Source organism: Patella vulgata, chromosome 8 (assembly GCF_932274485.2).
Source record: "Patella vulgata chromosome 8, xgPatVulg1.2, whole genome shotgun sequence".
Classification (NCBI taxonomy): Eukaryota; Metazoa; Mollusca; class Gastropoda; family Patellidae; genus Patella; species Patella vulgata.
The window spans coordinates 12,392,921-12,465,009 of NC_065886.2; the positions used below are offsets into that span (position 1 = coordinate 12,392,921).

General features: G+C 36.2%; 4 protein-coding genes and 2 long non-coding RNA genes across 9 annotated transcripts in view; all 6 read right to left on the reverse strand.

Moving 5' to 3' along the window:
* The window catches only part of LOC126830854 (uncharacterized), a 20,862-nt gene extending 8,187 nt beyond the window's left edge, over positions 1 to 12,675 (reverse strand). The window contains exons 1-6 of one of the 2 annotated variants that reach the window (XM_050561315.2): positions 12,622 to 12,675; positions 9,509 to 9,544; positions 8,296 to 8,625; positions 5,272 to 5,451; positions 1,635 to 1,701; positions 1 to 759 (exon numbers count right to left, since the gene is read on the reverse strand). The exon at positions 1 to 759 is cut by the window's left edge and continues 196 nt beyond it. In XM_050561315.2, coding sequence (XP_050417272.2) covers positions 192 to 759; positions 1,635 to 1,701; positions 5,272 to 5,451; positions 8,296 to 8,625; positions 9,509 to 9,544; positions 12,622 to 12,667 — 1,227 coding nt within the window. In that variant the 5' untranslated portion in view covers positions 12,668 to 12,675 and the 3' untranslated portion in view covers positions 1 to 191. The remainder of the gene's footprint in view (positions 760 to 1,634; positions 1,702 to 5,271; positions 5,452 to 8,295; positions 8,626 to 9,508; positions 9,545 to 12,621) is intronic. The other variant, XM_050561317.2, reaches the window with a different exon arrangement.
* Positions 12,676 to 17,835: 5,160 nt separating this feature from the next.
* On the reverse strand, positions 17,836 to 25,552 carry LOC130010336 (uncharacterized). Its single transcript, XM_050561316.2, has 6 exons — positions 25,440 to 25,552; positions 21,499 to 21,534; positions 20,671 to 21,000; positions 20,239 to 20,475; positions 19,389 to 19,455; positions 17,836 to 18,601 (listed from the first exon to the last, which is right to left on the reverse strand). The coding sequence occupies exons 1-6, from the start codon at positions 25,507 to 25,509 to the stop codon at positions 18,103 to 18,105; spliced, it is 1,239 nt and encodes a 412-aa protein (XP_050417273.1). The 5' UTR covers positions 25,510 to 25,552; the 3' UTR covers positions 17,836 to 18,102.
* Positions 25,553 to 26,822: 1,270 nt separating this feature from the next.
* On the reverse strand, positions 26,823 to 34,076 carry LOC126830855 (mucin-2-like). Its single transcript, XM_050561318.2, has 4 exons — positions 33,831 to 34,076; positions 32,483 to 33,004; positions 32,326 to 32,392; positions 26,823 to 28,505 (listed from the first exon to the last, which is right to left on the reverse strand). The coding sequence occupies exons 1-4, from the start codon at positions 33,955 to 33,957 to the stop codon at positions 28,178 to 28,180; spliced, it is 1,044 nt and encodes a 347-aa protein (XP_050417275.1). The 5' UTR covers positions 33,958 to 34,076; the 3' UTR covers positions 26,823 to 28,177.
* A 3,897-nt stretch (positions 34,077 to 37,973) lies between these two features.
* On the reverse strand, positions 37,974 to 42,680 carry LOC126830853 (uncharacterized). Of its 3 annotated transcripts, none has more exons than XM_056102787.1 (6): positions 42,445 to 42,670; positions 42,086 to 42,121; positions 41,648 to 41,787; positions 40,488 to 40,892; positions 39,173 to 39,239; positions 37,974 to 38,642 (listed from the first exon to the last, which is right to left on the reverse strand). In XM_056102787.1, the coding sequence occupies exons 4-6, from the start codon at positions 40,804 to 40,806 to the stop codon at positions 38,066 to 38,068; spliced, it is 963 nt and encodes a 320-aa protein (XP_055958762.1). In that variant the 5' UTR covers positions 40,807 to 40,892; positions 41,648 to 41,787; positions 42,086 to 42,121; positions 42,445 to 42,670; the 3' UTR covers positions 37,974 to 38,065. The 3 variants fall into 3 exon arrangements, with proteins under 3 accessions (XP_055958762.1, XP_050417264.1, XP_050417267.1); XM_050561307.2 differs by having other exon boundaries at positions 41,443 to 41,787; XM_050561310.2 differs by lacking the exon at positions 39,173 to 39,239 and having other exon boundaries at positions 41,443 to 41,787; positions 42,445 to 42,680.
* A 4,410-nt stretch (positions 42,681 to 47,090) lies between these two features.
* LOC130014017 (uncharacterized) lies at positions 47,091 to 53,615 on the reverse strand. The gene is made up of 3 exons (XR_008788998.1): positions 53,408 to 53,615; positions 49,816 to 49,885; positions 47,091 to 48,121 (listed from the first exon to the last, which is right to left on the reverse strand). It is a non-coding gene; the product is annotated as an uncharacterized LOC130014017 (long non-coding RNA).
* Positions 53,616 to 54,168: 553 nt separating this feature from the next.
* Positions 54,169 to 55,870, reverse strand: LOC130014018 (uncharacterized). Its single transcript, XR_008788999.1, has 3 exons — positions 55,739 to 55,870; positions 54,801 to 54,836; positions 54,169 to 54,507 (listed from the first exon to the last, which is right to left on the reverse strand). It is a non-coding gene; the product is annotated as an uncharacterized LOC130014018 (long non-coding RNA).
* Between the last annotated feature and the right edge of the window lie 16,219 nt (positions 55,871 to 72,089).

Sequence of the window (72,089 nt, forward strand, 5' to 3'; positions counted from 1 at the left end):
CATTTAGTTATTTCTTCGATGTTTATTGTTTTTCTGATTTATTATCTGGTTCCCGGTTTATATTAACCACGACATAAACATTATTTACACAGGGATTAGTTTCTAATTCAAATTCCGTTTGGTTCATCTGTGGTACGACTCTCCATGCAACATTAGCAGTTAGTTTTTCTTTGAAATGGTCTGTTTTCGGTTTATGGATTTTCTGCTTTATTATCTGGTTTCCGCTTTTTATCAACCACAGCATAGACATTATTTACACAAGGATTAGTTTCTACTGCAAATTCCGTTTGGTTTAATCCCGAAAGCTTATTATTTTCTGCAGCAGAATTGGGAATAGAATCCACGCTCACATAAAGGTCATTTTCTAGAATGATCATGCCATCGTGAGTTGATTTATTACCAGAAGTTGTGACAGATGGCTGTACATGGTGTAGATCTGGAGTGAAGTGGTTTGTATGTGATGGTTGTTGATCATCAATATTGGCATTTGTATGGCCCTGTACAGGTTGTAGATCTGGAGTTGAATGGCTTGTATCTGGTGACTGTGGACCATTAGTATTTGCAAATGTATGTCCCTGTACAGGTTGTAGATCTGAAGTAGGAGTTGTGGATTGGTTTTTATCATCGTCATAACTAACATACAAATCATTATCTGTAATAACCATCTCATCCTTCACACGTAGATTATTGTAGTTGGTACTTTCTGTGATTCTATCAGATGGTTTATCATAGTTATTCTGGTGTCGTCTCTTACACAAACTGAAAATAAATGACATACATATTAAGATACGGAACAATGAATGGACACCAATGAATGGGAGTGTTGTCTTAAAAGTTTCTTAGGAGACCCAACCAACCACATTCCCCTTGACGACTGGACAAGGTAGCATATCCCAAAGCAAGAATTAATAGTGACGTTTATGCCCGTGCGTTCTGGAACACACGATACTGCTTCGCATTATAGGAAGTTACACAGCTCCTGTTGTACATACTGAAACTACAGCACTGATGACTGTGCGGCAACGTGCTTGGGTCCTGATATCGCAAAGCCGGGTCCATAAAATGACACGGGAAAACCACGCCGACAAATCCCGAGAAACGTTCTCGGCCAACACCAGGATCGAACCCGCGACCCCCCTCACCATAAGGATCTGACAACAAACACCTTTCCCGACCAACACCGCAACCCCGATATCCTGGTTAGTGAACCAGCACCTTACCCACAATACCATTTTGGTTCCATATGGATTACTAGTTTACTAGAAGTCAATGAACCTCTATTCTTATGTTATATTACATAAAGAACAGTTTATCAATTGAATATATCAAACCACGAAAGTGGTGGCTAAGCCAGAAGGACAAACGGGTCGGCTAAAAGAATCGCCGATATCGTAACATACACGTTACGATATCGGCACCTAGTTATGTCGACCTTTTCGTCGTACTGGCTTAAAGGCAGCTTTCGTATTTTGAAAGTCGCGGGTCGCCGACAAGCGAGTACGACAATCTGACACTACGGCGATCTAAATAGTGTTTTAAGCCTAAGTAATTGAGTAAAACGTAGTACCAGCATTTGCTAAGTTAGAAATAAATATAAACTAGTTTTCTAGAAGAAAGCAAATTAAAGTACTTACATCACGATGACTATAATAACAATCAATAACAGAACAGCTCCTCCTATACCACCACCAATAGCTGCAACTAGAAATACAGAGATATAACAATATATACACCCACCAATAGCAGCAACTAGAAATACAGAGATATAACAACAGATACCACCACCAATAGCTGCAACTAGAAATACAGAGATATAACAATATATACCACCACCAATAGCTGCAACTAGAAATACAGAGATATAACAATAGATACCACCACCAACAGCTGCAACTAGAAATACAGAGATATAACAATATGTACACCCACCAATAGCAGCAACTAGAAATACAGAGATATAACAATAGATACCACCACCAATAGCTGCAACTAGAAATACAGAGATATAACAATATATACCACCACCAATAGCTGCAACTAGAAATACAGAGATATAACAATATATACACCCACCAATAGCAGCAACTGCAATACAAAAATATAACAATATGTACACCCACCAATAGCAGCAACTGCAATACGGAAATATAACAATATAGAAACCCACCAAAAGCAGCAACTAAAATATAAACACACACTAACAGTGTCCCAACATTTAAAGGAGTTAATCCTCTTACTCAATATTTGCAATAAATTCGAAATTACAAAAAGAGAAAAAAATTAAACTTTAATATTGGTACATAACAATCAATATTAAAGATGTTTATCTTGCCGTGAAAATATGAGATCCAAGTATTACTACACGTGTGTGTATTCTAGGGTTTTGGATGTTATTTGTAATGAATTAAGAAAAATATATCCCACAAATCAATGCAGACGTAATTATAGTAATGGCTGATTCATAAAATAACAATATAAAATGAATGACCCCAGCTGGCGTAAACGACTGCCGTTCAATTTTGACTGTTCATGTATTTTACCGAACACAATTGGAGCCTATAAGCCTTAAATGATATCTAGATGCACGGTTAATATTTAAAACAACATCAGGGCCCGGTTCCTAGAAAATTCTTAAAGTAAGCACAAAGTCATGCTTCACTTTTTCTTACGTAAGAAACATATAAAAATACCGTTCCTAGAAAATTCTCAAGACCATTCTTACGTAAGCACAAGTCAAGTATAAGTCTAAGCACATTGTGACTGGTAAAGTTTACCATAAACTGAGACTATGATGCTCTTTAACGTCATAAAACAACTTTGGTATGCTAATTACGTCATAAATTTGTCGTCTGCTACACAGGTTAAAAAACTTCTTCATGAATACGGATTTGGATATATATGGAATCAACAGGGTGTATTCGATGTCAGTGGTTTCTTATCATCATTTAAACAGAGATTGTCTGATTGTGCTCGTCAAGAATGGGCCAGTGAAATTGGAAGAAAATCGAAACTTGATAATTACAGATTATTCAAATATGATTTACTCTATGAAAATTATTTATCTGAATTGATAATTTATAAATATAAGGAGATCTTTAACGAGATTTAGGTGCTCAAACCATGACTTAGCCATCGAAACTGGGCGCTGGGGCAATATAGCCAGGGAAAACAGAATATGTAAATATTGACAGGTAAATTAGTCCGGGAGTTAGGTGGGTTTTGTTCAACATGGAAGGTGCGGAAGGTTTGGCATGCTAGTGGTGTATGACTGGGTAAGGAGACCCAAGAAACCTAATTCTTAAGTTGCGCCAGTGGTGGGTGTGGTAGAAGGAGCCACCCATAGTACCCCCCAAAATGGGTTTATTCAACATGGAAGGTGCAAGTTCCACTTCAATGGCATTTGATAGAGGAATGTGTCCTGAATTAGGAAATATAACTTAAGAATGGGATTTTTGGTGGAAAGGCCACTTAAGAAGAGGTCAAAGGTCACTAATGAGCAATTTTTCGATTTTACTGAAAACGATTTTTCCATTATCTCATGATCTATTCCAAGTATATTGCACAAAACTACATGGACATTTTTGATAGTGCTAGGAGCAAAAATATGAGACATAAAATAAATGAAGTTTTAGCTAAAAGTATGACATAATCCCAAAAATAATGAAAATATCACTTGACCCCCATCTGTAATTAAAATGTTAATCAACATGAAAGGTGCAAGTGAGAAACCAAGCCTAAATTGTACGGAATGATATCAGAAATCATTATCATCAACTTAAGAATGAAATTTCTGGTGGTCAGTGTACTTTAGAAGAGAATAATGCTGGTTTGCACCGAATGACCCCTAATTAGAAATTGAATTAACATGAAAGGTGCGACATTGGAACAAGGTGTAAAATGTAGGGAATGACCATAGGATTCACAACCACTAACTTAAGAATGAATATTTAGCTGGTAAATGAACTTAAGAACAGCAGATGTGACCGATAACCTTAACAAATCAGTGACAAGCAGTGCAATATGGCCACAATGCTATGTTTCCTCTTCATCTCTGATACCAACACTGATACATTAATTACCGCCCACTTCCTTCATACTAAGAGTCATTTAAAACATAGATCTATGTCATGTTATTGCAGATATCAATCAAGACCTTCCATGTTGAATAAACCCATTTTGGGGGGTACTATGGGTGGCTCCTCCTACCACACCCACCACTGGCGCAACTTAAGAATTGGGTTTCTGGGGTCTCCTAACCCAGCCATACACCACTAGAATGCCAAACCTTCCGTGTTGACCAAAACCCACCTAGCTCCCGGACTAAATCTCAATATATCTGTAATAAAAGATGAAGTCCATGTTATTGTTGAATGTCCTTATTACGATAATTTTAGATCGACTTTACTCCCAAATATTCAAAATCAGAAACTTTATAAAACGAGTAAGAGTATTTTTATAAACATCATGACAAATAGGAATATATATATGGTTGATTTAGATGCATTTGACATGTCCCCTATACACATATAGGCTAAAATGTGCCACAAGATAAAAAAAACGCAGACACATACAAACTAACTGAATAATTGTGAGAGTGCCTGATCTTAAAGTAGCCTGTTTGTTTGTAGCCTATTGTTTACTAATTGGCAAATAAATAAAATGGTTTCAGGGTAGGCCTAGAAGCGAAATTTTCTATAGCATTCTTAATTTTAAATTTCTTCTGGAGAAGGATTTTCTCTGTCTTGTAATTGTCTCTTTGGTATCAAAAGGTGTCGGAAATGCCGTCGAATAACTCTACGGTCAGCCATCTTTTTGAAGCAGAAACAGACTTAAGGTTGTTGGTAAGCAAGCCGTATACCTTGCTTGGGACTTGTGCTTAGATTGACTATGTTTAAGAACGAAGTTGTGCTTAAGTTTTTTTCTTGGAACGCATATAATAACGTTCTTGTGCTTACAATGAAGTCTACTTAAAATCTAAGCACAAGAACGTTCTTAAGAATTGTCTGGGAACACAAAATAAGGTAAGTTTACTTAAATGCAAAGTCTACTTAAATCTAAGCACAAGAACGTGCTTAAGAATTTTCTAGGAATCGGGCCAAGGTATATGCATGCATGGATTTTACTTCTCCTGTTATTTAATTATGACGTTTCGTGACACAAACAGGTCATGTATTCAAGTTGATAATGAACATCAAGTCAACTTATTTATCCCTATATTAACTTACATCAAGCTAAATTTTATAGATGAAATGATCTCGACGATTATTTTACCTGGTAGTTTCTCGACTATCAGATTATCTGTTACTTCATGTATTGGTTCATCTGTTGTTGTAGAATTCCAAGTTGATGTATCAGCAGCTGATCGTGTTGTTTGTTGAGAAGAGACGGGTCCACTTTCTGTTGTTGTTTTAGATGTGTTTATTTTCCGACATTTCATATTGAACCTGGCATCTTGGTAAAATACAAAACATATATTACACCTAACACTTGGGTAAAACACAAAACTTATATTACACCTGGCACCTGGGTAAAACACAAAGTGAACCCGACCACATTGTATCCAGGTGCACAAAGCCGAAAAATCAAGGATAGAATTATTATTTTAAGCGATACTTTATTTTGGGTGTTCTTTAAATAAAGATTCCATTTCTGGGGTTGATATTAGTTTATTCTATTTCTGTTATGAAGTTGTAATTATATTTGTTAAAATGATATGTTGTATGTGTTGGTAATGATTACTTATTTAGTAATTCCATATTTCTAGCTTACTTGTGGAGTACAATGGGTTAATTATAGAAGGGTTTAGTGTAAGTGGAGAGGTGATGCCGGCAGAGATAGCCAAACTTTATCCGGGTTCAGTCTCGATAGATCAGTTAATTTTCCTGGATCCTGATAATTTCAAAGATGGCGGTCTTCATAATAATGCAATCGAATAGAAAAACATTTTGATTAACTCCACTGATTCAACAAGGCTTTTGAACTGGCTAAAATATGGTGTGAATATTTTTTTTCAACATTTCAAGGGTTCATATGGGCCGATCTCGTATGACGAATCTGTTCCATCTTCAAACTTATTCCCAAATTCGGAATCTTGCGGAAAATTTCATGATTTCATTTCAAAAGAGGTATCCAATAGACTGAATACTGGAGCTATCTCTGTATGGGGAAAGGTGGACGAGGTCAATCCTCTTTACATCGTTTCTCCAATTACAGTAGAGCCTACCAAACCCAGAATGTTTCTCATTATGAGATATTTGAATTTATGGATGAAAGACACACCATTTAAACTTGACACGATGAATTTAGTTCCCAGAATTGTTTCCTCGGAATCATTTCTACAAAACTTGATGACAAGTCCGGATATGGTCACGTTCTTGTTTCGGAGGTATCCAGACCAGTTTTGGGTTTCAGTGGGGTGGGGTTTTTTTATGTGTGTAATACCATTCCATTTGGTTGGAAAAAATCCGCTTATGTATATATCACGCACTTAGTGTCAATGTAGCTTATTATTTAAGACAACTTCAGGTTAATAATACTTTTTATATTGATCGAATTATCGAGCAGGTCAGTATTCCCAATTTTTCACCAAAGCGACAAGCAGAGATTGCAATATATATGGTTTGTCAGGTGGTTGTACGATTGGTTATTGTATCGGCTTAACAAAATCAGAACTCTCACCTGTAAATTGTATTATATACTTGGGAATGTGGGTTGATGCATGTAATCAAACATTTAGATTAACTGAATCCAAAAAGTGTAAATTTTGTTATTTAAGTGAGGACATTTTGGCTCACAAGGAAGTAAATTTGCTATTCCTTCAAAGATTCTCGCAAAAATGGATTTCGTTTGTTTTGGCGATACCTGGAGCAAAGCTATTTGTTTCCGAATGTTTCCGTTGCATTTCAATGTTTGGTTTAAGTGGTTGCGATAAGATACGCATTTCGCAAGAATTAAGAAACGAACTTGAATTTTGGCGTTTTCTAGATAACTGGAATGGTTCTCATCCATGGAAGCCAGAATATCACTACACACTAAATTTATCATCCGATACTTCGGATTATGGATGGGGTGCTAAATTTACTTTTAAGGTGTAATCCATGATTATTGGGACAAATCTTTCTAAGATGCCCCTATTGCTGTTAAGGATGCCAAAGCCTTGTATTTAGCTGTTAAATGTCTTAAAGATAAAGTTAAAAACTGTAGACTCGATGATTTTGTCGATAACAAAGTATTGATTCATTGCTGGAACAATCAGATGAGCCGTTCGCATATTATAACTAGTGTCCTGAAGGACTTGTTCTTTCTTATTTTGGAATACAATATTTATATTAACTTGATTTATGTATTGTCTGTCTCTAATGGAGTCGATGCTTCTTCCAGAACCTTGACCAAGTCAGATGCTTGTATTTCGCATATGACATTTAAAAGGGTAGAACAATTCTTTGGACCTCATACTTTAGATCTAATGGCATTAGATTCTAACGGTATGATTGGTTTGGATGGCTCCCCATTAAAACATTACACACATTTTGAAACGCCTTTATCGGCTGGAATTAACGTATTTGCTCAAATCATAACAATGATGAAAACCCTTATGTTTTCCCCCCTTTTAATCTAATTTCATCCATCTTCGTAGAACAATCCATGCACTGTACGGTTTTAGTTCCTGCATTATCTCCCACCCCTGAACGGTTTCCAAATTTGGCACGATTCTGCCATGAAGCTCATTTGTTGGCTTTGTTATATCCTTCGAAGTCGGGATTCAAGCCAGACAAATCGGGTTTACCGTGGAATTTGTGGGTCGTTCGTTTCACACCCCAACTTAAAGGAAATGTAGCTAATTTAAAATTGTTCGTCTGTCCTCCATTATCTCATTTTCCGTTTGCCAGTATTGGCGATTCGATCGTGTCTTGCATACGATTTACTGTTTAGCGTATCTTTGCTTTAGTATATTACGTTTAATGTGATCGGGAGACGTGTTCGTCGACTGGAAGAATTGGCCGTGGCACTGCAAGAGGAGTGGGCCAGATTGTCCCAAATCATGAATTGACGGTTGATTAGGGACATGCCACGACGAATTGCTGAATGTCTGAGGATTGGTGGAGCAATTACTCATTATTAAGACAAAAATCAAAAACGTCAATTTTCACTTTTGACAGTGTATCTCTTTGCGAGTGAAATGGGGTCGTCAGATAAGCCGCCCATGTGAACTGTTTATGTTTATGTGTAGGCAATTGGATTGTTATTAACATACACTGGTGACCTCTAATAAAAACACCAGTATACTAATCTTACCTCGAGTTTCAACTTGTAAACAGAAACCTGTTGGGTTCGGGGTGGAATCTCTGATAAATGCCAGACGATATAATTCGTTTAGTCTCCAACTACTTTTTAATGACCTTTCCTTTGAACAGGAAATGATTAAAAAGGTTGTATCTTGGCTCACCAATACTAAATATCCACAAGTTAGATTATTGATATCTACACCTCTAAAAGCTACACCATACAATGTGTCACCCGCGGCTTCTACTAACTGAACGTCACATATACAACCTGTACCAATACTACCATTAACAGGTATAAACATCTGATTGGTTGACATGGTAACATTACTACATACTGGTACTGTAAAATAACAATAAATGTCAAAACATATTCCTTTAGGTTTAGAACGTTATCCTGGAATAATTGGTAAAGTAAAATAAAGGTTACAGTTTATGTTCTTAGCAATAACTTTTTTGCGTAAACCAAAGCATTCAAATAAAATCTGGATCTATTTGTAAAATGAAATAATTGTTGCAGTTTCTTAGCAATAACTGTTTTAGTCAAGTAAAATGCAAGCATCAAACTGGGCGTATGTTCTTCATTGGATAGCAGTTGAGCTAAAAATCAACCGTGTAACTGTTACATCCCTCTACTTTTATTGGTGTCAAATCCAGAACTTAAGGATAGACAAAATGACATGTGGTTTAACGTCATACTGGTCTACTCCAACTAGGCTATATAATGAAGACGGGCATACGCCACACAGTGTGCTATTGGGGGAATTTTGCCCGGACACCCAAGGCATCTTTTGCGTGCACGCCAATGTGTACATAGGACCTCGGGTTTCCGTCCCATCCGAACGACTAGACAGCTGTCCCTACACATACCCTTCGTCCTGCACCACTGACAAGGGGAACCATGCCAGGTAATCCCGATGAATTTTCTCGGCCATGGATCGAGCATGGGACCTCCAAGATAGGGAGCCAATGTCTTTCTCACTAAACCACCGTGGCTCCTGGTGGATATACTTTATAAGGATCACTCGCAGCTTATATATTTATGTTAAAATCGGGTGTTTTTGTAAACTGTTTAACTCATTCAATCAATTTGTATTTTGACGCAGTTTCATGTATAAAATTTGTTGACAGCAAAGGTGTCCCTGATAGGCATATGCATGACACCCATTCCTATATAAAAAAAAGAAATGTAGAAGCCAAGAGATAAATTGTATAGTACCTCTTACCTATGTCTGGGCCACTGATGCATTGATCAGCCATTCCTGTAATAACAATATATGTATGATCTAAACAATACTCCTGGTTTATTGAATGCGAATAGTAAAGGTTACGTTGGTATTGTTTAGTCTAAAAGAAAAAAAAACCTCCATGTTGCTCATTTCGTATCATTGTATAGCCTAAAGGTCAAAATCGAAAAACAGATATTTGGAATTAAAATCGAGTATGTGTTCATGCAATTCATAATCAGATACTCATAACGGCAAGCCTTCAGACACACATACCATTGAATTGTCAATCCACAAAGTCAGTAAAAATAGAGCAATGATTCGTCAAATATAGCACGTTGTTCTAAGTTTAAGGTCGGAAATGTGAAGTCCGACCAAAGTGTAAAATACTTTATCCTTTATCTATATAATTTACTACTGTTTATGTTAGGTTTTGTTCGGGTCACGATCCTTGAAGTATAAATTCGACATTTATATTATTCGCTAAAATATGAAATATGTACTCAGATTGATTGTTTACAAAATTAAGATTTAAAACGGGTCTACCAATAACTTTTCGCGGACAACAAAACGGCAGACGGCTTAGATTGATGAAGTTTCAATTCAACATATCTTTGTCAATACTGAACAGAATTGAACCATATGTGGACAATTTGTTTTCTATTAGAGATTCATCTTTCACCATATAGTTTGCAAGTGATACCTGTTAAATCAAATATTCATCTTGCTGGCTGTCCTAACGCATCACTGATCACCCTTACAGTTATGTATAGGGTATTAACCTACCAGAGGTTGATATGATAGAGAACACGCGGGCGAAGACCAGGCCCCGAGTTCACAAAGCATTCTCAGACTTAAGTTGGAATTTACTCAAACTTGTTCACCTTATTTTAACTAAAATATAGCCCTTTATAATAGTTTTGTTGTTTGAATGTATCAGATATATCAATAAGAAACTATGTGCAAAGTTTTGTGTTTCTGGATCTAAGATATTTCTCATAAACAGAGATTGAAAGTTGAGCAAATTCTCAACTTAAGTCTAAGAATGCTTTGTGAACTCGGGGCCAGGTGTTCTCTATCATATCAATCCGAGGGAGAGGTTTATATCCAACATATACCACTTCATAGTTTTAATCAATTGTAATCACCCTTAAATTAAATGGACTCTTCCATTAAAAGTCACCAATGATTGGATAATTGCTCAATAGTTTCCTCCAAATAACAAAAACGAATTAATCACGCGAATGCACGTGTGTGTTATTGTATTGTTTATACCCAACTACCGTGTCGCCATTTTGGAGTAAATCTAGGTTCAATTGAATTGAAAGCAAAAACAAAATGGATAGTAATACGTTATCACACGAATAATCAATCCTTTTTAGTCAATGGATTGACAGTGGATTAGATGTGAATGCAAATTCCGACGAGGATCTACTAGTTGCTGATCAAAAAACTGAAAAAAATATACAAAAAGCAATCTTTTCCGATAATTCTGACAGTGAAGGTATGTGTAGCAATATTGCTAGAATGTTTGCTCTTATAATTAATGGTGGCATTATATTTTATTAATTAATGTCTTTTGCCAATTGTACTAAATATGCACTAAAAATATAAGTGACAGGTTGATACATAAAAAGAGTTATAGAACCAAAACAAAGCTGGTTCTATGTGTCAACAAAATAACATGTGATTGGAAATTTACCTAATGCGTCATTTGGTTTAAGGGACCAATCATATCAGTAATTGCACAGGTTCAGGGTCATGAATAGAGTAGTTTGTTCATAGCTCCTATAAAAGAAATCATGGCAAACTTTTAAGCCAGACTTCATTAGATTCCGGAGAGATTACCAGCAGCGAGTCTGGCTGGCTAGTGTTTGAGAATGACTTTAGTATTGTAATCTATACTATGCTTGTATCCATGTATCAGGCTATGATATATAAAATGTAAAAACGAAGTTTCATTGTTATAAGTAAATACACAAGGTGAAGGGGAAGAAAGACGACAGGTGAAAATACTAGACAATCACAAGGCTACTAAAATATGAAGTAAGAAACGATGCATGTGTCGTACGTAGGATGTGGCGACCGGTTTGGGGTCACCCGCTCTCTACGTCTGACAAAAGACACATGGTACTACATAGGTTCAGAGGAGGATTTGACCGACTGTGTTAAGTGGACTATTCCCAAAAATACATTACAATGGATTTCTTGGTCTATAAATACTTTCAAGTCTTGGAGTGTGTGGAGAAATAATCAAAATGAGGACAAAAAGAAAATTCTGAAAGATATCTTAGACATGGATAACCGATCTAAATATACCGATCAGTACGGCGTCTATTTCGATTTTGAATACTACAAACTACCATAACATAATTTATTTCAGTGTTCTTTGTAATTATTTCGATCATCAACGTCATCGGCGGTTGATGTGAACCGAATATGTCAACCTGAGATGACGTCATGACAGGTTGATATGAACCGAATATATCAACCATGATGACGTCATGACAGGTTGATATGAGATATAACTTCTATGCACACCAAAGAAAAATCTACCGCCATGTGTATATAGATCTTTACTGTATGACTCTATTTTTTCAAATGTCTAATTTCAAGTAGGAATTATGGGCTTTAACAATCTGACAGGTTTCGATTTAATCTAGTTTGATGAGTGTATTTACTATGTAACGTCCTTATCTATTTACATAAAAATTACTAATGAGAGCAATACATACTGGTAAATCTATTAAAAGCACCAAAATCATATCGCATCGCATGAGTTATCTTTTGATAAACATTCAGTAGGGCATTCTGGTGTACGACATTCCAAACATCGGTCACCTGGAAAAGGTCTAAGTGGCATAAATCCACCATGGCTAACTTTACATCCAAATAACGCCTAAACCGTTCACTTTAGTTCATTACATGTATTATGGACAGGTAGAAGCGTGTACCCACAGCACTCGAATATGTAGTCAAATCATGTCCGAATCGAAAATTTAATGGTCCAAATTTTATCTCGTCACTAAATGAGGTTTTACTCCTGTACGAACGTGATAGTATGTCGGCACTCTGGTGCTATGTTCCTAATATTTAACATTTGATCGACTTACCGTAAGTTCCAATCACACACAGACCTATAAGTATCACAATATTCATGGTTAATAATCCACAATTACACATCTCGCTCGATATAGTTAAATCTTCTACACACTTCTTACTTCCTTGGCTATACCTTGTAATATGTATAAATACGTGTTTAAATCAACATAATGCGTGAATGATTAAGGGTATACATAATCTGGAGAATAATCTAGTGTTTACATTTACACGATTTTATATTTAAGTAACATGCGTGAATGATTATTAAAGGGACATTGTTTATATCGCTAACATATGTAATTATAAGACACTCAATTTATAATAAAAACACGAAAAATGGAAAACTTAATATGGAAAACTCACTGGCTTATGCACATATAGTACCACGTTTCGACAAATGCTATCGTATCTTTTCTTGTCGAATCATTGCGCTATATCTCAACAGGCCTGTGATTGTTTTCCACATAAATCGCAAATTTTTTATTATTGTTAAAGGGTGGTTGAGAAACTGGATCATTTCGGGACTAACATCAAATGGTCGTTATTTATTCAGAGGAGTCCCCGAGAGAAAGAGAGAGAGAGAGAGATATTACGGCGGACTGATAACCCTTCAGTGACGTATTGTATGCAAGAGAGATAGAGAGAGAGAGAGAGAGAGAGAGAGATGGGGTTTAACGTCTACTCGACACAAACTAGGTCATTTCAAGACTAACATAATTTAATTTTTTATTTCAATAATTCGCTTGCGCGTAGGGGTCTTTAGCAGTGGGAGGAAACCCACTCCTTGTCACGTACAACCGAGGATTCCAAACTATGCCAGTTGACTCAATGACAGGCCTTATGATACAGCGCGCACGTGCTAACCATTCGGCCACCCAACCCATCAGGCCCCTGGCGATCTAAAGCACACGCCTTAGACGACTCGATTATTGAGCAAACATACAAATGGATTCCAATGGTTCTGGGAGGTGCGGAGGCTCATTGCGTAAGACACTGACTCGCTAGCCAGGAGGTCTCGGGTTCGCTCCCGGTGTTGACCAAGAAAGTTCCTGCTTGTAAATCGTGCAGGACGGGGGGTGGGGTGGCTTGACAAGGGCTGTTTCTAGTTTTGCGGATGGGAAAAATATCCGAGGTACCTGCACATTAAAGATCCATTGGCAGTTGAAATTCGATTTAAGATTAGGCCGGGCGCTATGGCGTATGTCCGCCTACATTAGCCCAGTCGGACGTTTAACCCTATTTCAATTCACATCTTTCTTGGACAAACGACTACTTTGCTAAAAAGACCACGACGTTTTGGGCTTTGTAACGATGTACAGTTTTCAAGGGTGGATAACAGTATAAAAAGTATCTTATCATTCTGCTTCTACGAACTGCTTGAGCGGAGGGGAAGGGGATTGTGATCACCATCGACGCCCTGAGTTTTCACATTTCCACACAAGCCACCCTCTTCCCACTAGGGATAAAAAATCCTAATTAGTCATTGTAATGATATACAGTGATGACATGAAAAAGGAAGTTCTATGTCAAGTTCTGAATGAGGTTGACAACATAGTATGTCACGGGGCTATATATTGTTAAAAATCTTCCCAGGACCTGGTCTAGTCGCCTTTCAACACTTTCTACGCCATGTCTTTTTGTTGACAACTCAAATATAATTGTGTAAGCAAACACAAGAACTTCAGTGATATAAAAGATACACGACCTGCTTAGCTTAATATAGGTATAGCAAGCTGTTATAAAAAAAAGTATATACGTCAAACAGCTATTTATATTTTAACCAAATACATGTACATTTATTAAACAACTTAGCGGATTTGACTGACAAAGACATATTTCAACATATTATTCATCTGCGCACTGATGTGTAAATTGACATTTAAAGTACAACAAAGTTTGTTTTTTTCTAGCTATGTGAACACCTCAATAAGAAGTTATATCAGATGTTCTAGAAATAGTAAAATGAACGATAATCGTTTTACTGTCTGTGTATGTAATACTAATATAAAATAAACTATTCGTTTAATATATTTTAATTAAGCCACGTCGAATACATATATGACACACTTATTTCACCCGATTAGATTTTATTACTCATTCGAGAAGGTATTTGTTGAGTAATAAAACCTTCTAGTAGTTTATCACCACTAGAAGCAACAAATTCCAGAACAAGCCATAACTCATACCAAAATGGCCCTTTATACAAATGAGTATTTAGGGGAATACTAACCCGAACCCTAACCCTAAGAGAAGTAAAAACTAAATTAAACCCAAGTTCAGTCTTTTAAAAAGGGTTAGGGTTATGGTTCGGGTTAGTTATCCCCAAAATTCCCATTTATATAAAGCGGTCATTTTGGACTCCGGAAGCACCCGAACCTCGATAAACTACTAGAAGGTTTTATTTGTACAGTGCGGTAAGGACGACCGGCCCTCGATAAACTACTAGAACGTTTTATTACTCAACAAATAGCTTCTCGAAGTATGTAATAAAATCTAATCGGGTGCTTATTTATACAACTAAAAATAAACAACAACTATTAAAAGAGCATTTTAACGATATTTAAATTGTGATACTAAATCAAATCGCGATCCGTAAAAAGTGATTTTTGCGATTTGGCCATGGCTGAATAGTTTCACAATTAGATCGTTGACTATATTGAATCAATGTTTTATCATGAATATGATTTTATTTCCAGTTAAAAGTGACAGTATTTCTTTTATGCTGCTGTCACAATGTCCCGAAATTGACACCAGATGGCCATATGAATATGGAATGTTGAATGTCGCGGGAAGATGGGCCGAGACTGGTTAATCCCCAATCAACAGCCGAAGCAAGTGCGATGGCTACAGCAAGTCACACGATAGCACCGGAACCATACAAGAAGGTACGATGCCTCTGTAGAGATACTCGGGACTGACTCGGGAAGATGTATTATCGGGCGTCACAATCTCTCGAAATTGACACCAGATAGTCACACGATAAAGTGACCTCGGCTCTGATCATAATCGTATCAGATTTGTAAAATGTATTTTGATTGTATTTCAATATAAAGATAAAATTTATTTTAGAAAATCAAAAATTATCCTACTTTTACATTTCATCAGAAAAATACAACGAAAAACAAATCTGGAACAACAAATTTCTAAATACAAATCTCCATCTTTCAAAAAATTTCTTCAAAAAGCATTTCTCCAAAAACATTTCTCAAAATCCATCGAACCGGAATAGTATTACGACATGAGCGGAAATCAACTTTGCATACAAAAAAGAAGAATCGAGCAAGAATATACAAAACGAAAAATCGCTCGATGACTGCGACTTTAGTGAAACCACGTGCGTAGTATGGCTAATGGAGCCGGGCCTTCGACAAAGAAAATACATTGAAAGTAGTCTATTTTCAGAAATTAGGTTTTGTCTGATAGCGACATATTTCTTTGCTCAAACGAAAGTGTTTTATTTTCTACTAAATCATGTAATCATGAATGTGCCAGAGAAGAAGTAATACATTGAAAGAGGGATAAAGAAATAAATACTTTCCGCTCATGCAATACACGATAACCCGTCTTTTAACTTTAACATGAAAAAAAGAACAACATATTTGAAATGGCACTAACATTTTTTAAATGAGGAAGGGGTGGGGTATTTAACGTCAAAATAACACAAATTACAAGATATCGGGATGCATACCATTAAAAAGGTCCGAATACATTTTCAAAATTGTAAAATATATTCTGACATATTCATATTTACGTATCCTGTTAAAGCCGATATAATTTGGATCGTCTGAACTCTATTTAGTGAGGGGAGGGGGTATTTAAAAATCAAAATACGCGCCTTAATACGAAATTCCAGTTATCGTAAAATTCTTCACCGGAAAGTATTTGTCTATCACTCTTTGAATATACAAGTATTAGCTATTTTACTGGCACATTCATGATAACATGATTTAGAAGAGATAAAGCCCTCTTTCGTTTTTCCAAAGAAATATGTCACTATCAGACCAAACCTAATTTCTAAAGGAAGACTACTTTCAATTTATTTTATTTAATGCTAGATCAGATTAACCAATTTCGAGAAATGTTTTTGGAAAAATGTTATTGAAGAAATGTTTTTGACGAAATGTTTTGCAAGATTTGTATTTGGCGATTTGTATTTAGAAATTTTTTGGTCGAGATTTATTGTTCGTTGTATATCTATGATGAAATGTTAATGTAGATTATGTTGGTTTTTTTTGATTTACTAAAATAAATTTTATCTTTATAATAAAATAAAATTAAATTAAACAAAAATACGTTTTATACAAATCTGATATGACAAATGTTTGATTTGTAAAACAAATATTGATTTTAAGATACAAATATTAATTTTAGTGTACAAATGTCGAAATACGACAACAAATGAAGACATAATAATTAAGGACTATGAATTAAGAACCAAGAATTGGGAACGCTGAATAAAGAACTGTTTGGTCTTCCATAGCAATCAGGGGCAATAATCCACGGTTTATATTATAGACACCATGACTGAAAATTGTGTGATTTTGTGAGGTTGAATTTAATACAGTGTATAGTTGTGTAGCACAACAGTATTGGTTTTGTAGCACAGCAATAAGTTTGGTAGCAAAGTACCTAATTTTATTACAAAATACCTAGTTTTGTAACAAAATACCTAGATTTGTAACAAAATTCCTAGATTTGTAACAACATACCTAGTCGTGTACCAGTAGCCTTCAATACAATATACTACACTAATGATACAAGATACTGTTGACATATAAATGATTGAAAATCAAATATTAAATGAAAGCACTAAATCATTGCATAGATTATTTTGACATACTAATAAGTTATTTTAAAATCTACATGTTATATTTTACACTATTGCCAATGTTCGACTATATAGAGAATCTCCTACGAGTCTTTTTTGATATCAAAAAAGACGAGTAGGAGATTTTATTTATCACCCAATCCTTTCTTACGTGCACAAATAAATAAATATAACTCTTTGCTATAGACTTCACTTTTACTGAACCTGATTACATTACGGCTCAGTGATACATTGTTTTTTGACAGCAATTCAACTATTGCAAAATCCTTTATATTGACCCAGTGTTTCCATCAAAATCAATTAAATAAAAATAATTCATTTTTAATTAAAAAAAAAGTTTACTTTTAATAAAAAAATGAACTGTTCTTTGAAAATACAAAAAAGTAGTTCCTTTCTAACTGCACAATCAAATTCATGTAATGCGATATCTCCTAAGAAGATATCGCAGTAGATTATGAAATTGATCACACAAGCGATATCTACTGTAGAATGTATTATTGGGTGATAAATTGTTGTACAATCCACTTTGCAACATGGGAAGTTTTTCCTTGAGAATCATGATCTGTTATCGTTTTTAATTCGATGTTTATTTTTTTCTGAATTATTATTGGTTTCCGGTTTTTATTAACGACGGCATACACATTATTTACATAGGGATTAGTTTCTAATTCAAATTCCGTTTGTCCAATTGTTCGTGGCACGTTAGCTTATTTTCTGTAGCGGAAGAATTTGGAATAGAATCCGCGCTCACATATAAATCATTTTCTAGAATGATCATGTCGTCTTGGGTTGATTTATTGTCAGAAGTGGTGACCGATGGTTGAACAAGATGTTGATCTGAAGTAGATTGGTTTGTATTTGATGGTTGTTGCCCAGCAAAATTGGCATATGTATGGCCCTGTACATGTTGTAGATCTGGAGTTGAATGGTTTGTATCTGATGACAGTGGACCATTAGTATTGGCATATGTATGTCCTTGTACAGTTTGTAGATCTGAAGTAGGGGATGTTGTGGACTGGTTTTTATCATCGTCATAACTAACATACAAATCATTATCTGTAATAATCATCTCATCCTTCACACGTACATTATTGTAGTTGGTACTTTCTCTTATTCTATTAGATGGTTTATCATAGTCATTCTGTTGTCGTCTCTTACATAAACTGAAAAAAAAAGAAATACATTTTAAGATACGTAAAAATGAATGTCGTCTTAACAGGTCCGCAGGCGACCCAACCACTCACATTTCCCTCGACGATTGGGCAAGGTAACATATAGTGACATGTTTATACCTGTGCGTTCCAGAACACACATACTGCTATAGGAGGTTACTACACAGCTCCTGTTGTACTCAAACAACAGGACTGATGACTTTGACAACGATCTTCGGTCCTGATATCGCAAAGCCATGTGACGTTTATGCCTGTGTGTTCTAGAACACACGATACTGCTTCGCATTATAGGAGGTTATACAACTGAATCTACCGGAATAATGACTTTCCGACAACGTCATTGGGTCGTGATATCGCAAATCCATAACATTATGACACGGCAATACTATGCTGACAAATCCCCCTCACCATAAGGAACTAACAACAAAGACCTGACCCGACCAACACCGAAATCCTGACATGCTGGTTATTTACCAGCAGCTTACTCACAAAACCTGTGTGGCTGGATTGTATATATCTAAACAAAAAGCGGTGGGTAAGCCAACAGGAGTCGGCTAAAAGAATGGCCGATATCGGTACCTTTTTGCGGCGACCTTTTGGTCATACTAGCTTTAAGATGATCGCTTTCGTATTTTGAAAGTCGCGGGCCGCCGATAATCGATTACAACCATCTAAATGGTGTCTTAAAGCCAGCGTAATTGAGTACAAAGTGGGCAATGTTGTATCAGCATTTATATGGTAAGTTAGAAATAAAATAAATTAAATATATTGTACTTACAACACGATGGCTATAAAAACAATCAATAACAGAACAGCCCCTCCTATACCTCCACCAATAGCAGCAACTACAATACAGAAATATAACAATATATGCCTTCACCAATAGCAGCAACTAAAAATATACAAATACAATAATAGGTATCTCCACCAATAGCAGCAACTAAAATATTAATATTTTTCTAACATTTAATCTTAGATCTGTGTCTAAACAACATCGTAAAAGTTCAATTTATACTGCAATTGCTGTTCCTTGTTTATCTAACCGTAATGTGTATTAACTGAAGGTGAATCTATAAGCCTCAAATCAAATGAAATGGGGTTATACGTCCTACTGTTCAGTCCCAAATGGGCTAATGAAGACGGGCATATGCCATACAGTGTGCTAGGGGGGACATTTGCCCGCACAGCGGTGCTATAGCCTACTCTTATAATATCGAATTTCAACTGTCAAGGGGTCTTTAACGTGACTATACGTTGTCCCTTGCCAAGTCCTCGGTCCTGCGCTACTGACAAGGAGGAACCACGCTGTAAAATCCCGTTGAACTTTCTCGGTCAACGCAGGGATCGAACACGGGACCTTTTAGCAAGCCAACGTCTTCACTGAGCTACTGAGCTTTAAATAATATCTTTATGTACGGTCAATCATTCAAACAAAACAACACTGGGTATAAATGCATAGATACACATAGTCTTCGCTTCTATTTAATAATGACTTTTCGTTACAAACACAGATCATGTGTTCAAGTTAACAATAAATTTACATCAAGTAAAGTTAGCTCTATATCAACTTACACCAAGCTAAATTTTTTTAGATGAAAGAATGTCGACCATGTCGATGATTATTTTACCTGGTAGTTTCTCGTCTATCAGATTATCAGTTACTTCCCTCTTCGAATTATATTTTGGTGTAGAAGTTCGATCAGATGATTGTGTTGCTTGTTGAGAAGAGATGGTTGCGTTTTGTATGTTTGTTATTGGCGACAAGAATGGTGATGATGATAACGTGTCTGTTGTTGTCGGTGTGTTTATATACCAACATTTCATTTTGAACCTCGCATCTGGGTAAAATATAAACCCTGTAGCATCTATATAACATAAAACAAACTCACACTAAACCTGGTCTCTGAGTAAAACACAAACCTCATTTCAAATAATATTAAAACTGTTATCTTGTTAACAGAAAATAAATCAAAAATGTATTTTTATAATGAAATCAGCGGAACAGTCAAAAAGTTATGTTTCATAAGAATATATACATATAAATAGAATGCAGATCTTACCTCTTGTTACAGAAATAACTCGGAAACAGAAACCTGCTGTAGATGGTGGGTTCGGGGTAGAATCTCTCGTAAATCTCAGACTATAAATCTGGTCTAATCTCCAACGACCCAATATTGATCTATGCTCTGAACAGGAAATAGTTTTTTCTATCTGCATTTGATATCCACAAGTTAGATTATTGACATCTACACCTATAAAAGCCACATTATACCACGCGTCACCTGAGGCGTCTACTAACTGAACATCACACATACAACCTGTACCAATACTACTATTAACAGGTATAAACATATCATTGGTTGACATGGTAACATTACTACATACTGGTACTGTAAAAAAAATAATAAATAGTCCAGGTCAATAATAAATGTCCAAATATATTCCAATGAGTTTATCATCTTATTACAATGAAATAACAATCTAGATAAATATCTAAATTAAAATAATATATGTTAATGTTTATGTTTTTATAATTAACGTTGTCCATTTTGAAAAACGCAAACATTAAACTTGTTTATCTTAACTTTATTCGTCAGGAACTAATAGTATGGCTAAATCCTGACAGTGAAACTGTTAAATCTCACTCTACTTTTATTGGCGCCAAATCCAAAAGTGGCTGGTGGATTTTATGGATCACTCGCAGCTAATAAATGTATGTTTAAATCATTTTATTTTGTAAACTGTTTAACTTATACAATCAATATGTATGTGGATGCAGTTCCATGTATAAGATCTGTTGATAGCTACAATGATTTTTAGAAGGACTTGATAGACAATACATGAACAAGAGTTAGAAGTCAAGAGATACATTGTATAGAATATCTCACCTATATCTGGACCATTAATGCATTCATCTGCCATTCCTGTAATAACAACATATGTATATGACATAAACCAGTGGTGGACAAACTATAACACCCGCGGGCCAAATCCGGCCCGCCAGACCCTTCCACTACATGTGAAAATTTATGTGTAAGTTTATCTCTAAATGAAATTTTAAAAAATCGAAATTGCTGATTGTTCGGGCCTAACTCTAACAGGCGTTACTCTCTGTAGGATCAATAATCTTTTAAAGTCTATTTATAGCTTGCAGCGTCACTCAACGACGCAGTTGCCTAATTGACATCACTTGACTTGGATCTAATTTCATTTTACGTTATGGTTTGATTTGTTGACATGCTTTGATTTTTTCTCTAAATATAACTATGGAGTAGAATAAAAGCGCAGAAATGGTGCTTTGTTCAGTATTACTTTATTCCATAAAATGACATTTCATATAATCCTTGTTTGGCCCTCGTTTCGTTTCAAAACTTTTTGTTTGGCCCTTCACCTAAAACGTTTGCCTACCACTGACATAAACAATACTCTTGTAGCTTATACAGCGGGTATTACTTGCGAATAGTAAACACTACGTTAAAAAAACCACGAAAATCCATATTGCTCATTTAGTATCATAGTAAAGGTCAAAAATCGAAGAATAGAAAATTGGAATTAAAACTGTTTTTGCAACAGAGTTTATGCAATTGGAAACCCATAATAACTAGACGTCAGACACACGAATCATTGATTTTTTTATTCAATCCAGAAAGTCACTAAGAATAAAGCTACCAAGTCAAAAATGTGAAGTCCAGCCAAAGTGTAAAATCCTTTATCACAATTTATATTTACTACGCCGTCTTCAGCAAAGTCTGTGCAGAACAGTAAGGCATTCTTCAATTTCAATTATATTTACTACGGTTTATGTTTTGTTTTTTTTTGTTTTTTAATTTTTTTTTTAGGGTTACGACTATAACGTAACAATGAATCATTTTGTGCATTTTTCGCGGCTTAATCAACGCTAATATGTGCTCAGTGTACGATAGCCGCTCGAATATGGTAGCGACATCACAAGCTTTCCAAATCCAACGCGTGGCACTATACCTGATACACATACTTTGTTTTGGCCATTAATCGCCGGCCGAGGCATGAGTACCAATATAATGTCACAGCTTTCAAATCTTGGAGTCAACCTTATTGACCATAATATTCAATGTAATGTTCAAAACGGTCCACCATAGAAACGGCGAAAATGGCGTGCATGTCAATACGTGTGAGGCGGTCTTCTTAAACGGCGGTCGTGATATTGGATTTTTACCGCGACACTGTATGTGAATTAGTGTAATGTGCGATTGAACTATATTGAGCGCCATGGAAAACGCATCACTTTTTTTCTCCAAATATTTTATTACTAGGTGGTTTTGTATGTATAATATTATGCAATACTATGAACTATTGTTTCACACAATGCTCCCAAACGCAAAAAAAATCGGCCCGTGTGCAAAAAAAAAATTGCACGAGATGCACATGAAAAACCCAATATTCACGTGCAGCAAAGTGTGTGAGCCCTTTAAAAGCATGTTTTCAACTTAATGTACAGTACATGAACTGGGAAACGTCAATCTGTCGTAATTTGTTGTTGGACGTGTGAAGGAATCGAGCTAGAGATGTCGAGACTTACTGAAAATCAACGGAATGAAGCCATGGGAATGTCCAGGGCTGGCATGTCTACATGTGCTATTGCCAGACACTTCAATTGTCATCAGTCCACTATTGTAAGGTTGGTGGAACGTGTTCGAATTACTGGGTCAACACGTGACCGTCAACGTCCTGGTCCACAACGCGTTACAACCCAGGCTCAAGACCGCTACATCCGGGTCACTCATCTGCGTGACAGATTCCGCCCAGCGACTCGAACAGGTGCAGCAGTCGTCGGGAGACAAGGACCAGTAAGTGCCAACACCATAAGACGTCGTCTAAGAGAAGTAGGACTCCGTGCACGACGACCTTATGTTGGAGCTATCCTCAGGGATCATCACCGTCAGCGGCGTTTGATATGGGCTCAAGGACACCAGACATGGAGAAGAGTAGACTGGCAAAGTGTGCTCTTCAGTGATGAGAGTCGCTTTCATCTTTATCACGCTGATGGCCGTCAGCGTGTGTGGAGACGTCTTGGGGAACGTCTTGCAGATTGCTGCGTCTTCGAAACGAATCGATGAGGTGGGGGAAGTGTAGTGGTGTGGGGAGGCTTCACATTTCATCACCGGACCGCCCTACACATTTGCAGGGGTCGCGTGGGGGACACATGCGCTACTGACATCTGTGTCGTACTTTTGGTTTTGACCCCTCTGACTTTGTACCCTTGATTACAGATTAAACATCCATAAGTGTAAAAATGTGTTGTTATTGATGTGTTCCCATTTGAATATTGTTCACAATAAGAAGCAAAATAAATAAGATATGTTTACAGAATCATTTTGTTATACGAAAAACTAAGTGATGCGTTTTCCATGGCGCTCAGTATATTAATCTAACGTTTGTGAACAGCGAACTTTGTCTATTCTTGTGAACTCGATGTGAAAATTGACTCAATTGCCGAGTCAGCTGTGAAGTGATATCGTGAACTGAGAGCTGTCAAACCTGAATTTATGTGAAGTGTAAATGTAGCTAGTTTTGTCTTTTATAACTTTTATTATTAACAATCTGATATCTTATTAAACCGCCAATTTGTTTAATCAAAACAGAACTCTGTTGTTTTGTTCAATAATTAAACGGCTGCGATTCAGTGTTGTGCCACTGGCGTTTGACCGCTGAAGTGACCCATTGACTTAATACAGTGTCTGGCGTACAAACGATGTCGTCCTTGAAAGGAACGTGTTACGACTAACCTCACATTCGACTAAGAATAACACAACAATATCACTTTAAATGCAGGATACACAGTATATGAGCATAAATCTATCTCGACCAACTCCGCTCAATCTAGCCAGCATGACTAGATTGCCGGAAATGTTACATCATTTTTTTTTGGTAAAAAATTGAAATCTCTTTCTAGTTCTGCAAGATTAGTCCCGGTCTTTTATATTGCTTGTATTCTAGTTATTAAATATCTGATTGATTAATTATACCGAATGATGCAAGGACTTAGCCAAGGACTAAACAAATCGTCCGGGACTCTAGATACCTGACAAATAGGTCTGAATAACATCCTTTTATTTTCAAAATTTGGGAAAAAATGGCGCATTGGGAATTTAATGATTAAATTTATGAAGTTTATTCAGAAAATTATCCGTTTGTTTTGGAATATTTAAACTAACCTATAGTATGACTGTCCACCTGTTCCATTAAATATTCACCATGTTGGCTTTTTATGGATTTTTACTATCCGACAGATTTGATGTGTGTAACATGGGAATCTGTTTACATTAAAGTTACTTACCAGAGTAATACAGTTTAGTAAATATAAAAAACGCCCTAAAAACAAATTGCGCCGCAAGAATTATCTTTTAGTTATCATTCAGTAGGGTATTCTGCATTTACGAACAATTGGAAAAGATTTAATTTGCATAAATCCAAGATGGCCGTCTATTCAACTTCTGTTCTTCCAAATGTCGGCTAAACAGTTCACTTTAGTTCATAAAAAATGATTTGTGGACATACAGAATCATGTAACCAAAGAATTCGAACATGAAGTCAAATCATGTCAAGTGACGTGGTTTCGATTCCCCGTTTGAACGTGACAGGAAGTAGTGTCGCCTGTCTAACCTCGTGGTTTTCTCCTGAAATGAGTAAATGACCTAGTTTGTGTTAAAGTTAAACACCATTTCTGTCTCCATCACTATTCAAAGACAATAACGCAACAGGCAATGAAGTTTTACTCCGGTACGAACTTAGAGTATTTCGGCACTCAGGTGCTATGTTTATATAATATTTAATATTTTGATCGACTTACCATAAGTTCCAGTCATACATAGACCTATAAGTATCACGATAATTGTGGCTAATATTCCATAATTACACATCTCGATATAGTTAAATCTTCTACAAACTTCTTACTTCCTTGGCTATACCTTGTAATATGTATAAATATGTGTTTAAATCAACACGATGTTATATATTTACGTAACATGCTTGAATGATTTTTAATATGCATAATCTAGTATTTTAATCTACAGGATGTTATATTTAGTTCACATGATGATGAGACCACATTTAAATGAATTTAAATGGTTCGGATAGGGAGAGCGAGAAATGGGGTTTAACGTCCAATCGACACAAACTAGTCATTTCGGGAATAACATATGGTTCAATTTTATTTCAATAATTCGCTTGCGCGTAGGGGTCTTTAGCAGTGGGAGAAAACTGGGGAACCCGAGGAAACCCACGCGGTTGGACAGGCGACCCTACTTCTTGTCACGTACAATCGAGGAATCGCTACTACGCCAGTTGACTCAATAACAGACCTTAAAAACAACGCGCTCGAGCTAACCATTCGGCCATCCAACCCCACAATGGTTCGGTAAAGATTGCGTTATATCTTTTGAAGTTGTCAGGCCTTCCTCCTTATTTCGTTCTTAGAATATTCGAATGCCATGTTTTCATTGGCGCGCACGTAAATGATACATACAGTTGGAATTTGGAATTCGATATAAGAGTATGCTGTAGCACCGCAGTCCGGGTACTGTATGGCGTATGCCCGTATTCATTAGCCCAGCCGAAGCAGAACAATAGAACGTTAAATCCGATTGTATTTCATCCCACATTTCTCTTAGACAAACGCATTTTTTTCGGTCAAAACACCACCATGGACTTTGTAACGATATACAATGTTCAATGGATGATTCGGGTGCGGTCCATAGCATTTTGCTTCCACGAACCGTCTATGTTTGATCTTTTGGTTGGTTAGTGTGATGAGGGAGTGAAATTGGATGTTACTTTCCGCATCCAGACATTCACCACAAGTCACACACCGAGTTTTCAAAATTTTCACGTACGCCGTAACCCCCTTTCCCCTTCGAATAAACACCCTGCGCACACCTCTGGCGGTTTTTCTATACCGATAAAAATGATAAACCACCCTAATTTGTAATGGTACACAGTGATAACATGATAAAGGAAGTTCATTAGGCCTACGGTATACCTATGTTCTATGACAAGTTACGAGTGACGTTATTTTGCCATGAGGCTGTACAATTTTAAATTATTCCTCATTCCTATCCTCCTTTCAAAATTAATACAGCTTATTTTCTAAGCCGTGTCGTTTTTATTTGACAACTCAGTATAATTATGTAAAAAAAAACACAAAAACATCAAGGATATAAAAGATACACGGTCTGTTAATCAAGCTTTACACAGGTATAGTAAGTTGTTATAAATAGGTACATATGTCAAACCGCTATTTATGTTTAGACTGAATACATGTACATGTAATAAACAACTTAGCGGATTTGACTGACAAAGACATATTTCAACATATTATTCATCTGCACACTGATGTGTGAATTGACATTTAAAGTACAACAAAAGTTTTGTTAGCTATGTGAAAACCCCAATGAGAAGTTGTATCAGATGTTCTAGAAATAGTACAATGAACGATATTCGTTTTACTGTGTATATATATTACTAGTTACTACTATAAAAAAACCTATTCGTTTAATTTATTTTAACCATTACCATATTAAGCCATATATATGACACACATATCCATACAACTAAAATAAACAACACGACAAATATCAAAAAAAGCATTTTAAAATAGTGACCAAACAGTTCATTTGGGTTGTTCCAAATAGTTGATACTGAATCAAATCACGATCTGTAATTTTTGCGATTTGGCCATGCCTGAAAAGTTTAACAATTGGAAATATTGAATCTATCTGGTAATCCACTGATGATATATGGGCGTTTTAGAAGTAGATGTTTAAAAAGTTCCTCGTAAAACCAGTGCTTGTACATTGGAAAAATAGAAGAGTATGGGGTTATTTTGAATATGATATTATTTCCAGTTTAAAGTGACTACTTCTTTCAGTCTAGTTATCAAAGACTAGAAAGAAGTTAGAAGAACGTGACAAAATTTCATTGCTATATATATATATGTTTTTTGGACCCGAGTAGCCTTGACAGACATAAAAAAATACTAAAACAATCACGAGTCTGTGTCATTAAGCTATAGACTGGGTATGTAACCATAATTTGTCTCTATTATTGCCCAGGTTGTTTCGCCCAAATACCAATTTTCATGTTGCCGAATTTGAATTTTGATTAGTTGTTAAACTTTACGTTTTCCCACGCCCAGTCTCGCTTGACAAGGAAGTAATATAGGATGATCAAGGTAGACAATAATGATGCATAGTTATTTAAAAGTCTATATAAACAAGATGAACATGAATAGCAATTACAACATAAAGCGTTATAAAAAAAAGAAACAATTCAAGCATTGATGAGATAAACGTGGCTAGAAGTATCGGAATGAATTCAATATTAAATTAAACTACTCGTAAACAAGTGGGGACTTTCTGAGATTTAAGGCGACGTGGTGTACATGTTAAAGAACAGATGCGCTTGTCTTGGTAATATAGTCACCCATCGAATTGCAAACGTTGCCAAACTTAAAACAACATGTCGGCCTCGAACTCGTCGAATTTACGGTTCCGGCTCTGTTTGTGGAAGATCTTGTTGGTGGTTTCCGTGCTATTGGTCGCTTGCTATACCGTTTATATCATGTCTGTCATGGTTATTATTACCAGGAGCACCTTGTAGATTTGATGTTGGAGATGGTACATCAGATTCATGTTCCATAATAACCACATCGTTTGGATATTGCGTTGAAAGAAAGCCTGGATTATTTTCATGAGACTCTCTGGTAACTGAAAATGACTGGTTTTCCCCTTGGCTAACGTCTAAATCATTTTCTGGTATATTCATCTCACCTTTTGGTGGTACGCTTTTGGAATTGTGATTTTCCTCGTTTTTTTCGGACGGTTTGTAGTGATCATTCTTATGTCTTTGTTTGCAAATACTAAAAATAGAAAATATTTTGGACTTAACAGTATGCAGAACATGCCAAAAGATTATTGAAATATAAGTATTAGTTAACACTAATGTTCTGGTAGGTCTTTTATATGATTGTGTGGTTGTAGTGTGTGTACATAATAAAACATGTCTACTCGTTCCAACTTGTACAACTTTATTACTGTGTATCATTATATTGACAGTTTGTCATTTAGGAAATCAAAATAATTATAGACGTACGGGCTCGATGAATGATGGTTGGAAAAACCTGAAATGCCCCCAAAATATTCGAGTTACAGCCGGTCGTCTGCGGAGATTACCATATAGACACCCCCCCCCCACCCCCCGAAAAAAAATGGAAAACTTGATGGCCGCAAACGCGAATCGTGATAGTGGGAACCTAGCGTTGAGCCGGTTGTATTAACATCTATTTGTATGTAACTATATATTATAACACCTCACTGGTTTGCACGAGTAAAATGAATATAGTCAGACCTTTTAATTATGCCCCTTAACGCCGTCACAATATGTGTAAAAATATAATAGGTATTTGTGTAACGTACTTGTTGAATAAGTATGCCAATATTAATATAAAGAAGACGTTGTGGGAAATTGTATACGTATATATAACATCAACGATAAATAAACTCATTATTTATACATTTGGATTATGGCGTGACTTTTAAATTATTTAATAACCAGAATACCAAGATAAATCTAGAAATATCACATTAAATAATACATAAAATGATCCAGTGATGCATAGGCGTATGAGCTCGATGAATGTTTGAAAATTTAATGGCGCAAACGCATTTTTCTGCTATTCCAATCGGTGAATACGGCAACTTCAATGTGGTCCAATATAGTAGGTGTCTTACCTGAATCCCAAATCCCAAACAACCAATCAATCGTCGCGGAGTATGGGGGATTCGCGCACCCGGAGTAAATTTTGAACTTTAAAAAATAAAAATCGGTGCCAGAAAAATGTCGCACAAAGTTGAGTGGCACCAGACAAAATTCTTTATATAGCGTCTGCCAACAGAAAAATGAACGTAATTGTTTTTCTTAATTGGCTGTCACAAATATGGCGCATTTTTTTCGCGAAAAGTAGATCTTGCATTACGGCCTCGTGTCGGTTCTATACAATTGATACGGGTTCCATTCAACCGAAAACAGTTAGATAAGATGTCAAGGTTGCTCCGCGTGGACATTTTGTCACACATAACAAGGTAAGAATATTTTTTTTCTCCGATTGAAAAGTTTAAAATTTCGATACTTTTTTCGTGGAAGATGCGGAGCGAAAAAGAACTTGCTAAATTATGGATGAAATATTCCTTTATAAGATCCATCTTCATTTATTTCCACAGGTCGACCTAAAAGTCGTAAAAATTCAATTTTTTATGAGGTGACCGAAATTTTATCGGCCATACTGTAAAGGCGTGCCAAATGTAGTCTCTATCATTCAGACGAATATTCCCCGTACGCTTTGCACTATGAGGTACTGGTGATCGAGACTATATCAAATTACAGTTAGACGACCGTTAGATACGCGGAAATGCGAGAAAATAATTGAAATATTAACAATTTTAATTCTTTGAGACGACAAAAATAAAAATAGTTTGAATCGTATGCGTTTTCAATTTCAGTAGTACGGTATAAAAATATTCTTCATAGCACATATCACGGGACACGGCGTAGTTCATTTCCGTCCATGTATTCATGGTGTCAAAATTAAACTTTATTTCATTATTGGCCATTCCATTTGATTATTGTTTACCAATATTGTTTAATCATATAAATATTTACTATAATTTTTCAGGTTCCTAGAGCTTGGTAAAGGACCTAATTGAAATTCAGCTGCCATATTGTTTTTATTGTTATTGGTTACAGCTATTAGGCTACAGTTTTTCTTTGTATGGCATATGTCATAATGATGGTTCATTTGTCGAGGGTTTTTTTGTTATTTTAAAATTGTAAAGGATATAAAAATGTTATTTTATAATTATTCAGAGAAAACTTAAAATTCTGGTTTGGTTTTATCATTTCAACATCTGAAAGAAAACCAGTTTCTAATGTCTTTTTGTGATATTGTTATTTTTTCCAACTCCAGTCAGAAATAAGACCATTTTCCTTTTATTTTATCCCAATTAAAAATTATTGAAATAGTTTTATTGTTGATTTTAACTTAGTAAATATGATGTAGACATATATGTATTATGTAGGCCTACCTTAGTGTAACAGGTTTTTGTTTGTTACGATTCATTTCCTTTTATTGAGTTTCATATTTTATTTGATATTTCATAACTGGTCAAAGAAAACATACTTCCTAGTTTGATTTTATTATTCTACAATCAGAAAACCAATTTTCAAGATCTACTGATTTTTTTTTTATGATTTTCTTTAATATTGTTATTTTTATTACTTTTCTGTACGACATATGTCTGATTTCCTTTCAATTTTGTCCAAATAAAAGGTAAAAAACAAAATTTTGTGGTAGATTTTAGTACATGTGTATCGCTAGCACATATGTGTATAATTTGAGCCTGTACCGAAATCATTCAGTCAGTCAAAATATTATTTTATCATTTTTGCTCGTTTTTGACAGAATTTTGGTAAACGCTGCTTACCTATGGGTATATAAAACCAGCTACAATAATAACATTTCTGAACCGATTTTGACAATTTAAACAGATTAATGATTCTCAGGATTTTTTCTAACTGTATGCAAAATTTCAATCGTATTCAATTAAACGAAATGTAAAATTTGCGTTTTATTAAATTTCGTGCACTTTATTTCGCCAACTCCTTGCCCCCCCCACCCCATCTCCGCGTACGCCTATGTAAGTATTATTAACTCGATATTAACTGCCCTTTTATGGACTTGTTTATCACCTCTTAGAATATATAACGTACGGGATTGGTCGCTATACACTGCATTGTCACTAGGCAAGCGATGCAAAAAATTTATATATGATATGATTTGTATCAATATATGTATAATATAGAAATGAAAAATGAAATGAAATGGGGTTTAACGTCCTACTGTTCTGCTCCGACAGTAACATCCTGGATTATGACCCCTGGTTGTAGGAGAAATAACGCTTTTTAGCTTGTGGTCGCGCAAGAGATCACAATTTTTATCCAATTTACAAAACCGTTCAAACTTATCACCGTTATACCCAAATGATGGCTAAGTTGGGTTTTCATGAAAACTGTGCCTTATGCTGCCCGACAAAATGGCCGCTCCTCATAAGCGTGGATGTAAAAGTATGTTCCTAGATTATGGCTTTTGGTTTTTTTTAGCTCGTTCTCTGCCCATCTCTTGCAAACTGTGGGCGTATCTTGCTTGCATAGCAACCGCTTGTATAGTTTATTTTCAAAAGTAACTCTTTGCGGCAAACCGTTATTTATATTTCCTCATGCAGTTTCACACGTGACAGATTCGAAGTATTCTACTTTTTGTCGAATTGACTCTGCCAAAACTTCGTTCACGTGCCGTTTTTCATGCTTCTTTAGGCTTTGTACATTATTTGATAAAAACGGATGGTGTTTCTATGCGTGCGACATTCTGATCCCAGGATTAAGCGGGGGTGGGGTGGGAGTGCTAGTGGGGCACAATTTGTTCTAAAATAATTGTAACATAAATAAATATGTCATATGTTACGGTACGTACATTTTCGCAGCTATGGTAAGGCAACCAGGTGGCTTGAACCGGGTTATCCCCTTTTACTATTGATGCAAAAACCCCAGTGACATTTCCATCAGGAAGATTATCTAACACGACTGCTGTTTTTTTAATATTGAGGATTAAAGAAGAATGTACCTACCATACTATCATTATGATAACAATTATTAACAGACATAACCCAGTTACTCCTCCTATTATACCATATACTGTAATTAACAACAAGTTGAATGTAACTAAAAGATCAAAGAATCTTTTACCAACAAAGGTTTATAATTGATGATATATCGATATCTTACCTAGTATTGCTAAATTTCCTGATGGTTTACTTGGATCATAGGTAGGTGTCGTTGCTCTTGGTACTAGTTGTGTGCGTGTATATTCCTGCTGAACAGATGATGATTTGATTGTTGTGGATTGTCTGGCATGGGATGATGATGATGATGATGATGATGGTGGTGGTGGTGCGGAAGAGGCGATAGATGGATGGTTTGTTATAGATTTTGATAGTGGTTTTGAAATGACTGTTGTTGATTTTTGGTGCGGCGATGATGATGAGAATGATGGCGAAAGGGTTGTTACAGAGGGTGTTTGTGCTGCTGAAATGGTTGTTGTTGTAGATGGGTTTACTGGTTCCGATGTTGCTGAGAATGATGGCGAAATGGTTGTTATAAATGGTGTTAGTATTTCTGAAATGGTTGTTATTGGAGATGGTGTTACTGGAACCGATGTTGCTGGCTGTTGCTTGGTTGTAGGTGTTGTTGGAGCTGCTGATGTCGATGGCGAAATCATATTATAGCACGTTTTGGTCACTTTAACATCTAAATAGACAAGATCGGGTGTAAATGAACAGTAGTAAACAAAATATATATCACATGAAATTGTAGTTGGGGATATCACAAACAGTGGATGGTGGCAGTGGGAGAAATATTGAAATGTAATACTTTTTATTTATATATTATTAATAAATTTTGATTACCACAATATTGAGCTATTGTTTAAATGATAAAATGCAGGGACTATTTTTTCAACCCCCCCCCCCCCAGATTCGTTGCAATTTAAAGATACATTGTCCCGAACGTATTTTTCGCGTGGTTATTTCCAGTAAAAGTATGGTCAATTTGGTATATATGGGAAATATATACACCCAATCTTACTAGATAAATAATGGATTACCGGAAAAACAGTCATGCGGCAAGCACTGGGCAAAAATGTCAGGGTATCACTAACTGGCAATCCGACTGTTGTCTGGCAGCTTATTGTGCGCTAGCTTGACTGAGTGCGCGGTTGTTATTTCTTGATCAAATGGTTAGAGGGTTTGGGGAACATTGAGGGATGTCAACGTACAAAAGAAATTGACAGAAAATAATTAATTAGGCCTCAATATGTATGATAAATGAGCAGTAAGTGATGAAAAATACATTCTGAAAAATGGACCCTCCCTCAACTAATTGAGTTGACAAATATGACGTCTAACAACAGTTTATTTATACTTTTAGGTATTTATACTCAAAGTTTTAAGAGGGATTACAAGCAAACTTTAGATAGATTAATTAGTTTGAACATGTTTTTAGTCCAAATATATCATCAAATCACACCGTTTGTACACGGGAAAGTATCTTTAAGTTTGGAATTTAACTGTCTTACCTGCATTTGACGTTATTACGTTTAGGCAGTAGCCTTCTGTTTCTGACAAACCGTCAGTATAATCCTTTGTAAAGGCTAACCACGTAACATTATACATTCTGAGGTTGTTCGATACAGACGAATTCATTTTCTCACAGTTAATAAATCCTTTATCATAGATAACCTTATATCCACAACCTTTATTCTGCTTTACAACACTAATGTTGATATTATTGAAGGTGGTGTTATCAGGTGTTTCGATAATGGTAAAACTACATATACAACCATTAGCGCCATCTCTTAATATACTACCATTAACAGGTATAAACATCTGATTGGTTGGTATGGTAACATCACTACATGGTAGCACTGTAAACAATCAGAGAAAATTGAAATTTCGTGACAAGACATTTTGCCGTAAATTCGTTACTACAATTGAATATATAAATATCTCAAACATATTCGTGCAAATCAAATTCGTAATACGTAAGTCAATAAGTTCCTATTTTGTTTTTGGTGGACAGTAATTTGACATATTGGCGTTGTTATATCTAATTTATATAGAACATTTAGTAAACATATCTCACCTATATTTTCTCCTGTAGTACACTCATCCGCTATTCCTATAAGGATTTGAAAATATAACAATATATAACAATCGGTACCTAACATGCATTATTATATCAGTGGTTAAAGGTTACCAGAATATTAAAGATACATTATGGGAGATTCGATAACGAGTTGGCAGTTCTCACTATAATAGTTATAAACTAGATAATGTAAAGGCAATTTGCTGAAAATTTCATTGAAATTGATCCACTATGTACCGAGAACTAAGCGATTGAAATTTCCGCCTAGCCTCGATCATCATTACTAAAGTCAGTACGATAAACAGCATAGTCTCGATTATCCATTTAATCGTTAGATCGTGAAGGAAAGTTATGCAGTAAATCGACTCATAATCCACTAAAGATCGCAGACTAGCGATCCCATCTAGATTTAATTATGGTCTGGACAGGTTAATTAATGTCTTAGTAATAATTTAGATAACATTTCAGGCCTAAAGAAAGACCTGCAATAGACAGATCTAGCTCTTGCATAATGCATGTTTAAGCGTTTACAGTTTTATCCGCTCGTGTGTTGAGTACGATACGTATTTGTACGTGTCCATCACCGCTACTTCTCTTTGAATATTATATTAAAGGGCTATTAAAGGGCATCATATCAGGAAATACATGTGGAATATGTCCCAAAAACATCAATATTGACTATAATAATAGTTACCTGCAAGTTGACCAATATAGAATCCCGACGTTATTAGAAGTACAGCTGTTAAAAGGTAGCCCATCTTAGATTGAACCTTTTACTGACAATTAAAGAACTTGGTTGATTATGGTACTTTAGCTAATAACTGGTATGTCAATCACTATAGACCCTCAGCAGAACATCAACCTATTAGATTAATCTATACCCTGTATGTTCGTATTTAAGAATGTATTTTCCCATAATATCTGTTCTGACAGTATATTTATGTAGAAAGAAATTGAGGAAGATAATACCATATATAGCTCCTTAAAGACTTCATTATATTGCACACCTCTTTAGCTAATATAGACACAGTTTATTGTTATAACAAATAGTAAATAACTAGCCATGACAAATCTGTGATAGTTTATCTTCATCTGTATCCACCCTACCAGGTAAACCAGGAAGTCATTTACTGTTTATGTATGATTTGTCGTCCCACCCGAACGACTGACTTTCTTTCCCAGTCCTCACCCTATTCTCTTTCCAGGAAACCACACATAGGAAAACTACGAGGAACTTTCTCGGCCAAACCAAAACCGAGCTCGAACAAGGGACCAAATTGTTTGCGAGAAAGTGCCATCATCACCGGACCACCGGGGTCCCCAAAATAGTAACAAACTTTTGGACATTGGATTCAAATGTGCCATTCTTTACTCACCCGTTTTATCTTCACAAAGTAATTAAGATTAAAAGATAGGTTTCCAGGCGTCAACAACAGCTAAGTCGTCCGTGCAGTCGATCAACAGGGGTTGTCGCATATTTACAATACACTAAAATCTGATAAGAGTAACAACACATTAAGTGAATGTCAGAAATCATAAGAATGGTTTATAGTTCTGTTCCATGCAAAAGATTAGTATACAAAAAAATCATTGAATTTTAAGGGCCATAACGCAGGCTGTATTTATTAGAATCCATTGGAAAGCAAAGCAATTACTCTAAAAATCAACAGGATTCTTCGTCTCGTGATCTTAACCACTGTGTATAAATCTAAAGCGGCCACACGATTCTTCAAAGAGGTCAAGGGTCACAATGGAAATAATTGAAAATCATTACGCTTCTTCACCTCATGACCTTAGACACTGTGTATCAATTTAAAGAAAATAGTTCTGATAGAGCTGGTTAAATACGTTCCAAAGAAAACACGAGTTATCCTTCTATATAACAAACTGGCGTGACGAGTGATAACATTTTAGCCATTTCTATCACATATGTGATAATGACTGACAGTAATATTGTCCTTTAAAGTTCATCAGATAACTATGCTAACTCTATAGCCTCCACAGGCAATTGTGGACGATGGACGGACGGACGGTCGGTGTGTGTGACAACAATATACGACCTCATTTCTAATACCAGGAAGTGCTGAATTGAGATACCGTTGTAGGTAGGTAATGTTGGTGTAATTTTTACACGGTGACGAGACCGTAAACTTTTATAAAAGCTTGTTGGCGAACTTGATTTGAATTGCTTAGGCTGCGCTGGGTCACAAAAAGTAAGGTGACTCATTGCATTGGCGCATGATGACATTGAATTTTACTTCTCTACCTATCAAACTCGGCTTACAATGGTCAATTTATAGAATTATAAATTGGGCAAATGCCAAGTATTATTACTTTATGTTTCCTTTGTGCCGCTGTTATTGTTGAATTGTAATCGTTATACACAAAGTGTTGATAATTTAAAAAAGATATTTGTGTAAAGAATAAACACAAATGTCTGTTTACCGGTTTTTGTCGACCTTATCCTTCTGGCAATCATTGTATAGCTGTATATATTTTAATATATGACAGAGCAAAACATGAAAATTAATGATTTCTGGTATGACTCGTTGTAAACTTATTTATATCATGCTTTGCATGTATCAGAAATAAAATATTCGATTTCTTTCAGACGTAAAGCTCGATTATTTCACATTAAATCTAATGGCCGTAAAAATTTTGGTATCCTATACAAGTTTGTTCCTGGTGTATTTTGTTTTTTAAAATTTAGCTAGGCTTTAATGAATGGATATAGTTGGAGTGTCCATCTATAAATATAAATTGAGAAGTGATATGTAACATTGATAAGCTGTATTACGTTAAAACCTTATAATAGGTGTAGATGCTTCCACTGCGTTAACTCAAAATCCATCCATTGAATCTTTAAGAAATAAAATCATTGCGGTTGGTTAATTACATACACAGTAAGCCTACTATTTCGATTGGAACTGAAAACCATACATGTACCTACTGGTGAATGGGTTATTTAATCAGATCACAATCTACACCATCCCTAACATAATATCACAAATCATTTGTCACAGACTTTTCTTTTCGCAAATTGCAATTCAAAATGGGAATAAATCTTTCAGCATTAGGTCACAATAAAGTACTATATTGGGATGATCTGATGTGTTCGTTCAAGTTGTTTCGGATTACTGTTGATCAATAGCTTCACCTGAAAGACGCATATGTTTGATTTTATTTGTGCCAGTGATCAAAGAATAGCTATTTCAAAATACAACAAAAATTACAGCAACTGTAAGATGGGGACGATTAGAAAGTGGTATAGAACACAATACACCTTTTGGCTAAAATAATGATTTTTGAAACTGAATCTACCAGATAGAAAGTAACCCCGGGATTATGGCCCCCAGCAGTTTAAACACAGATATACATCTAATTTTATAAACAAAATACTAATGTTTATCTAAACAGTTTAATTCCATAGCAAAGAGCGAATACCGTTTCCCCAGCTTTGTCAGTTTGATAAACAGTGACACACACTATCATATACGAATTTGACCATAATGACAGTTTAAAGGCGCTGTGCTGAAGTTATTCTGGTAATATATATAGGCTATCATCAAAACTGTTTTAGATTGTTTAAATCATATCTCAGATATTTCATTATTTGCTTAAATATTCGATATAATCCATTGAACCTGTACCACACAGATGTGTTATTTAAAGTTCGGTTGTTTTATCGAACTGAATATCAGCATACTGAACAGTGTCATTTCCATTAGCATTGAATTCGTTAGGATTGGAAGAACTTCCTGGAGGGGCCATTGGTATTGGTGGCTTATCGGAGTTAGGTGACTTTGATTCGTTAGACTTGGAAGACCTCCCCGGAGGGACCATCGGTATTAATGGTCTTTTAGGGTTAGATGACTTAGGGGCGTTGTTAACCTTGGCATACATATTACTAACATTCGGGTTCGAATCCAAGGAAAATGGTTTATCCTCGACTTCAGGTTGTGTAGTATTTGTGGTTCCTATGTTAGAATTCTGCTCGTGTCGATCAGGTAGAAGGGAATCTGCGCTGATATACATGTCGTTCTCCATAATAATCATATCTGTAGGTAAGCTATTCGGTCTATCTGGGTTGAGATTCCAGGGAGACGTGGTGGAATGAGTTGCGGTCGAAGATTGTTCTCCCTCATTAAGGCCACCATTTTCATATATGTTTGTATGGTATGGATTGTCATCTTTGTTGCTAGATGGTTTGTCATAGTCATTCGTCTTTCTCTGTTTGCAAACACTGAAATTAGAAAATAATTAACATTATGTTATCCGAATTAAAATATATAACCAACAATACGTATTCTTTGAGTTGGTAAAACTGTTCATTAGGAAGAAATGGGGATTAATGTTCTATTTTGCTGGGCTCACCGGGTATAAGCTATGTAGTGGGTGCTATGAGGGAAGTTTTGACAGGAAATCGGCTATACGGCCTACATGAGACCTGGAGTATTTCTCCTATCCGAACGACTAACCGCTGATCCTTTCCAGGCTCTGCTCCAATGAAAAAGGAAAACCACACTACCGCGATTCCCCCATTTGGGTGAGAGAGAGAAAGAGAGAGAGAGAGAGAGAGATATGGTCTTTAACTTTGCCGTTAAGGGATTAATGTGGTATAAATTGATTTCAATAATTCATACCCGAAAATAAATAGCCCAGAGGAAAACAGGCACAAATGTTGTCACCTGTTAATCACTGGGCACCGCCATGGATATTTAGCCCCCCCCCCCCCCACCCTCTTCTGTCTTACATAATATATAATTTACCTACCATATAATGACAATGATACTTATTATCAGTATAAGCCCTCCTGCAATACCACCACCAATGGCAGCGACTATTGAATATTTAAAAAAAAAACATAATAAAAATTACACGCACAGCACCATCGATCCAAAGGGGTGGCGAAATTCATACATCCAAAGAGAAAAATTAAACATACATTATGCGAGAGCTTAATCTGTCTATTGTGGGTTTTTCTTTAGGCCTGAAATGTTATCTAAATTATTAATTAGATATTAATTAACCTATCCAGACCATAATCAACTCTAGTTGACATCGCTAGCCTGCGATCTTTAGTGGATTGTGAGCCGATTTACTGCATAACTTTCCTTCGCGATTTAACGATTAAATGGATAATCGAGACTATGCTGTTTATCGTACTGACTTTAGTAATGATGATCAAGGCTAGGCGGAAATTCAATCGCTTTGTTCATGTTCATAGTGGATCAATTTGACGGAATTTTTCAGCAAATTGCCTTTACATTATCTAGTTTTTAACTATTATAGTGAGAACTGCCAACTCGTTATCGTTGAGGAAATGCCCCGAAAATAGCAAGTATATATCTATTCTATTTAACTGAGAGAGAGAGAGAGAGAGAGAGAGAGAGAGAGAGAGATGGGTTTTAACGTCCACTTGACACAAACTATCTAACACATGGTTCAACCCACTAGGTTGAACAGGCGACCCTACTCCTTGTCACGTACAACCGGGGAATCGAAACCACGATAGTTGACTCAATGACAGACCTCATTATACAGCGCGCATGTGCTAACCATTCGGTCCCCCCCCCCCCGTACTTCTATTTAACCGAAGCAGTTTTATTTACAATGCTATCCCGTACTACAGTTAATTGAACGAACACAAATCTGATATAAATAAAGTTTCCATTTAATCTGTCATTATCCACATTATTGTTGTGATTTAAATGTAATAGTTTTATCCTGATATTAAAGATTATTTAAATCATCAATTAGACATTTATTCACATGGAGAACCTATCATCAACTCCCTAAGCTATCGGATGGCGAAGATTTAAATGGATTAGGGCACACCATATAATCGATATTCGAGACTAAATGTCGTTTGTCCAGTACCGTTCCTATACGATAATAAACAATCTAAGCTAAATTTTCCAACACCCATAACTTCACTCAGAATAAAATAATTTGAATGCAATTTGCAATATACTCAGTTTTCATTATGATAATCTATTAAAGGCTGCATCGAGACGTTCTTGAAATTGGTATGGATTTAATTAAATATCTGATTCGATGCATCTCATTATATAAGGTCGTATATTACCTGGTAACTGGTCAACTGTTGCCAGATTCTTGACACCTGCTGCCGATGCCGTTGAGCCATTACCAGTTGTTATTGACATGGCTTTAACTGTGAATGTCCTTGATTGTGGTGTTTCTGTGGTAGACGGAATTGTCATCAAGCTATCCGACACTGGTTTTGTTGTATTTGGGGCCTCTGTGGTGAATAGACTTGCCATCACAGTATCCGGCATTGATATTGTTGCTTTTGGTGCCCCTGAGGAAGACGCACCCGTCGTCATGGTATGCTGCAACGGTGTTGTATTTGATATTTCGGCCATCGTTTGTCTTGTTGTTGCCATTGGTTTTGCAGTACTGGCAGGTTTAGTGGCCAGAGGGCTTGGGACCCTTACAACAATTTCCCTGCAGACCTTTGTCACTTTGACGTCTACAAATATATTTTCAGAACTTTCATTTTAAATCTTGATATATCCAATTCATTATACTCACTGCTCCGCGTTTATCCGTTTGTATTCTTTTATTTTGTCTTGAATTGCTAAGGCAGTAATCACTGAACAAATATGTATATGTGTTCAGAAGAACGTGCAGTTTCAAGGCAACGAAACGAAAATATTATCTTATTATATTAATATTGATCTCAAGAAATATTTATTTAAAACATAGGCGTTGACGTGTTACACAGATAACAAAGACGTTCCTGCTGACTCAAAAATCAGTTAACAATTGAATATGCTACTAAATTCCAACCCGTATATACTGAAATTCCTTTAAGTCTTAAAGAATAAAGCATTTCGATGACACGTAAACAGGCTATAATTCGACATATTCTGCAACTTTCCCTACGTGGAGAGAAGCAAAACATGTCATTTAAACTTAGCCATACAAACGAGGTAAGCTAACATGACAGCATGGGGATACACGCCCTATCATAATTAACAGTATTTGTAAATAAATTTCACATATGACTAAACACTTACTGACGTTTGGGGTTATAACTTGTAAGCAGAAACCTGCTGTAGACGGTGGACTAGGTGTATTATCTCTGGTGAACAATAAACTAAAAGACTCGTTTAACTTGATGTTATTAGAGGAAGACGACCTATTTTGACATTCGATAATACGACGTCCAGCTTTAACTTGATATCCACAGCTAATATTGTTGTCTATAATCCTAACACTGACTTCAGTGGTGATAATGTTGTCTGGCAGCTCTACTACGGTGATGTTACATATACAACCATTGTCTTCATCTGTATGTATACTACCATTAACAGGTATAAACATCTGATTGGTTGGTGTCGTCATATTACTACATGGCAGTACTGTAAAAACAGAGAATATTTTTGAGTTGTTAATGTTGAAATAAATGCCCCGTCTCTCTCTAGACCGTTTATTAGAACTACCTGTCTAAACTTTGACACTACACCAATTGCCATTAACCAGCACATGATCTTGAAAATAACTGTTAAATGGAGACCCTTTACTGGAACTCATTATCAAAACTATAAGACCACACTATTCATGGAATAGTCATACATTTTAACGTTAAACCATGGGATAAAAATTTTATATTGTAAAATAGTAACATATCGATATACTAAATGTATAATATAAACTTACCAATATTTGGACCTGTGGTACACTTATCAGCCATTCCTATAAATATTCCATAACACACTCATATAAATTGAATTGTATAGACATTGTCAAATGAACGACTGTACACTATTCAATTAGAATATAGATCATACTCGTTTAGATATAAAATACGTAATTTAAGGGACTGAGGTACACAACCGTTCATTTACTTATTTATTCATATAAATCTTCATACTTGTAATAATAAGATAACTTGTGCGTGATATAACACCATATTGCTATTTGGTCACTCAAGATGACAGCGATATACGAATACCTTTTCGATTTGCTGCATATGTCTTCATTTAATTAGGTTTTAGAAATGAAGTATTTATACTCACCCTCGACCAGAACAATACAAGTTATGAAAATATTGACGCCTGCCTTCGGGTATCCCATTTTATTAAAATCTTGTGAAAACAATTTGAATGTCTGTCTACTCCTAAATAGTACTACTTCTTACCTACGATATGATATGATCTATTCTTAAATAATATTCAATGCATATCGAGTATTCATGTCAAAACATTCACTCGAACAAAGATTTCACTTTCTTTACGTTGACTAAAAAACGCTGTCAAGAAAGTGTTAGCCCGTGAATCTATTTTAAGCTGTGTGGTTGTTTTATATATAACTTATACTTATATTCCGACGTGGTTTCCCTTTGTCATTGGTGCAGGCAGGGGGCCTGACAAGGACAGCTGTCTAGTCATTCGAATGGGACGAAAAACCGAGGTCTCGTGTATACATTGGCGTGCACGTAAAAGGTCCCTTGGCAGTTGGAATTCAATAATATAAGAGTAGGCCGTAGTGCCGCTGTCCGGGCAAAAATTTCCATATAGCACATTGTATGGTGTATACCCACCCGATTAGATTTTATTACATACTTCGAGAAGGTATTTGTTGAGTAATAAAACCTTCTACTGTCTGATTCATCGTAAATTTTAAACGGATTTCTTCGATTATGAACAAACTACTTAACTTTGGTTATTATAAACTTACCTGTGTGTTTGTAATGAACTCCCGTTCGATAAAATCCATTGCACAACTAATTATCACAACGATGAAAACAAGTTCTCTCTTGAAAAATTTGAAAATTTACTTGTAATTTCGACAGAGTCGATGTCAACAATGTCTTCGTGACGTAATGGTCGAATCCAATATACCTGTTGCGGGGGTTGGTTAACATTGAAAGATAGTTTGACAGCGCGATCATTTTGATCGTATATGGGTTTGGGCGACGAAAAATATCAATTGAAGGCAATTACATAGGAGATTTATATGGAAACCATTGATCGCCAGTCTATCAAATTTTCTTCACAATTAAAATATCACTGATTGCACGGATACTCGTAAAAATAAAGTCATGAATAAACTATAAATATCCTATCTTCTTTATGTTATAAATAATTTAACAAGGATCACGAAGCTTACCTCCGAATTCTCTGAGTGTATTTTTAATTTTATACGCATTCTTTCGATCGAATAATAACCGCTTCAGTAACATCTTTAAGCGTGTTGCGGCAGCCCTCAGCGTGTCTATTGCCGTATTGGGTGCCCGGGTGGGTATATAATGCTACTAAGCCCGTATGACCCCGTAAGAAGCGGAACATTAATTCTCGATTCGACAGTTTTGACCGAAGTGTGATAAAGCCAGTAAAACGAATGTATAGTTGTGTTTGTGCGGCATGCGTGTTCAAAAGTAAATAATCCCATCCGAGTCGCTAATCAAATAATTAGAACAAAATATTTCAAAAAGTAAAGCTATAAAATTTGCAGAGATTTTACTAGAATGTAAAAGACGGTAACTAAATACAGGAATGCGGGTAGTTATGTGTGCGAACGCTCAAACTCAATGCCAATTGTCGTAGGTATCCAGACCACTCGGACCAAAGACTACTCGGAATAAGACCAGTCGGACCAAAACAAGACCAGTCGGACCAATTAAATTATATTATAAGGCTAGACAATATGCTATTTATTTATTATTAAATCACAATACAAAGAAGCAAATAATTCTTATACGGAATTCTTATATTTAGAGTTGTTTAGTTCAATTTTGTGTACGGAAAATAAATCAACGATTAGTTTTAAAATTAATTAATAATGGTGCCAAAAAAAAATATCAGTCTAATTTTTCTTTACTCTTGCAATGAGACTCGGTATGTCCAGACTTTTGACAGTTTCTACATATACGGGTATACTGTTCTTGTCTGATAGAATAATTTTACTTTTTCCACATTCGCGGTATCCCTAGTGGTTTCATTCCGTTCTACCCCACTAACCCCTGGGTTACTATTTATGGGGGGGGGGGGAGACATGTTTTCAAGTTATCCGCCCTTGATGCGTTAATATAAACAGCACATAATAATACGAAGACCGGACGTTTATATGCCCCTTTTTAAACGTGACTACAAGTGTGGTTCTCGATATTTTGCGATTTGGAATACAATTATCAATTTATTCAAACAACACGTTATTATTAGTTCGAGTAGTCATATTAAAACACACACAATTATCAATTTATTTAAATAACACTTTATTATTGGTTCGAGTAGTCATATTAAAATAAACACAATTATCAATTTATTAAAATAACACTTTATTATTGGTTCGAGTAATTATATTAAAACAAACGCAATTATCAATTTATTAAAACAACATTTTATTATTGGTCCGAGTCGTCTTTCTGTTGGGTCCGAATAGTCTTTTTGTATGGTCCGAGTAGTCTATTTGTTTGGGCTGAGTGGTCTATCAGTTGGTCCGACTGGTCTTGAACCGAGTGGTCTTTGGTCCGAGTGGTCATGGATTCTTGTCGTAATTGTACTTGAATTTCCTATGCTGTCACCCCTAATACGAAATGATATCTTCCGCAGAGTGACGTAACCATCTTCCATATTGGTATTTTTCTCTGGGAAAAGTTTGTGATATTTCAATTTTTCAAGAGAGAACTTGTTTTCATCGTTGTGATAATTAGTTGTGCAATGGATTTTATCGAACGGGAGTTCATTACAAACACACAGGTAAGTTTATAATAACCAACGTTAAGTAGTTTGTTCATAATCGAAGAAATCCGTTTAAAATTTACGATGAATCAGACAGTAGTAGTTTATCGAGGGCTGGCCGTCCTTACCGCACGGTACAAATATTATCACCACTAGAAGCAACAAATTCCAGAACAAGCCAGAACTCATACCAAAATGGCCGCTTTATACAAATGAGTATTTAGGGGAATACTAACCCGAACCCTAACCCTTTTAAGAGAAGTAAAAACTAAATTAGACCCAAGTTCAGTCTTTTAAAAAGGGTTAGGGTTAGGGTTAGTTATCCCCAAAATTCCCATTTATATAAAGCGGCCATTTTGGACTCCGGAAGCACCCGAACCTCGATAAAATACTAGAAGGTTTTATTTGTACCGTACGGTAAGGACGGCCAGCCCTCGATAAACTACTAGAGGGTTTTATTACTCAACAAATACCCTCTCGAAGTATGTAATAAAATTTAATCGGGTGGTATAACCGTCTTCATTAGCCCGGTAGGAGTAGAGCAGTAGGACGTTAAACCCCCGTTTCATTTCATTTCATTTCCACATATAATACATGTACGTGTATGACTGTTAACCAATGTACAATGTGTTTGTGGTCGTTGGGGTAAATTGTCCCGAGGCCTTAGGCGTACGGGGTTCTTTATCTTTATATATCTCTCGTGTAACTAATAATTAAATTCCTGGTGCTTAAACGCTGACATAATTATGTTCGACTGAACATATATTTCAAAGGGCATTATGTAAGATAAAGGGCTGATAGTTATCGCTATAATTGTTAATGTGATGGGAATATGTTGCAAATTCCAGTCAAATTACTTCACTCTGAGTTGAGTCAAGTTATCGACCTTATCGAGTTACGATAATAAACAAAGTCTCGATTATCTATAATTTATCATCGTGCCGACTTCAGTAATGATGATGGAGGCTTGCCTAAAATTCAAAAGCCAATATCTCGGTTCGTAGTGGAACAATTTGACTGAAATTTTCAGCATATTCTATTTACGTTATCTATGTTTAATGTAATCCCAATACTCCGTGTTTGTGAGATTTTTATATATAATAAACCTAGTATAAATTTATATCAACACAGTTTAAGTCTATCCACACTAGAACTGTAGTTTAAATCCTACATATATGGATAGGTTTAATCAGTTTAAAGATATGTCTACTTTATTTATGTTTTATCATAAACAGTTACATTCATTACTTCTTAAAAATGTTTACTTAAAGGAGCGAAATCGCTAATATTTGGAACCTAGAAATTGACACAAATGGGTTGCAACGCATATAATAATGTAATATGAATGTATATAAACTGATTTACATCAATGGTTTCAGTTTGTACTGTAAAGTAATTTCTAAATAGTTATGTTCGGCGAAATACGTCAGAAGTCTCAATCGAATGGCAACCTCTAACGTCTGGTTATTCCAGTCTACACCGATAGTATTTATTGCGCATGCTCTACAGATAAGAAAATGGCTTCACCGTTTGACATGACTTGTGGAATATGTCTAGGCAGTCTAGCTACGTTCTTCAAGTTATCTGGGTTCAAAAAAGGTGCTCCTCTGAATTAGACATAGATATTGACTGTGACAGATTAAACCTCTCTCGTTGGTACTTAATACAGGATAGGGTGTTGGTGGGAGATGTTAGATATTTTCCATGGATATAATGGTCATGTTGAACACATTCAAATTGTTTCTTTCTCAATATATTATACAATCCAAGTAAAATAAATTCTTGTTGGATCGTATGGGCTTCCTTTCCATTCTTAAATTATTTTATATGTGAATTGTTTTTTTGCAGGAAGGATATATTACAGTGAATAATAACTTTTTATAAAGACTAGAGACTTATTATGGAGCTCTATGGAGATCGACCAATCAGAATGCAGTAGGCTTATAGAAGTGGACATATTGAAAGAAGAAAATGTCTTCTTATTTTTTTTAGAAATCTTTATTAATAATAACCATTTGTACAATAAAGTTCAGTGGGAATACATACTGAAAGTGCACAGATACAACACTATATATAGAATTCATTACAGCAGTTACTATGTTGCTAAATTAATTACGGTGTTATATTTGACAAACGTCGCAATGAAATAAACCATACGTCACGTGACGCCTTCGTGGCCTAGTTCGAACGCATCGTATACTCTCAATAGGACGTCGTGTCGCTTTCATGTGTCCTACGGGTATAGGCTACTTCGTTTTGGCTTCGTATGTGGTTTGGGTGTTATCGCGTGACCATGTGCGGACATCGTATAAGCTTCGGCTGTTAATTGGCTGTTGACAAGTTCGGGGCCATCCTCGCGAGAAGTTCAAAATGCCATTTCGGGACGGTGTGACGCCCGCACAAATGATCATGCGTTCAAGAAATCAATACAAATTACATTTCCCTCTGCTTTATAATTATCCGTATAATCAAGTATGTCTTGAATTTGTCTTATCTTATCTTTGATATATCTTGTTTGGTTCTCATGCATTAATTGTGGGCATACCACTTTAAAACGTTGAGCCAATACACACTTCATTTACGAATATTATATTTTACAAAATTGTCTTGAGATAACTAGCCATTACTTTCTCGGTTACTTACTGCACATTATTATATTAATACAAACTATCATTTACTGTGTCATATTATGTTTATGCAAAGAATATTAAAATGCTATAAAACTTGTTGATTTACGTAAACACCATTGTTGACAGATGGTGCTAATGTTTGATAACTGTTCTCAGGAGATCTGTTTTCCATGGTATCATATGTAGATTGGGTTCCATCGGCCGTTACAGTCACGTGATTAGAATTCGAATCCCTAAAGGGTGACAGTTCATACCGGTGGTTATCTTCTCTTGTTGTCATGATATCATAATACATGATATTCCTAGGTTGATTGACGTCAGATCTGTGACATGTACATCTAGATACGTGATCTGCGAGTTTCTTTTTGATGCTCCGTATTATACTGAAAAACAATTATTGCGTTTCGTCATGAAAAGAATAAAATGTTTTTTTATTCACTGCTACATCCTCGGTATCACCAGTGGTCTCATTCCGTTCCACTCCACTAATCCCAGCTTTCATCTATGGGGGAGACACGTATTCAAATTATCCGTCCTTTATCGACCAATCAAAAAAATCGTTAAATACAAAGGAAATTGGAGAAGGAAAGTAACTCTAATCATCTCAGAGAGAGAGAGAGAGAGAGAGAGAGAGAGATGGGTTTAACGTCCACTCGACAAAACTAGGTCATTTCGGGACTAACATGTGGTTCAATTATATTTTAATAATTCGCTTGCGCGTAGGGGTCTTTAACAGTGGGAGGAAACCGGAGAACCTCATAGTACATTGTATGGTTTATACCCGTCTTCATTAGCCCGGTAGGAGTAGAACAGTAGGGCGTTAAACCCCGTTTCATTTCATTTCATTTCCACATCGCAGATCGTTCTCGACAAAAACCTGGATCAAATCCACAACCTCATGTTTAGTTAGCTCCACCAATCAACAGTCAAGTGCTATTTTCACCGTCGTCTAAGTTGGAACGTTACTGTCGGAATGAGAATTTTAAACCATTAAAATATGTTATCTCTCATGTAACTAATGATTAAATTTCTGGTGCTTAAATGAGATGGGAATATGTTGCGAATTTTAGTCAAATTACTCCACTCTGAGTTGAGTTAAGTTATCACCCTTATCGAGTTACGATAATAAACAAAGTCTCGATTATCCATAATTTACCATCGTGCCGACTTTAGTAATGATGATCGAGGCTTGCCTAAAATTCAAAAGCCAATATCTCGGTTCAGAGTGGATCAATTTGACTGAAATTTTCAGCATATTCTATTTACGTTATCTATGTTTAAAGGGCAATATTGGTGCCAGTCATTATCATATATGTGATAGAACTGGTAAACACGTTCCAAATATTATTTTTTCACAGAGATCATTGCTACGATAGATGAGTAATCAATGTTTCAACAATAGGAAGTGACGAACGCAAAAGGAAAACACGAGTTATCCCTCTATAAAACTGGCTGAAGTGACGGGTGATAACAGGTACATGGGCGAATTTCTGCTCACTAATAATTCCTTCGAAGACCCTTGTTACAAATTATTCGTGAGAAAACCCACGAGGTTAGACAGGCGACCCTACTCCTTGTCACGCACAACCGGGGATTCGAACGTAAGCAATGACACTAAGACTGGTTTGTAATCTATTTTTTGTTATTGGTTTGTAGATTCAAACTACGATCAAGGGCAGATAATTTGATTATACCATTGATGAAACAGGGTATAGTATTTTAATCAGATTGAGGTTGTTGCCTTTTTTGACACAAATATGGAATAAATAGTTTGTTATAACAACCCATCAAACAATTTAAAAAAAACAACAACATATTAACAATCGAAACGAAATGCATATATGTATTGTAGTGAGATTGGGGTTGGCATTTTTGGACAAAATTATAAGAATGCAATAAATAGTTTCTTATAACAACCCACCTAACAATACAAACCAGACATGTTTGGATTCAGTTCGCTGACATATCGCTTTTAACGAAAATAATATTTTCAGAATCCAGGAAATCTGTACAGCGTTTGCTATCTCTCACAATATCTTGCCATAATATCGTTATATTTTGAATATCATATACGTACCATATCAGTATTATTATAACCACGATCAACAAAAGAAAACCAATCGTTACTCCAACTGCTAACCCTGTAACTAGAAATAAAAATTATCGGGAAAAGGTGCGTGTCCTTTAATGTATTGAATTTGTTTAAGAAATCATATAATTGTCCAAACTAGAAAAAAATTGAAAATCTGCCTTTCTGTCTAGCAGTCTCTTGGAACCTGCAATATCCCTTCTCGTTTGATGAGTTAACTAACAAATTATTGTACCTCAGCATTTTTAAGAATAGGTATGTCGCATCCGGGATTCGTTTCTGGAAAATTAGAAAACTCCCCTAAAATGTTTTTGTATCCTGGGAATTGATTTTTCTGGTAATTAAACAAATTAATTTGCATATCTGTACGCACGATTACCAGATAAATTGTTGTCCAAAGCAGTCACAGTTAATACCATCACTGTTTGTGAGATTGACAATTCTTTTGATGGAAGCGAGTGGTGCGTTTGTTGATGGTGAGTCCCGGAACGAATGCTCCACCTTGAATTCTAATGCAAGGCCTAGAGCTATTGGTGTATCACCCCCACCCTTATGACCCCTTTGTGATAAAAAGAGTCCATACACAGAACATAAGAGGCTAGTGGAAGTGAACGCCTTTACCGTCTCATACCCAGATGAGGGCAAGACTTTGATGGGAATCGTAAATTAACAGTGTTCAGGACAACGCTACAATCTTTGTATTGGCTGGTAGACGAATCTTATCCACAGTCCATAGAACAGTTAGAAGAGAAAGGATTACGCGATAACGCGAAGTGAACTTTAATTAAGCGGATATTTGCGAGTTTAATCTGTGATTGTTGTGCTGAACTGGTCGTGGATTGGACATTTTGCGATGTGACTTTAGTCCATAGTGATATAAAAGTGCGTTGATGGTGCGCTGTAATACAATATCATTTGGGATCTAAATTTCAATATAGTATTCTGAATTCATATTTTATTTGTAACTCATTTTGGACATATATTAAGTGACAGATTAATTGTAAGTTTTAATCTATATCAGGTGTGGGGAGTTGACATAGTATTATGTAAGATTTAATGGATTGTACAAACGTGTGTACTCGGAGTGTCTATATGATATAAGATTTAGGCTTAACACGTATTGACACATTTTGTCTTGAGCTAAGATGTGGGAATCTTAATAATTACTTTTCATTGTTCTGATTACTAATGGTATTAACTATTGCGTGCCCTAGCCGATATAAAAAAGCCTAGTTTAGATATCACCTCGGTGGAAGCAGACGTAAAATACAACTAACTAACAACAACAACAAACAAGCAGGCAGGGGGAAGTACAGAAGAGGCGCAGAGAGAGACCTAGAGAGAACTCGGCTCGGACCTGGGGCAAGGCGGTCTGCCCTTGGACCCCGGGAGAAGGGGGTCTTGGCAGACCTGAGGGAACAGGCTACATAGATGTCTCGAGATCTAACCACAATGACGTTGTACATGTAAATATGTTATCCAGTATTAAAATATCTTTTTAATAAATAAGAGTTATGTATTCTATCACAGCGCGTTATTTGTATGTACTACGACTTGTGTTGTGAAAGACATTTTGGGGTTTCATCGTGATGAATATAAATATATCGCAGATCAAATCAGTGATTTTCAACCCTAATGTCCGCCTTAATTCTTTTAGCTTTAGTTTTAAAGCTAACTGTTACTGATGATAACGCCACGGGAACTAATTTCGTAGAAACACCACGTTTGCGAACTGGAATTTTAGACAATATATCTGGTGTTTGGATTAAAATTAGTTATTTTGATAGATATTTCGATCGAGTTCAGTTAGTTAAGAACACTTTATAATATTCGGCACCGAAAGATCCAAAATATATACTATTATATCGTGATATATGAAAGCAGCATTTTTGGTTTGCTAACAAATTGATCAAAGGGTCAGAGTTTATCATACCCCCATCCCCCATTTTGCGATATATTTCTCTCTTTAATCGCCCAAGTATTGTTACTAGTAATGTCCGTCCTTGTCTGGATCTATATATAGTGGCGGATCGATGTCGGGGGAGGGGAAGGGGTGGGTCTAGTCTGCCCTCCTTAAATAACAGTCTACATAACAATACAACGCAACATGCATGACACACCAACCCCTTTATCAGGGACAGTATATATCCATTATGTGTTAGAGGCTTACAAATACTAGAGTTTATTTTATGGTATTGTTATCGTGTATTATTACACAATGCAGTGTTGAAATGTGAATATACTCTTTCATAGAATATTAGATATGAATAATATTACAGTATGCTGACGCAAATCGTTTTAGTTGATTGATAGTATATGCAATGTGAATATTAAGAAAACAGCATGTAAAAGATCGTAAAAGATCCCTTGGCAGTTGGAATTCGATATAAGGGAAGGCCGCAGCTAAGCCGTCCGGGCAAAATTTCCCTCATAGCACACTGTATGGCGTATGCCTGTCTTTACTAGCCCATCCGGAGCAGAACATAGGACTTTAAACCCTATTTCATTTTATTTACGTGTACGCCATAGTGTACACGTGGCTGCGGTCTTTCGTCCCATCCGAACGACTAACCATTAACCATTAAATAGAGTTACTGTCAACAATACTAGACTACAGTGATTGTGTGTATATAGCAGTATATCATAATGCTGCCGTAATAAATTGTGAAATTTATCACTGGGTCAAAGGTCATATGAATACAACAGAAAATGTTTTAGGGGGATTTACTGATTTAAAATGGGAGATGGGTGTTGAGTGGCCAAATGGTTAACACGTGCGCGTTACATCCTTAGGTCTCTCATTGAGTAAAATGGCCAGTGGCTTGTTTCACGAAATTTTAACTAAGATAAAATCCAAATTTTAGTAATTTGATTGGATAATATTAGATTGATTTTAGTGCTTAGCCAATCAAAATTGAAGTATCTTCTAAAATTTAGATTTTAACTTTAGTTAAAATTTCGTGAAACAGGCCCTTGGCTTCGATTCCCCGCTTGTACGTGACAAGGAGTAGGGTCGCCTGTCAAATCTCGTGTTTTTTCTCCGGGCCCTCCGGTTTCCTCCCATTGCTAAAAGCACTTACGCGCAAGCGAACTATTGAAATAAAATTAAACCACAGGCGAGAACATCACATGTAGAACTATCACCAAGCGTTTGGCTCTTGCCACGTTTCAGCTGTTATTAAGGATATTATACTCAAACCGTAGATATTGTAACTCCTAGTGTACTATCCTAGATGTTGTAGTTTCATGTATTTAACCTTTATAGTTTGTCATATTTGATATATAAACTTAAGTTACAACAAGACAGAGTATTCCGGTGTTAATTGATCCCACAACGTGATGTCAAAGTTAGTTCCTAAATTATCATGCACATTGGTTTTAATATCAAGTCGTTGTCAAATTGTACACTACATTGAACGGCATTCTCATACTTTTCACCGCTCACGTGCTGTTAAGATATTATCTATGACTGATGTACGTCACACATCATGGCTGCTATATTTTGTAATATTGATAATACTATACATTTCATTATAATTTGGTAAGCTTTGGCAGTTCACAATATTAGGTCGTATATTACCTGGTAACTGGTCAACTGTTGCCCGATTCTTGACATATGCTGTCGATGCCGTTGAGGTATTACCAGTTGTTATTGACATGGCTTTAACTTTGAATGTCCTTGATTGTGGTGTTTCTGTGTTAGACGGATTTGTCATCAAACTATCCGACACTGATTTTGTTGCCTCTGAGGAAGACGCACCTGTCGTCATGGTATGCTGCAACGGTGTTGTATTCAGAACTTTCGTTTTAAATCTTGATATTGCCAAGGCAGTAATCACTGAACAGAACATGCAATTTCAAATTCAGAAAGAGAACGAAACGAAAATGATATCTTATTATATTAATATTGATCTCAAGTTATATTTATTTAAAACATAGACGTTGAGTTGTTACACAGATAGCAAATACGTCACTGCTGACTCTAAAATCAGTTAACAAGAATATGTTACTAAATTCCAACCCGTATACACTGAAGTTCCTTCAAGTCTTAAAGAATAAAGCATTTCGATGACACGTAAACAGGCTATAATTCAACGGTTGGCAGTCGACATATTCTGCATTTCATCCCCTTCATGACCCAGCGAATTTTTCTCTACGAATTTGACAATCCGACGGACGGAAAAACACAAAATACGTGGAGAGAAGCAAAACATGTCATTTAAACTTAGCCATACAAACGAGGTTATAAGCTAACATGACAGCACGGGGATACACGCCCTATTATAATTAACAGTATTTTTTAAAATAAATTTCACATATGACTAAAATACTTACTGACGTTTAGGGTTATAACTTGTAAACAGAAACCTGCTGTAGATGATGGATTAGGTGTGTTATCTCTGGTGAACGTTAAACTAAAAGACTCGTATAACTTGATGTTATTAGAGGAAGACGACCGGTTTTGGCATTCGATAATACGACGTCCAGCTGTAACTTGAAATCCACACCTTATATTGTTGTCTATAATCCTAACACTGACTTCAGTCGTGATACTGTTGACTGGCACTTCTACTATGGTGACGTCACATATACAACCCTTGTCTCCATCTGTAAGTATACTACCATTAACAGGTATAAACATATGACTGGTTGGTGTCGTCATATCACTGCATGGCAATACTGTAAAAACAAAGAATAATTTTGATTTGCTAATCTTGAATTAAATGCCCTAGAGTCTCTATCTAAATACCTGTCTAAACTTTGATAGCACACAATTCATGTAATATTCATTAATATACATTTTAGCAGAAAATAACTCTGTTTAAAAGCAGTTGGATAAATGTTTTAACAGAATATTTTTCTTAACAATGCGAGAAAATTTTAACGTTTTTTTTTATTTTAAGCCATGGGATAAATATTTTAGACTGTAGAGAAGTATAGTAACATATACTAAATGTATAATATAAACTTACCAATATTTGGACCTGTGGTACACTGATCAGCCATTCCTATAAATATTCCATAACCCAGTCAGGTAAATTGACATTATAGACATTTTCAAATGAACGACTTGCATTGCAGATCATATTCGTTTAGATATAGCCCATGACATACGTAATTTAGCGGATTTACTTTATACTTGTAATTTAAACTTGCATGAGATAACACCATATCGGTATGTAATCTCTCAATTTGTTAGATGACAATGAAAACACTCATTCGATTTCCAATAAATGACACTGTAATATTAGTAGGGGAGCTTGCTGACCGTTGTTCCTAATCACGCGGACAAAACTGACACTATGCCTAACGGAGGCACCATCATGACCGATGATCAGAAAGGGAATTCATAAGTTGCACATCTTTTAGGTTTAGGGGCTGTACGCCTCCGAAATCGCGGAAAAGGTCAATTTACTTCAAATTTTTGTGGACAAAGTTAATCTTCGCTACATATGTTCCAGTTGCCAAGGCAAACTTTAAAAGTGACCTTCAGAACAAAAAATCACATGGCTCCTGGCTTCAGAACACCCCCTAGTGACCCGAGTACGTAGATTTATTTAAAATATGACGGACAACTTTGATTCCTTTCTCAGCTGAAAGGGAGTTTTGTTCTGAAAAGCACTTTTAAAGTTTGCCTTAGCAACGTGGATATATGGTAGCGAAGATTAATCTGAATTAAATCGACATTTTCCGCGATTACGGGGGCGTACAGCCCCTAAACCCATTCTGATCATCGGCCATCGTGGTGCCTCCGTTAGGCATAGTGCCTGCCAATTTTGTCCGCAGGTTTAAGAACAACGGTCAGCTAGCTCCCATACTATATATAAATTACTGACATACAAAGACGTATTGGATTGACTGCATATATCTTCAATTTATTAGACTTTAGAACTAAAATAATTGGGCTTACCCTGGACAAGAATGATACAAGTTACAAAAGTATTGACTGCTACCTTCAGGTATCCCATTTTATTAAAATCCTGTGAAAACGATTCGAATGTCTGCCTACTTCTAAATAGGACAACTTCTTGTCTACGATATGCTATGATTTATTCTTAAACACTAGTCAATGCATATCGAGTATTCATATCTAAACATTCACAGGAACAAAGATTTCGTTTTCTTTACGTTGACTATTGAACGCGGTCAATCAAGTAGTAGGCTTTTTATGGTGGTTGGGGTTAGATATCCAAAGTATCTCCGAAAGTGTGCGTAGAATAAAGCAGCGGGGTTCTTCTTTCGTTCCCCGAGCGTATTCTTTATCTAATCTTAAAGATACATTATGTAAGATTTAAAAAAAAAGAGCTAGCCATTCTTGCTATAATAGTTCGACAACAGATAATGAAAAATTAATAATTTGAAAATTTCATTCAATTACTCTATTGCGAGCGAAGATATTAGCCTTTGAAGGTTTGACAAGACGTGTGCAATAATTTCAACCACCGTACTGGTTGTTCCAATCTAAGTCACGCTCCTCCATTTTTAGATTAAATCAAAATATGACTGAACCGTTCTAATCTATTTAATATCGGGAGTATGCCATCGAGAGTTGATTATGGCCTGGATAAGTTAATTAATGTCTAAGTCTAGAAAACATTTCAGGCCTTTAAAGAAAGACCTGCAATAGCCAGATGTAGCTTTTGCATAGTGTATGTTTAAGTTAAAGATACATTATGGGAGATTAGATAAAGAGCTGGCAGTTAAAAACTAGATAATGTAAAGGGGATTTGCTGAAAATTTCAGTCAAATTGATCCCCTCTGAACCGAGATTTTAGCGATTGAATTTTCGGCCTAGCTTCGATCATCATTACTAAAGTAGGTACGATAAAAACATAGTCTCGATTATCCATTTCATGATTAAATCATGAATAGAAGTCGAGCAGCAAATCGGGACCTAATCCGACAAACAACGCAGGCTAGCGATGCCATCGAGAGTTGATTATGGCCTGGATAAGTTAATTAATGTCTAATTAATAATTTAGATAACATTTCAGGCCAAAAGAAAGACCTGCAATAGGAAGATTTAGCTCTTGCATAATGTATGTTTAAGCTGTATGGCTACATAGGTTTGCGCATAGGTTTTTGGCCTACGGGGTTCTTTATCGTTTCGGTGGGTGGGGGGGGGGAATAATGTGGCGGATAAAATAAAGCACCGAGGTTCTTAATTCGTTCCCAGGCCGTATTTTTTATTTAACACACAATCCGTTTTTACACTACTGTACGTATATAGCAGCTGTGAATTGCATGGGTTGTAAGGAGAAAGTAATGTATAACTCTTTTATAAAAAAAATTTTTTTCGGCTTCTGTAATATTGTTGAGGCCGCCATGGGAATTTGGTTTGTCTTCCCATACGAAGGTCTAGATGCTGTTCTTTGCTGATCAGTGCCGGATTAACCATTTGGCAAGGCAAGAATGCAGGTCACAAAAACATAAAGTAAAAATAAACGGTGTAATCTAGCTACTGTAATCTCAAGTAATTACAGTACTCTGTAAAAAATAGATTCTGAATTGTTGAGTAATAAATTTTCTATTGATAAATTTTATCTGAATTTTCAGATCACCTATCAAAATATACCTTAGGGCCAGCAGCAGTGAATATTCGCTAGGCCGGTACAATCACTGATAAGGATGACATCGATGCGACTAAATGAGTCCACAATATTATTTTTTTTCCTCCGACAAATACAATTCTAAAACATTTTTTTTTATGTATTAGAAAAATAAATAAAGACGTTTGAAGTATTTGTAGGTAAAAATTATTTCCTATTTAGTGTAAATGGGTATTAAAATGAGTAAAAGGCGGCGTTCTGCCCGAATCAGTAACGTCTTACGTGAACAATGCACGCTATAGGGCCCAATGATTGACGTCGCGTGATGTGACGCCACATGTTGAAGGCAGTCATCTTTTACAGAGTATTAGAAGACTTTCGTCTTTCTCTGTGAAACAGATTGGGCCAGCAGAGCCTAATTCGGCACTGGCCGTCCTGCAGGGGAAATGGCAAGGGAAAATGGAGCTAAAACAACCGTGAAACTTTCTCTGTAAGCAACTGGATCAAACCCACATGCTTATATATTTAGTGAGTTCTGAATCCTCCCCCCACCCCCCGCGAAACCAACTTCCAATTGATATTTTTCCCACCGGCAACATTAGAGCGTTACCCCAGGTATGAGAAATTAAACCAATAAATAAATAAATATACAGAACTTAATGACCATTATTCAATTCTTCAGGAGAGTGTATCCCTGCGCAATACAAGTATTCCCTGGGCGATAGCGAGTGGAATCCGGCAGGGAAAAACTCGAGTGAACCATTGAATAACCCGAACGGTATTGAATGGACATTGAGTTCTGTTTTTATTCTGTAACTACATACAAACCTCAAAATACACTGTACTATTCAGATTATCAAAAGAAAATCATCACCAATAACGTTAAAGTTCATCATAGGTTCCGCCTCTTTTTCTTTCTTTTTTACAAAAATTATCGTTGACTAGTGGTGACGCCATTACAGTTTAACGTAATTCTCAAAGCGAGGTCATTCTGAGCAAAAGTAGTACGTGTCCAAGGAATTGAATACAGCCAGGTTATTTTATGATACATAAAATATATCATGAAAATCGAAATGGTTCCATATATAATCAAAACAATTTAAACATGCATCAAATATTTTTATAATAAAATCAAAGTGGTTCCATATATAATCAATACATTTTAAACATAAATAAAATGTCCCCTAGTGAGTGCAAAAGATGGGGCATAACACGTGCACAAAATCTCTTGATGGCAATTTTCCCCATCCCATGACCTGTATTTTAGGAAAATAACACTAAATAAAAACCTTTTTGTAAATTTAGCACTTCTGGTAATCCATGTTCTCAGAAGCACCAGAAGTACACCGGTGACTTAAAATAGCCAGCACTGATAATGATATATAAATTGGTTAACGATAACAAATAAATTTCTGCAGTTAACCTAAAAACCACTGTTAACCGCAAGCTAACCCACACAGACCAATACATACATAACCGTTCAAACCATCAAACCAAAACTGGAATCATATGTATCTTAACGAGACGCGCAAAATTAGTATGTGATTATGATCTACTGGACGATGAATTACAGCACATCAACCATGTCCTTACAGAATATAACAACTACCATGCCAACACAGTTAAAGCGACCATGAAGAAAACCCTGACGCATACATGCAAACCATTCGATGCCATTACAAGAAATCGCCCGGTATTTATCACCATCCCATTTATAGGACAAGCTAGCCACCAAATTAAAATAATTTTAACAGAGCAAACCGGCGCAGAGATAGTGTTTAGTAGCGGAACCACACTCAAAACCATGTTAAAAGCTGATGGTAGGATACAACAACCATGAGAAGATCCAAGGTGTGTTAAATATGTAGGTAGTAAACTGTCATTAGGGATACTGCATCACATAATGCGTTGACAATTAGACAAATGAACATCTAAATGTGAATATAAGTTTTCTTTAATCAGATGGTAATACAAATTATGATGATGATGATGATGATGTAGTTGTTGATGAAGGTTGTATAACACTGTCTAACGATTAAGTGAAAAATACAAATATAAATTATTCTGTCAAAATAACAGTAAATTTCAGCTAATAAACTATCACTGATAAATATTCTTACAATTAACACTGGCAGGTAATAAACTGTTCAAGCCAAAGGTTCAGGGTGCAAAGGACATGGGAATGTTTGTTATAAAGGCTTTACTTAACATAAAACCACCAGGTAAATAAAATATAAATGGAAAAATAGCATACAAACAATACGATTACATAAAGAATTCAACTCCTAACAAGGCTGGCATAGTTCGCAAAGTAATTAAAGGGAGACAACTGACTATAAGTGATCAATGTAAAACATGCTTCCATGCCATCACAAAAATGCAACACAGATGCGACTGACAAACCTAAATGACATACAATATCAAATAAATAATACAAATGATACAAATATCGTGTTTTATGCCTCTGTACTCTCTAACATTGGCTGGCAATGACAATATAATGACAAGACTATACTGGTTGGTACTTGAATGGCAACAATATTAAACTGACAACGATAAGACCAAAATGACTGCCAAAGTTACTATTGCATGGTGCGGTTTTCTCTTAGCGGAAAAATAGGAGTCACATGACTATGGAAGCATATAGGGGTCAATAGCGCGATAGATACCGCAATATTAATATTGGTTATATGTCAACATATTGTGATTGTTCTGATGATTTTAACCCTAAAAAGACAATTTTTGCCGAGTTAATTGTATAACGCGCTATGCTGTATGTCGTCATTTCGTTTTAAATGCAAACATGTCGACATAATATACTGCTTCGAAATTAAATATGTCGACAAAGCTTCAGAATAGAAATATCTTAACGCAAACTTGCACATTTAAAACGAAATGGGGACATATAACATAGCGTGTTGTCTTAATTAACTATGCAAAAATTGTCTTTTCAGAGATAAAATCATCAGAACAATCACAATATTATGTTGACAGATTACCAACCGCGGTATCTATCGCGCTATTGACCCCTATAAGCTTCTATACATGACTCTTTGTGGTTAATCAAAAAATCATGAACATAATTAATATTGAGATGAATAAACAAAAATTATATTAACATTAAAATGAAAAATAAAATTTACTTTTAAAGTTTTCTGGCCATAAAAATATACAAGGTTGTAATGAAGCGTATATTGGCGAAACACCTCGTGGATTTTAGTGCGAACAAAAGAGCATCACACGGCAGTTATAAAACAAGAACTTAACAAGTGAGCAATAGCAGAACACATCTACCAAAATCCACAACATGGGAAAATACAGAAATACTAGCCAGAAATTTATCAACATGGAAAAACAGAATTCTACGAAAAACGCTATAGAAATTACTTCTTCCATCTTTTTAAATGTCCCCCGCCTTCGAAAAACGCAGGGGACAATTAAAATGGGTTCGTCCGTCTGTCTGTCTGTCTGTCAGTCACACTTTGATTCTATCTGATAGAGAGTAGTGAAACTTTGTGTATAGTTGATAATCAGTTTAATTGCTTCATACTTTTAAACAACATAAATGTGAGATTAATTAATAGGTGTCATCTATTTATTTTCACTGTTTTCTTTTTTACACCTGTTTCAGTCGCATGTGAAACAAATTAACAAAACACATAATTATAACCAATTATGTAAATTACCTGGTAAAAAGTGTGATATCCTGTAAAATGTGTATATTAATTTTAGTTGCTTGTTATTGTACTAAACCAGTGAATCTAAAAATATAGTTATTAAATTGCCCGTGACAATGTATCATACTATGGACTGTTGTGGGCATTTTGTTGTTATAAACATTTACGATCATCGGAATGTTAAAAGTATAGTACATATGTAATATTTATAACTGGTCCTATAACATGTATGAACAGGAAATCAGAGAAGCACGAAAATTTGCGATATCTTAATCCTCAAAAATAGGTGTCTTAATCTGATTAGTTACTTGTTAGACAATGATTAATATAGTTACATATGCAGCCAGGCAGGTCTGGGACTGTCGCGCGTTGATAAAGATTGACTACATTGTATGGCGATAAGGGAGTTGGGTTTGCCTAGTGGCCTTGACCCTTGACTTGTGATGCAAGCATATGTGGCTTGGCGATAGGGACGCCTTCTCTAAAGTCGTGGGTTTACTCCGGGTACTCCGGTTTCCTCCCACGGACGTACATGTTACGTTTAGATGTATCAACAATGTTAATCCCAAGAAGCACCCAAAAGAGCAACTACAGCCATGACATTTACAACATAGAGACGGATATTATTTTTTGATATAATAATATACTTCCTCCAGTGATATCAACCGAGTCCTTCAAATGCAATTCCACTATACGATTCGACAAGGGTTTCTTGAAAACGTTTCCTTAATCCTGAAGAATTGAACCAGACTTGATATTTTTAAAAAAGCAAACTGTTTACCTTTTCCAAACAACCTACTAGTTGTGTTAAGTTGATAATAGTAATTTGTCCATTTATAGACTGTAATTGTCAAATTATAAGGTTGTCCATAAATAAATAAAACATATTAAAAATAAATTTTATTTTTTTAAATTCAAATTTCAACCTTGTAAACACAATATTTTATGGGAAATCAATCACTGGTTTTATTTTAAAATCACGAAGTTTCCTGAAGTACCCTCTCTGATTAATGTGTTCTGCTATATCGACAATGTCACTTAACGATTTTGGTACATGTATTTTGTTACTATACCACTGGCTTCATTTTAAACATGGTTTACGTTTTACGTTTAAATTACACGTTTTGAACCGGCCGTTCATTTAGATATATATATATATATTTCTTTTAAATTTAAAATTAATCCAATCCGCCCGTTAACCGTTACAATGTGATCGTCATGGCGTGATTTTATTTATTTTTTATTTTCTTTTATTTATTTAATTGCGTATGTAGCATGGGCCTTCTGTCAGACGTGGAGAGTAGGCGTCGCAGAACCGGTCGCCACATCCTACGTACGATCCATGCATCTGTTCTTACTATATCTTAGTAGCCTTGTGATCGTCTAGAATTTGTCTCTAGCTGTCTTTGCTTCTACTTCACGTTGTGTATTTACTTCGTACTGTTTTCCTTAAGACGTTTGTCTTCTCAGTAGTTATAACACTGCAGCAGTTCATTTTTGCGTTTTATATATTATAGCTGTTTACAGGAGCAGAACAGTAGGACGTTACAAGCATAGTACAGATTACAATAATAAAGTCATTCTCAAACACTAGCCATGGCAGACTGGGTGAGTCTGCTGATAGAAACTGTTACATCTTTCCCTTTCTGGAATCAAGCTGCTGTCCAGGCACTCAGATGGTATTCTCTCTGGAATCTAATGAAAATCTGTCTTAAAAGTTTGCCATGATATCTTTTATAGGACTCATGGATATCACGCACAGAATAGGCTACTCATGGCCCTGAACCTGTGCAATTACTGATTATGATTGGTTACTTTAGCCAAATGATGTAATTAGTAAATTTCCAAGCACGTGTAATCTCGTAGTATTTTATTTACACATAGAACCAGCTATGTTTTGGTTCTATAACTCTTTTCATTTGTCAACCTGTCACTTATTCCCTAACTTTATTTAAGTACAAATGTGAATCTACTAACTTGCCAGAGATATTAATCAATACAATATAATGCTATCATTAATTATAAGAGCAAAAATCTAGCAATATTAATACACGTATGGTGAGCACATCATGCCACTAGTATTCTCGAATCTACGACCGACATATTTTGTTATGTGATTAATTTTTACTGCTTGTCACAAATCACATTTGTGTAAATGAAATGAAATGTTCTGCTCCTAACCTGGGCTAATGAAGACGGGCATACGCCATACAGTGTGCTATGAGGGCAATTGTGCCCGGCAGCGGCGCTACGGCCTACTCTTAAGGGATCTTTTACGTGCACGCCAATGTGTACACGGGACCTCGGTTTTTCGTCCCATCCGAACACCCTACCTCCAGGCTAGCGAGCCAGCGTCTTACCCACTTAGCCACGTGATTCCCATTTGTGTAAATATTTAACACATTGCTCATATATGGTTACTGATAGATTTCTTAGAAAAAGATCTTGTATTGCAGGTTTATACACTAAACTGACTAGACGAAAAGTATAATGGTATATACCGTGATCCAGTGTTTTGTCAAGTGTACGTCATTCATTACTACTATACAAGTACAATATAAAACAGATTAATAACAGGATATAAAGTCATCATCTTGCCGTTCCCTCCTAATCAACATTTAATTTTGTTTTTCCCTCTTAAAGCTGAACTCCGCGACAAAAATACCGAAATAATTAAATAAAAAAAAGTTAACGCCCCCATGCCGCCATGCTTGTTTCCAATTTGTGAAATAAATATGGCGGACATGGAGGCTTATGACCTGGAAAGGTTAGCCGATCTGACTTCCAGTTTGTTACGGATAGCAACTGACGGAATATCGCTACAAATATCAATTATATCGAACAAAAGTCGACAGCGGGCGCATAGAAAGTCCAACAACAGTCGCTCCAACAGACCACGACTGGACAGGGCGCATAGAAACACCGACAGGTTTCTGTATACTATGGGATCAAAGGCCGAAAGGCGATTTTTCTGTCGGGGGGGAGGGGGCGCACCTCTGTTGATCCACCGATTTCGCAACATGTGGCGAGTGAATGTGGGTACGATTTTTGCTGATTTTGAAAAAATTAATCTTCAGTGTTGAGAATGTTCCGGCCTCGAGTTAACCCATTTGAGGACTTCACACATGAACAGTTTATTCGTTAATACCGATTTTAAAAGGAAATATTCGGAGAGTTATTGGATATTCTGAACCCTGCGCTTGAACTACATACTCACAGGTAATGAAATTATAAACCCCCTTTTTGTTGAGTTGGAAATCTGATCTGGTTTGGTATCTTATTGAATCTAATAAAATTGAATCAAATGTGGTCAGGATGCATAGGCTCCAGACTCCAATAGAGTGCACCACGCAGTCCGAATTTGCTCTATTAAAAGTAGAACTCACAGTTTAGACCCACTGCACGATAATATTCTGAGGTACGTTCTGTTAGACTATAAATTGCCACCACAAGTGACATTTTCTACATATCTATCACCTTTTAAAGGGCGTTAGGCTCTATTCTTTGCAACCGTAAAATAGGCGCATCTTAATGTTATATGAATGTATATAAAGTGATTCATTATCAATTTTTGAAAAGAACATTGCTGTATATATTCAATTATGTTCAGTGAAATTAAACGTCTGTCGTTTAGTTCATTCTACACCGTTTTATTAGCCATTTTGAGATTCAAAATTAGCTAAGATAGAGGCCTAGTACTGTCAGCCAGTGCACTCCGACCGACGGTGTATCTGTGCGGTCTAACAATCTTACTCCGACAGACAATCGCTGTCGGTGGCATCAATGACTGATTTTCTTGGCGCCCGACCCAGTGTCTAATCTTTGAAGGTTGAGATGGCACGAAAATTCGTAGTGCCGTGTACACGTTACCTTGAACGTGAAATCTGACCGGGAAAGGTATCTTCCATATCACACTGCATGGTGTATTTCCGTCTTCATGTCCCCGGATGACCATTCTTTAGATGCAGTGTTTGCCAATTATTTTTAATTATTCACATTATCACACGTTCATAATCAATTCTCTAGATCATCGGATGATCCAGATTTTAATGGATTGAATCACGATCGCGATTTAATGATTAAATTAAAAATGGATAATCGAGACTATGTGTATTATCGTACGTCATTATTATAGCCACACAAGATAAGATCTAAGATTCGTGTACATTATGGTGATTACTTCCGTCTCTCTCTTGTTTTCATATTAGGGATCGCGGTGGGTAAGATGCTGGCTCGCTAGCCTGGAGGTCAGGTGTTCGGTCCCTGCATTGGCCGGGAACGTTCATCCAGATTTTCCGGCGTGGTTCGCCCTTGTCAGTGATGAAGGACGGAGGGCCTGACAAGGACACCTGTCTAGTCGTTTGGATGGTACGAAAAACCGAGGTCCCGTGTATACCTTGGCGTGCACGTAAAATATTCCCTATTTTTGAATTCGATATAAGAGTAGGCCGCAGTGCCGCTGTACGGGCAAAATTTCTCTCATAGCAAACTGTAAGGCGTATGCCCGTCTTCATTAGCCCAGTTTGGAGCAGAACAGTAGGACGTTCAACCGATTTTCCGACGTGGTTTCCCCTTGTCAGTGGTGCAGAACGGAGGGCCTGACAAGGACAACTGTCTAGTCCTTCGGATGATACGAACAACCGAGGTTCCGTGTATACATTGGAATGCACGTAAAAGATCCCTTGGTAGTTGGAATTCGATATAAGAGTAGGCGATAGTGCCGCTGCCCGGGCAAAATTTCCCTCATAGCACACAGTATGGCGTATGCCCGTCTTCATTAGCTCATAGTATAGGAGCGGAACAGTAGGACGTTAAACCCGATTTCATTTCATTTGTTAAACATCTGAGTACCTCTTATTAAATGAAATTAAATGAACCGAATACACCGCAGTACGCTAGAAGTAGAAAACGCCCAGAGATTCATTGAAAACGTTTCTTAAACCTGAAGAATTGAACCAGACTTGATATTTTTAAAAAAGCAAACTGTTTACCTTTTCCAAACAACCTACTAGTTGTGTTAAGTTGATAATAGTAATTTGTCCATTTATAGACTGTAATTGTCAAATTATAAGGTTGTCCATAAATAAATAAAACATACTAAAAATAAATTTTATTTTTTTAAATTCAAATTTCAACCTTGTAAACACAATATTTTATGGGAAATCAATCACTGGTTTTATTTTAAAATCACGAAGTTTCCTGAAGTACCCTCTCTGATTAATGTGTTCTGCTATATCGACAATGTCACTTAACGATTTTGGTACATGTATTTTGTTACTATACCACTGGCTTCATTTTAAACATGGTTTACGTTTTACGTTTAAATTACACGTTTTGAACCGGCCGTTCATTTAGATATATATATATATATTTCTTTTAAATTTAAAATTAATCCAATCCGCCCGTTAACCGTTACAATGTGATCGTCATGGCGTGATTTTATTTATTTTTTATTTTCTTTTATTTATTTAATTGCGTATGTAGCATGGGCCTTCTGTCAGACGTGGAGAGTAGGCGTCGCAGAACCGGTCGCCACATCCTACGTACGATCCATGCATCTGTTCTTACTATATCTTAGTAGCCTTGTGATCGTCTAGAATTTGTCTCTAGCTGTCTTTGCTTCTACTTCACGTTGTGTATTTACTTCGTACTGTTTTCCGTAAGACGTTTGTCTTCTCAGTAGTTATAACACTGCAGCAGTTCATTTTTGCGTTTTATATATTATAGCTGTTTACAGGAGCAGAACAGTAGGACGTTACAAGCATAGTACAGATTACAATAATAAAGTCATTCTCAAACACTAGCCATGGCAGACTGGGTGAGTCTGCTGATAGAAACTGTTACATCTTTCCCTTTCTGGAATCAAGCTGCTGTCCAGGCACTCAGATGGTATTCTCTCTGGAATCTAATGAAAATCTGTCTTAAAAGTTTGCCATGATATCTTTTATAGGACTCATGGATATCACGCACAGAATAGGCTACTCATGGCCCTGAACCTGTGCAATTACTGATTATGATTGGTTACTTTAGCCAAATGATGTAATTAGTAAATTTCCAAGCACGTGTAATCTCGTAGTATTTTATTTACACATAGAACCAGCTATGTTTTGGTTCTATAACTCTTTTCATTTGTCAACCTGTCACTTATTCGCTAACTTGATTTAAGTACAAATGTGAATCTACTAACTTGCCAGAGATATTAATCAATACAATATAATGCTATCATTAATTATAAGAGCAAAAATCTAGCAATATTAATACACGTATGGTGAGCACATCATGCCACTAGTATTCTCGAATCTACGACCGACATATTTTGTTATGTGATTAATTTTTACTGCTTGTCACAAATCACATTTGTGTAAATGAAATGAAATGAAATGGGGTTTAACGTCCTACTGTTCTGCTCCTAAGAGTAGGCCGCAGTGCCGCTGTACGGGCAAAATTTCTCTCATAGCAAACTGTAAGGCGTATGCCCGTCTTCATTAGCCCAGTTTGGAGCAGAACAGTAGGACGTTCAACCGATTTTCCGACGTGGTTTCCCCTTGTCAGTGGTGCAGAACGGAGGGCCTGACAAGGACAACTGTCTAGTCCTTCGGATGATACGAACAACCGAGGTTCCGTGTATACATTGGAATGCACGTAAAAGATCCCTTGGTAGTTGGAATTCGATATAAGAGTAGGCGATAGTGCCGCTGCCCGGGCAAAATTTCTCTCATAGCACACAGTATGGCGTATGCCCGTCTTCATTAGCTCATAGTATAGGAGCGGAACAGTAGGACGTTAAACCCGATTTCATTTCATTTGTTAAACATCTGAGTACCTCTTATTAAATGAAATTAAATGAACCGAATACACCGCAGTACGCTAGAAGTAGAAAACGCCCAGAGATTCATTGACTATTTTGTAACAACTTGGGTTGATGATAATGCAAGATTCCCCATCCCTGTATGGAATCGTCACTGCAATGCTGGACCTCGAACGAACAATAATCTTGAAGGCTTCCACTACCGTCTGAACAAAATGCTGCTACATCATAAAGAAAATATCGTTTTGTTGAACTTATGAAGCAGATTGGGAAGGCTGAATCTGCCAAGATGCGATAAATTGACTTCGGTGCTGCCTCCCACAGCAGAAAGCGGGTGTATCGTGAGGCAAAAAATAGTCTCGAATCTAACTTACCACTATCTATGAACTTGCGAACTCTAAATGTAAATATGTGATCCTGTATACATGAGAACTTTTTAAAGGTTGTTGAAGATGAGAACTATATGGTGTATGTATACTATAGTATGCTAAAGATTAGCTGTATTGGATATTATAAACCTATAACGATCTCTTTGATCTTTTGTAATACTATTTGATATTTTTTGCGAAATTGTATTAGACGAATATAATTGCACCAGAGGATATGATTTATAATTTGATAAAGACATGTTTTATTTGTATTCTCCATTGTCAGTATATTAGTTATGGTGTGGGTTTATTTAAAACGCAAATTTATTTATTTATGAAATATTGTGAGAATAACAGGAAAGGGGTCTAAGTTCAAGGATAGATGTCTGTGAATAATTGGGAGCGGAAATCTAGGATATGGGCGCTACGTCAGACAGCCATGTAGTTCTTGTAGATAGAAGATGTAGGAATTTCCTCCAGGAGTCTGCGTGGGAGCGGGTTAGAGAGAATGATTTTATTATAATGTTTGTAATTATGTATCTTTCGCATTGGAGCTTAATATAAAACTTTAATCAGAAAACTCTTGTATTTGTTTGTCCTGTTGATGATCACAACGCGAGTGACATTTAAAGATACGTCCTAACCTGTTAAGGAATTCCATATGCGACCAGAAACAATACTAGACGATCCAGTGCTGTTCCAAAATATGTAGAAAGAAACGGATGTGGCGACCGGGTTTAGGAGTGGTCCGCTCTCCACGTCTGACAGACGACCCATGATGGTACACTTTGGGATATATTCTATGTCTGGAATAACTTGCGATCTGAAAATCAGGCGGCTTTGAATATATACAATGGAATTTGGGGTTATTCTTCTCAAAGTTTTTCTTTAAACCTGTAACAGATTATTCTTCTAGGATAGTTTTTTTTAATGGAATTCTGCGATATTCTCATTTTACGTACATATCAACATATAAGCCAAATGAAGTCGTCGACTTCGGTTATGCTGTGGAAGAAAGACTTCAGAAAAAAAACCCTCGTGCTTTACCCTAAACATACCACTTTTTTCTTCTTCTTTTTTTGTAAACAATATATTTTATCAAAAATTTATGAACATAGATCAGGGAACCGGTATAGCCTATATCCCCCTCTCCTCATACAAGGAAGATAAAACATATACACATTATTTAAAACAAATGAAAAAATGAGGAAGTGCAGTTTTATAACATGATAAAAAGGGGTTCTGTAAATAGAATCAGATATTATTGGTGGGTGTCACAAAGGTAGTTGTTGGTGTAGTCAACCATGTCATGTTTTGTTTTAACCCGTATGACTAGTGGGCCGTATGACTAATGGAGTATTACCGTTGTATAACCACAAGAAGCGTGCTGTTGTGTATTAGTTGTATTTTTTTCATGGAGGGATATCTACAGCTTATAATAGACATCGCGGATTTCCCAGTGTGCCCCCCTCCCTCATTCTCTCGCTCTCCCTCGTCCATGCTTCTGTACGACATCGAATTAAAGAAAATATTTGATTAGACTAAATCCTCAATAAAAGTATTGATGACAATATTTACTCATTTTTATCAACGAAACTGTCATTATGAACACGGCGAACAGTACTCTTTTAGTCTCCAAATAAAAGCATTACGTCATCGTATGAAGGCGTGTCTTTTCGTCAAAAAGTATTGCTTTCTGTCTCCAAAAAAACATGTTCTAATTAGACGTAAACAAAGCAAAAGGGGAATATTCGATGCAATCTTTAAAGTATCTACTACTCCCAACGATTATCTTTGTGAATTAACAGGGGGCTCTTGGTTAAATAAACTGAAATCCATTAGCAAAACACACGACGTTTCAACAAGTATACTCTTATCGTTGTAAAGCACAATGACATTTGATAAACTTGGGACTAAATAAAATCCATTGAAAAAGAAATGAAATGAAATGAAATGGGGTTTAACGTCCTACTGTTGTGCTCCGAACTGGCCTAATGAAGACGGGCATGCGCCATACAGTGTGCTATGAGGGAAATTTTGCCCGGAAAGCGGCGCTACGGCCTACTCTTTTATCGAATTCCAACTGTCAAGGGATCTTTTACGTGCACGCCAATGTGTACACGGGACCTCGGTTTTTCGTCCCATCCGAACGACTAGACAGCTGTCCTTGTCAGCCCCTCCATCCTGCATCACTGACAAGGGAGAACCACACCGGAAAATCTGGATGAACTTTCTCGGCCAATGCAGGGATTGAACACCCGACCTCCAGGCTAGCGAGCCAGCGCCTTACCCACTTAGCCACCGTGATCCCCATTGAAAAAGAAACTAAGACACGGAGATTTTCAATAAATTAGTAATATTGTAGTGATTTAGTCAGCGTTAAATAACATATAGTTTGTTTAAATGATTTGGGTGACTGAATTGTTTAAAGCCTGTGCGTCAGATCACGGGGGCTGTTATTTAGTGGCGCCGTATCGTTACCCGCTTGTGCGTGACGTGGGATTTGAGTCATTCCACATCGAAATTTTCACATAGCCCAAGACCATGACTATCATTTCTCATCTTCGAGGCCTTATTGTCGGGATTACGGTTTGTGTCTCATCATTTGAATAATGTGAAATTAATTCTCCACGTGCTTCAATAGTCATGGCCATGCATCTTGCCTTTTGGTTAAGTGATCGAGGTTGCTGACCAAGCTAAGACATGCACACTTCGCTGCTACCGCTGTGTGCTTAGACTGCTACCGCAGTGAGCTGGGAATGCCCCCAGTCGAAAGCCAGAGAGTCCAAATGAAAATTCAGTTGATACCGGATGAGTCGCACGTACCAGGTCTAAGGCAGGAGTATCCTTTGTCCACAATCCATAATCGGATACCCTCCTATATTGACACACGGGAACAACTTAATCACCAAAATATGTATCAAAATAGATTTAGCTACCTCGAAAACGTATTTTGACTTGGTCCTTTTGAAGCATTGGCTTTATTCGCCCACACTGCTCATCATCTTGAAAGATTTTCAAATTAATGACCCCGCGGTTTCTACTAACCCGAAAACGTATATTTTGATACCAAACTCGATCATATAATAATCAGTGGAAATTTGAATTTTTAATCAAAAACCGGTGGCCATTTTGGATTTTGATCAATTCGACCCATTTTAACGCAGATGTCGGAATGGGTGTTTCTTTGGTGATAATAAAAATACGTCTAGAACGAACATAAATCTCTCTCTCTCTCTCTCTCTCTCTCTCTACTGTCAGTAACAATGGTCTCTGTTACTATTTTATTTCAATTAAATCTGATTTGATTAACAAAACAATGATATTTAAAGCGGTTGCGCGTTACCTAGGATTATTGTCTACGACATCACCTTAGGTTAAAGTGGACGTAAAACTCTAGAAAAGAACGAACGAATGTACCTAGGATTCTTTTTCCCCACGGGTTTTTTTTTCTATCCGCACTGATGAAGCCAAACATCAGTCAGCTGGACCTCCTGTTTTAACCCAGGTTTATTGTTATGACAAAGGAAGAAGATGACCTGCCCTCTCTTCTCACGACAGCGATTTTATAAGTGTGTTTTAAATTGAATTTTTGATATACAAGGACTCCTTTCGATATACACGGACGTTTTTATTGTGTGCTTTTACCAATTTTTAAGCCATTAAATGTAAATAATTTAATTAAATCAACCTGTCCATAATATCATAGTAATGTAATGGACCTTAAATCTTTAATAAACAACAAACAACAACGTAGGATTGTAGTCGGTTCACAGGCATTAACTTTATGTTTTAAAATAAAATATTTGAATTTACAAACAATTAAGACAGGTTAGGTTTATGATTTAAAATAAATATA

Excerpts from the sequence above, each read along its gene's own strand:
- LOC130010336 (XM_050561316.2), bottom strand. The coding sequence starts at position 25,509 with ATGTGTAATTATGGAATATTAGCCACAATTATCGTGATACTTATAGGT. Across the intron at positions 21,535-25,439 it reads ATGTATGACTGGAACTTATG|GAATGGCAGATGAATGCATT; the intron begins GTAAGTCGATCA and ends TTGTTATTACAG. Across the intron at positions 21,001-21,498 it reads CATTAATGGTCCAGATATAG|TACCAGTATGTAGTAATGTT; the intron begins GTGAGATATTCT and ends TTTTTTTTACAG.
- LOC126830855 (XM_050561318.2), bottom strand. The coding sequence starts at position 33,957 with ATGAATTCGTCTGTATCGAACAACCTCAGAATGTATAATGTTACGTGG. Across the intron at positions 33,005-33,830 it reads CGTAATAACGTCAAATGCAG|ATGTTAAAGTGACCAAAACG; the intron begins GTAAGACAGTTA and ends TTGTCTATTTAG. Across the intron at positions 32,393-32,482 it reads AGGAAATTTAGCAATACTAG|TATATGGTATAATAGGAGGA; the intron begins GTAAGATATCGA and ends TGTTAATTACAG.
- LOC126830853 (XM_050561307.2), bottom strand. The coding sequence starts at position 42,502 with ATGGGATACCCGAAGGCAGGCGTCAATATTTTCATAACTTGTATTGTT. Across the intron at positions 42,122-42,444 it reads TTGTATTGTTCTGGTCGAGG|GAATGGCTGATAAGTGTACC; the intron begins GTGAGTATAAAT and ends GAATATTTATAG. Across the intron at positions 40,893-41,442 it reads AGTTATAACCCCAAACGTCA|ACGTCAAAGTGACAAAGGTC; the intron begins GTAAGTGTTTAG and ends ATATATTTGTAG.